General features: G+C 38.0%; 2 protein-coding genes and 1 long non-coding RNA gene across 3 annotated transcripts; 1 reads left to right on the top strand and 2 right to left on the bottom strand.

Moving 5' to 3' along the window:
* Positions 1-23,025: 23,025 nt before the first annotated feature.
* On the bottom strand, positions 23,026-46,942 carry TICAM2 (TIR domain containing adaptor molecule 2). Its single transcript, XM_008014184.3, has 2 exons — positions 46,148-46,942; positions 23,026-25,693 (listed from the first exon to the last, which is right to left on the bottom strand). The coding sequence occupies exon 2, from the start codon at positions 25,632-25,634 to the stop codon at positions 24,927-24,929; it is 708 nt and encodes a 235-aa protein (XP_008012375.2). The 5' UTR covers positions 25,635-25,693; positions 46,148-46,942; the 3' UTR covers positions 23,026-24,926.
* A 4-nt stretch (positions 46,943-46,946) lies between these two features.
* LOC140709986 (uncharacterized) lies at positions 46,947-66,136 on the top strand. Its single transcript, XR_012090885.1, has 3 exons — positions 46,947-47,232; positions 53,143-53,221; positions 65,980-66,136. It is a non-coding gene; the product is annotated as an uncharacterized lncRNA (long non-coding RNA).
* On the bottom strand, positions 55,667-66,629 carry TMED7 (transmembrane p24 trafficking protein 7). The gene is made up of 3 exons (XM_008014183.3): positions 66,143-66,629; positions 62,261-62,506; positions 55,667-58,632 (listed from the first exon to the last, which is right to left on the bottom strand). The coding sequence occupies exons 1-3, from the start codon at positions 66,332-66,334 to the stop codon at positions 58,396-58,398; spliced, it is 675 nt and encodes a 224-aa protein (XP_008012374.1). The 5' UTR covers positions 66,335-66,629; the 3' UTR covers positions 55,667-58,395.
* Positions 66,630-72,089: the final 5,460 nt, after the last annotated feature.

Raw genomic sequence — 72,089 nt, 5'->3', positions numbered from 1 at the left:
ACTGGGGAAACACCACCAAGAATGGGCCCCTCCACCTTGGTCTTGTTTTCTATCCTGAGAAGTTTCCTCTAACTTGCTTCCAACCTACTTTCTTCTCCCATTCCTGACTCCTGGACTCCTAATCCCTAGATTCACTGCCCATTTGTAGACTTATTTGCCCTTCAGATCTGACATGTGACCAGATTCCACTGGATCATTTGTGGATGGCTCATGTTGATTATGGTTTGCACTTACCCCTTTTGTTTTGCTGTTTCAAGCTTCTTTGAGTAAACACTTTATCTGGGAAATCCCATCCTCTGAACCCTGCCCGCTATGATAGGCTTCACGAGGATGTCCATGCCAAAATCAATATAATCGAAGGAGAGATGGAACCATGGCATGGTCTGAGCCCCTAGATCCCTCCATGTCAGAGGTCAAATATTCCCTGGCTAGTGCCGCTGTGTTGCTTGCCTCCAGAATCACTGAACGGTGCTCCCTGGAGTTAGGCAACATGCTAATCCTGTCCTAGCCTTTCGGGGATGAGCAAACACGTCCCTCTTCCAACACTTTTTGTTTTTTGTTTAGGCCAATTTGAGCTGGATTTCATTCATTGCTATCAAAAGACTTCTGACAAACAGTAAACAAACATAATATATACAAAGTGAGATCAGTACTACGAAGAAGAAACACAGATGCTTTTGAGGGTGTGCAATAGAAGCCCTGACCTATTCTAAGGGGTCAACATGGGCTGCTTTGAGAAAATCACTTGATGTGAAAGCTAGAGGAGGAGCAGTTGACTAGGAAGTGAGTAGAGCAGGGAGGAGGAGTCCAGGTAGAAGTAAACACTGTTTAATAAGGATGTGTCTTGAAGTGAGAAAAAAACTCAGTGCACTCAGTGAAAGCAAAAAGAAAGCCAACATGTGTGGAGTATTGCAAATAAGAGGGAGATGTGGTGCCCCCAAGCTAGAGGCAGGTAGGAACCAGACCATGCAGTCCACAGAACTCTGTAATGAAACGATGGAGTATCCAGACTAGTGATGAATGCAAAGTGTTTTTCACTTGGCAGAGAAATAACTTGGTGAATGTAGGAGTGGTGATGCCAAGCTGTGGGGTTTTTCAGACTGTCCCATCAACCCTTCCAGGCTAGGCATTAGCCTCCTAACAGGCCTTCCTACAACTGCTCTTGCCCCCAGCTACCCAGAGAGAAAGGCACATATGTCATGAGGTTCCTTTAGATTCAGCAGCCTCTCCCTGCTCTTAGGGAAAAATGTACAAATATTCATGTGGTATCCAAAGCCCTCCAGGCTCTGTTCTGCACTTGCCCCGCATCTTTGATTTATACCTCTGTCCTCCCCAACAGCTCCTCGCTGCCTTATTGGTATTGCTTTCTGCCTGTATGTCAGACTCTTGCTGGTTCCTCGGCTTCAGGCCCCACACACACTCTTTTCCTGGCCGAGGCCTACCTTGCCACGCTGCCACTAGGCCTCCACTTAAATGCCCCTCATACTTGCCCTAACCCTGAGGACTAAGTTGGGTCCTAGTTTGTTCTCATTCACTATCTGTGAATCTGTGAGCTCTGTGGGTCCTTTCCTCTCTCAGGGCCAGGGAGTAGTAATGCCAGGAATGTAGGAACCTAGCAATAACTGTCACATTTCTTTTGCTATTCTGTGTACTCTGGGAGATGGGGGTTGGGGGAGCGGTGAGAGGAAGTTAAAGGAAGAAAGATTTACAACAGTTTCTATGTACTGTTCATGGAGACTGTTTTTTTTTGTTTTGTTTTGTTTTTTATCATCAGGAAGTATTTGCATGAACAAAGAATTTTGAGAATGAATTCTTCTGAAGAGAAGGACATAGGTCATTTCTGGACCCTTCAATGTTAAACGCTGTATTTTTCTTGCCTCCACACTCTAACTGTGCCCCTGCCGTGTTTCTATCATGTCCTTAAGGTCACTGAGTTTAGGTAGTTACATCATGCCACGTGATAAGAGCACAGGCTTTAGAAGCAGATAATTCAGTTCAACACACATGTATGGCCTGCAGCAGGTTCAGAATAAGGCAGAGTCCCACCCCTCATGACCTCACAGTCTGGTGTGGACAACAGACACATAAATAGGCAATTTCAATTTACTGGGTAAACAATGAAAAAAGTATGCAGAGTGCTACAGGGGCAACCACCACTTCCTAATTGTGTGTCTTTGGGCAAATAATTACCTCTCTCAGAGCCCCAGTTTCCTCAACTTTCAAATAGGGCCAAAAGTTCCTACTGCCAAAGGATTTTTTTGTGTGTGAACTGAGATAACATTTGTAAAACAAATAACACAGTGTTTTACACACAGGAGGCACTTGATAAATGGTATCCATTAGATTATCTAATAAGGTCAGAATCTGGAGTACTTATTCTATTTGTGCTGCCTCAATTTGTGTGATTCTCCACCGCAAACTGAATTTTCACATAACCCTATGCACTGTAGTAATTGTAACAACAACCCACGATGATCCTTGCCCTTGTTCACAGGAGAGACTGGACAAGAAATGATGACTATGTTAGCACAAATCCATGAGTACTACTCGTATAATGCTTCAGAGAACATTCTGTGCTGACAGCATGCCAGGGCCATTGTTATAATATACAAAGAACAAAATGTCCACATTATCACTGTAACTTCTTCTATCATCTTCTTCCCACTTCTGTTCACTAGTCCATTTTTTATTCTATTGCTAACCTTATGGTTGGCTGACTGTTCCCACAATATTAACCCCTCTATTCAGAAATCAAAGATTCCCTCTGAATCAAAATCAGACACATAATTATGTCCTAGGCTTTAAGTACTAAGTGGTCTTTACCTTTGCCCCCCGTCTGCCATAATTCATTAAAGATTTTCTCTCTCTTTTAATTGATATATAAATAGTTGTACATAATTTGGGGTACACATGATATTTTGATATATCTATAAAATGTGTAATGATTAAATCAGGGTAATTGGGATATTCACTGCCACAAACACTTATCATTTATTTGTATTGAGAACATTACAGTTCTTTTCTTCTAGCTATTTTGATATATGCAATAAATTGTTGTTAACTGTAGTCTTTTCTCTCTTTGGTCACATCAGCCTTCTTATGACTTTGTCCAAGATAGCTTTACATAGAAGTGGTATCCAAGGGTGCATGATTTAAATGCCATTCCCAAAATTCCCCCAAAGAGTCTTCCATGTGCTGGACATTTTACCTAGATTAAGTCTTAGGGATCCCTTTCATATTAAGATCCATTTTATATTAAGAAATTGACTACCAAAGCGATATCTGGTTGGCTTTTTCTTATTGATGACACTTATGACACTTAACTATTCTTAGAGAAAACTTAGCTTGAAAAAAATGCCAATAGACTTTGTTTAAAAAAGTTTATTGTGAACTTTTTTCTCAATTCTTTGATTTCCTCATGCTTAATTATTGAGATAATCATCTATGAGATCACCATTACCAATGGAGGTGCCATAGTTTTAGAAGTCATCACTTATGAGATCACTGCTAGAGAATAACCAAGGGACTTATTCATAATCTGGCATATGGTGGTTAATACTGTCATGCTTAAAAGTTGCAAGTCATTTCATTAGCTTTATAAACATTTGAGTTATATCATACTTGTCACTATATCATGTGTTCCTATGTATCTGCCATAAATATATGAAACGTGGGCTACACAAAAAATAGAATCATTGCTATGGTAGGCAACATTCTAAGAATGACTCCAGTGACCCTCATTCAGAAGGCAGAACCAAGGGCCTGGGTGGGGAAAGCCAAGAGCCTAGAGAATGAAGCAAACAGTCAGGGATAAATATTCCAAAGCTTTAAAATCTAATGGAGTTGGTACAGCTAGATGCCAAAACTTCTTTGGACTGATAAGTTATTTGTACCTTCTTTTTTTAACTCAAATGCCTATAACTGTCATCTTATGCCTGTCCAACTATTGTATGTTGACAGTGTAGGACACATAACTTGTCTCTTTAGTTTCACAGGTCCATGAATAATGAAGAATTGTGCCCAGAATTAATTATACCCAGGAGCCTCATCAACACCTGGTTTAGATGATATTTTGGACTTTTGAGCTGATCATGTTTAGATGAGATTTTTGGACTTTGAACTGATGGTATATAGAGAAAAGACCCTTGAGAACCTCTGAGGGGCATGTGTTTTACATGTGTGACAGATGTGGATCATTAGGGGTAAGGGGTGGACAGTAGCAGCTAGAATTCTACCCCAGTGACTCTCAGTCTTGTACAATTGTCTTGTTTTTGAGTGTGACAGGATCCTGTAAATATGAAATATCAACCCAATGAGTATGCTATGTTATATATCAAAAGGGGAATAATCCAACTAGACTCACAAACTTTAATTGGATGAGCCTTTAAAAAACAAAGAGTTTTCCCTGGCCCGTGGCAGCAGAGGGATAAATAAAGTTAGAGGGATTTAAACTCAAGGGAGATTCTCCTACTGGACTCAAAGTCTTTTGTTAGTGTCATGTTGCAAGAGGGCCTATGAGAAGCAATGGCCTCCAGGTGGACGGCAAGGAAACAGGGACCTCAGTCCTACAATCACAAGAAAGTGAATTCTGCCAACAACTTGAATGAGCTTTGAAGCAGACTGATTGCTCCTTAGTTGAGCCAACAGTGGAGAGTGTAACCCACTAACACTTTGACTTCGAGACTCTGAGCAGGGAGCCCAGCTCTGCTATGCCAGATGTTGACAGAACTGTGAGCTAATAAATGGCTATCATTTTAAGCCACTAAGTTTGTAATAATTTATTATAAAGCAAGAGAAAACAAACACAATTCATAAATATTTGTGGACTATTTCAATGTATGTCCCATATAAGTGGAACTCAGTTACTATTCAAGTCATCAGTTGCTCATTATCTTATTAGTTATGATGAATCAACCACTAACAATTCACATATCTCAGCTTTAAAACTCAATCAAATCAAACACTTATATTTTCCTTGAACCCCCAACAGAGATTCTACTTCATTATATTAATCACAGCAATGCAACTGAAACAAATTAGAGTTTTATAGGCAATAAATTTCATGAGGAACTTAGATGATAACAGAACAAGACAGGACAAGAACGGTTGGTGCAGATAGAAGATGGGTTGGCAGGCACTGCGAGTCATGTGGGTAGGGCAGGCAGGCTCTAGGTAAGCCCAAGAGAAGATGTAGCCTAAGAAGACTAGCATCCAGGACTCAGGCTCTAGATAAGAGGTCCAGGAAACAGACTTAGGGCACCAGCAACAAGAAGGGACTTGAAGCCAGGTGTATTAGTCTGTTTTCATGCTGCTGATAAAGATATAGCCAAGACTGGGTAATTTATAAAGAAAATGAAGTTTAATGGACTCACAGTTCCATGTGGCTGGGGAGGTCTCACAATCATGGCAGAAGACAAAAGGCACATCTTACATGGAGGCAGACGAGAGAGAAAGAGAACCAAGTGAAAGGTGTTTCCTTTTATAAAATCATCAGATCTCTTGAGATTTATTCACTACCATGAGAATAATATGGGGGAAACCACCCTCACGATTCAATTATCTCTAACTGGGTCCCTCCCACAACACATGGGAGTTATGGTAGCTACAGTTCAAGATGAGATTTGGGTGGAGACACAGCCAAATCCTATTAGCAGGCCATCTCAAACTGACCTCAGCATGTTGAAAGATTAGTGCTGAAAGGAGAAACATATAACCCACCTTGCAGGGAGTTCGACAGGTAGTATTTTAAATAATTCCTTTTCCAAGGAGTTCAACAGGTGGTGCTTTAAATAATTCCTTTTCCAGGAGAGTAATGTTTTCTAAAGTGTGGTCCCTGTATCAGCCATATCAGCATTACCTATGAACTAGGAAATGTAAATTCTCTAGCCTAACTGAGACTTAAGGAATCAGAAACCCTTAGGGGTGGGGCTCAGCAAGTTGTGTCTTAGCACATTCTCTGGGTCATTTTGATATGCAATAAAGTTTGAGAACCACAGCAAGCATTTTCACCTTTATCTTCTACTGATAAGCATCTTGAGATCCACAGAAACAAGTAAATTAGTCTAAATACAGCTCCCTCTGTTTTCACACGAGAGCCTGTTTATCAGGACATGTGGAGGGGAGCAACAGCCTCCAAATGTTGCTCATCTTGCTTTTCATCCTGGGTATATCATAAAGCAGAGAGAGTTTTGTGCCTGTCTTGGGTCAGTGGTTCCCTTTATAAGCGAAGTATTATCTTAATTTCTTTTTCAGAAATGTCATTTACTAAAATACTTTTATTGTGTCTCTTTGATTTTTCCTATGTAGTTTTATTTTTCAGCTAGTAATCCAGAAACTTATTGCAACTCTTTTTATCCCTACACTTATGTCTACATGGTTTATTGTCAGTTTTCAACTGGCCACATGGCATTCAAATATTTCTAGAACTGAAACACAACTGAAGTTCATTTATGACTTATTATCTGTACATAAAGATGCTATTACCAGGATCTTTTAAAATCTTTTAAAAATATATAAGGCCGGGCGCGGTGGCTCACGCCTGTAATCCCAGCACTTTGGGAGGCTGAGGCGGGCGGATCACGAGGTCAGGAGATCGAGACCATCCTGGCTAACACGGTGAAACCCCGTCTCTACTAAAAATACAAAAAATTAGCCGGGCGTGGTGGCGGGCGCCTGTAGTCCCAGCTACCGGGAGGCTGAGGCAGGAGAATGGTGTGAACCCGGGAGGCGGAGCTTGCAGTGAGCCGAGATCGCGCCACCGCACTCCAGCCTGGGAGACAAAGTGAGACTCCTCAAAAAAAATAAAAATAAAAAAAACAAAAATAAAAATATATAAATATGAATAGATACTAAGAGAAACCCAGGACAGTCAAAATATTGTTTTCATTTAATTTACATTTTTTTCTTCATGAACAGTCATATTGCAAAAAAATGACTTTTTAAAAAAGTAAATATAACTGGGATTTGATTGCCAAAAGTTAATTGTAGAATGACTAAAACATAGGTAGAAATTATCTTTTATTTGTACCACGATGAAGAATATAACCAGTCTAAGACTATACCTTTTGAGGAAACATGTTTCTGCTCTTTTGTGGTATTCTCAGTCTAACTTCCTTGAATCATCCAAAGAGAACTATAGAACTTCCCCATTGAGGACCATTAATAGGAACAAAAAAATTTTATTTCCTTTATATTAAGTACCATCACCTTATTGACTTTAAATCTGAATTTCGAACTAAGGCAATACATATAGAAAAGAAGGTGTGCATTTTATATTGTTGTACTTTTCAATGAAAGGAAAACAAAAATTACAGTCCTTGACATTCAGAATCTCACCTTACACTAGGCCATATTATTCTCCTATTAGGCGTAAACCATCACATAGAATACTAACTGCAGACAAGATTACTCTAAGACCCTGATAAAACAAGACAAAATAAGGACTCTTCATAGACTCTTCTGTCTATGCACAGAAAAAAATACAAAGTCAGCATGCAACCCACAAAATATAAAATGTCTCCTCTCTTGGCCAGAATAATTGACTACTACTTATTAACCAATTGCAACTTTATGATCATTCTAACCTCCTCTCCCTATAAATAAGATTTATTGATATACCCAACATACTATTGACCCTGCTTTCTTACACTCTAATCTAGAACAAACCCTCACCACTTCAGACCATTCCCCAAATTACCCTGCCAAAGTCCAACCCTATAATGGGTTCCTTCTCATGCCCTTTTACTGGGGTGCTCCATGGTCTCCCATGGTGTATGTTCTCCTTCTCTGCAACAGGTAATAAACCCACCTTGTTCAGTTACAGATGTGCTTTCAGTGGTTAATTGTAAGCTATTTTAATTTTTTTTAATGAAAGTTTATTTCATGTAGATGCCTATAATCCTTTAATATACGTTATAAAACTTGAATAACTTGAGTGGATCTGCAAAGCTAATTAATGATTGATCCAGCAGCTCATCTAGTAGTTCAATGTTCTGTGCTAACTCACCTAGCTATTACTTGGCATTATGTTTAATCTCTTGAGAAGTCAAACAGCATCAACTATTTGATTTATATATTACTTATATGCTTAGATTTGGTAAATTTAGAAATGGTGATTGGTATAGTTTGAGTATTTGTCCCTGTGAAATCTCATGTTGAACTGTAATCCCCAGTGTTGGAGGTGGGACCTAATGGGAGGTGTGTGAGTCACGGGGGCAAATCCCTCATGGCTTGGTGCTATCCTTGCAATAGTGAGTGAGTACTTGTAAGGTCTGCTTTTTAGAGTGTGTGGCACCTTCCCCCAGCCCCTAGCTATTGCTTTCATCATGTGATGTGTCTACTCCTGCTTCATCTTCTGCCATGAGTAAAAGCTCCCTGGCCAGGCACAGTAGCTCATGCCTGTAATCACAGCACTTTGCGAGGCCAAGGCAGGCAGATCATGAGGTCAGGAGTTTGCGACCAGCCTGACCAACATGGTGGAACCCTGTATCTGCTAAAAATACAAAAATTAGCCAGGCATGGTGGTGTGTGCCTGTAGTCCCAGCTACTTAGGAAGCTAAGGCAGGAGAATCACTTGAACCCAGGAGGCAGAGGTTGCAGTGAGCTTGAGATCACACCACTGCACTCCAGCCTGGCGACAAAGTGAGACTTCATCTCAAAAAAAAAAAAAAAAAAAAAAAAAAAAAAAGTTCCCTGATGCCCTGATGCCTCCTTAGAAGCCAAGCAGATGCTGGCACCATGCTTGTATAGCCTGCAGAACCATGAGCCAGTTAAATCTCTTTTCTTTATAAATTACTCAGTCTCAGGTATTTCTTTATAGCAATGCAAGAACGGCATAACATAGGAAGTTGGTACCAGAAGAGGGGCATTACTATAAAAATACCTGAAAATGTGGAAGCGACTTTGGAACTGGGTAACAGGCAGAGGTTGGAAGAGTTTGGAGGGCTTAGAAGAAGACAGAAAGATAAGGAAGTTTGGAACTTCTTAGAGACTGGTTAAATGGTTGTGACCAAAATGGTGATAGTGATATGGACAGTGAAATCCAGGCTTATGAGGTCTCAGATAGAAATGAGGAACTTATTGGGAACTGGAGCAAAGGTTACTCTTACATCTTAGCAAAGAACTTGGCTATATTGTGTCCATGTCCTAGGGATCTGTGGAAGTTTGAACTTGAGAGCAATAACCTAGGGTATCTGGCAGAAGAAATTTCTAAGAAGCAAAGTATTTAAGATGTTCATGGCTGCTTCTAACAACGTAAGCTCACATGCAGAAGGAAAGAAATAACTTTAAGTTGAAAGTTATATTTAAAGGAAAAGCAGAGTATAAAAGTCTGGAAAATTTGCAGCCTAGCCATGTGGCAGAGAAAGAAAAAGCTTTTTCAGGAGAGGAATTCAAACACACTATGGAGCAACCACTTGTTAGAGAGATTTGCATGATTAAAAAGGAGCCAAATGCTAATAACTGAGATAATGGGGAAAAGGCCTTGAAGGCACTTCAGAGATTGCAGAGGCAGCCCCTCCCATCTCAGGGCCTGAGGTCTAGAAGGACTGAATAGTTTCCTGGACGAGGGCCAGGGCCAGGGCCAGGGCCAGGGCCCTGGTATACTGTACAGCCTTGGAACACTGCTTCCCATATCCTTGCCACTCTGGATCCAGCCTTGGTTCAAAGGACTCCAGATACAGTTCATGCTGCTGCTTCAGAGGGTGCCCGATATAAGCCTTGGCAGCTTCCATGTGTTAAGCCTGTGTGTACACAGAATGCAAGAGTGAAGGCTTGGCAGCCTCTGCCTAGATTTCAGAGGATGTATGGAAAAGCCTGGGTGTCTAGGCAGAAGCCTGCTGTGGGGCAAAGCCCTCACGGAGAACCTCTAATAGGACAGTGCAGAGGTGAAAGATGGGGTTGGAGCCTCCATACAAAGTCCTCACTGGGGCACTGCCTAGTGGAGCCATGGGAAGGGAGCCACTATTCCCTAGATCCCAGAATGATAGAGACACTGGCAGCTTGCACCCTGCACCTAGAAAAGTAGGCACTCAACAACCTGTGAGACTGGCTGTGGGGTCTGAATCCTGAAAAGCCACAGGGGCAGGGCTGCCTAAGGCATTGGGAGCCCATTTCTTCCACCAGTGTGCCTTGTATGTGGGACATGATATCAAAGGAGATTATTTTGGAGCTTTCAGATTTAATGACTGCCTTGCTGGGTTTCACACTTCATGGAAACTGAAGCCCCTTTCTTTTGGCCTATTTCTCCCTTTTGGAATGGGGATGTTTACTCAATGCCTGTACTCTCATTCTATCTTGGAAATAAATAACTTGGTTTTGATTTTACAGGCTTATAGGTAGAAGGAACTTGCCTTGTCTCAGATGAGATTTTGGCTTTGGACTTTTGAGTTAATGCTGGAATGAGTTAAGTCTTTGGGGGACGACTGGGAAGGCACGATTATATTTTGCAATGTGAGAAGGACATGTGATTTTGGGGGCCAGGGGTGGAATGATATAGTTTGAATATATGTCCCTGCCAAATCTCATGCTGAATTGTAATCCCTAATGTTGAAGGTGGAGCCAAATGGGAGGTATTTGGGTCATGGGGGCAGATCCCTTTTAGCCTGGTGCTATCCTTGCAATTATTAGTGAATATTCACGAGATCTAGGTAAGTAAGTGACACCTTTCTGACTGCTCCTGCTCCTGCTTTACCTTCTGCCATAAGTAAAAGCTCCCTGAGGCTTCCCCAGAAGCTGAGCAGATGCTGGAGCCATGCTTGTACAACCTGCAAAACTATTAGCAAATTAAACCTCTTTTATTTAAAAATTACCCAGTCTCAGGTATTCTTTATTGCAAACAAGAATGCCTTACTAGTAATGATCAAAAGCTACAAAATAAACACCATGCTTAGAAGACTTTGACCAAGAATATTACAATAGCCTCTATTATTAAGCAGTTACTATATGCCAGTATTATACTTAGTGCTTTACGTAATTTAGCTCATCTAAAACTCAGTACATTTTATTTACCTATGAGTAACAGAATGTTCAATTAAAAGTGGTTTAAATACTGAAGAAAATTTGCTGTATCACATAATTCCATGATATTACTGGCTCAGTGATGTCAAAAAGGATTCCTTTACTTACCATTTTTCTGCAGCTTATCCTCAGTGTGTTTGTGACATCTCATTTTAGATTGCAAGTTGGCTAGAGTAGTATCAGGTTTCACATGACCATATGTAATGAAAGTAGATTTCTAGCATCTTTTTTTATTAGAGAGGAAATGTTTCTCCTGATGATTTCTCCCTTCAGACCCCATTGACCAGGACTATGAAATGTTGTATTCAGGCCCTAACTGCAAGAGCAACTGGGATCATGAGAATCTGGAATTTTCAGCCACAGTAATTGGAGGTGAGCTCCATTGGCAAGGAGTAAGGAGGGCAGGAGGGGTAACTCTTAAGTAGGAAGCCAACAGCATCATGCATAGGTGCTACCATTGTCCTCATTTTACGAAAGAGAAAACTGAAGCTTAGAGAGGTTATGTAATTTACCAACAATTACTCAGCTAGAACATGTGGTATTAGAATCCAAATCTAGCTCTGTAGAATTCCAATGCCCAAACTCTTTAAGGACTTAGACTCCAAGTCAGATGGACCCAGGTTTATATCTCGACTATGCCTCTTTTCATTGATGACCTTGATTTTTTATTTGTAAAAATAAATTATTGTATTATCTGTTTCATTGGAATATGGTGATGATTAAATTCATAATGTATATGTAGATATAAAGTCCTGGCCCTGATATTACTGCTGTCATCATCATCAATCAGCAGGAGCAACATTATTACCCCACTCCACTGGATGAAATTTCTAGGTCATCGTTCAGAGTCCAGTTGTTTTTTCCCATCTTTCATAACACGCGGTATATGGAATTTACTTTGTTACTATGGCCATACTCTTACTTGGATTTTTTCACTCATATAGCTCCTTGAAGGCAGGAACGATGTCTTATTTATTTTTATATCTTCAGCCTCTTATACAATGAATGATGCATAGTATGTGCTCAATAAAATATTTTGCATGAAGCTGTAGGTGAGGGTAGGAATAGCAACATAGTGCAACAACTGGGAGCTATACATTCTATTCTCAATATTAGAGAAATCATCACATTCCAGAAAAACATTTGATTACAAATATATTACACAGGAAGGTCTATAATGACAGACTTAGTATTTAAACAGCTATGCATTTTCTTTTTTTTTTTTTTTAAGACAGAGTTTCCCTCTTGTCACCCAGGCTGGAGGGCAATGGCACGATCTTGGCTCACCGCAATCTCCGCCTCCTGGGTTCAAGCAATTCTCCTGCCTCAGCCTCCTGAGTAGCTGGGATTATAGGCATACACCAGCACGCCCAGCTAATTTTTATTGTCAGTAGAGACAAGGTTACTCCATGTTGCTCAGGCTGGTCTTGAACTCCCGACCTCATATGATCCTCCTGCCTCGGCCTCCCAAAGTGCTGGGATTACAGGCATGAGCCAGCGCACCTGGCCAACAGCTATATATTTAAAAAAAATTTTTTTTTTTAAATAAAGTAAGGTGTCAACTTGAATTTTCAGTTCAAAGTAGTTCATTGTCCAAGTCTCCAGAAAAATCCATGTGTATTAAAAACTGAAATAGTTTAAAAATTCGGGAATAACATTTTAAAATTCAGCAATAAAATACTTCTTGGAATAAGAGGAAAATGTCTTCTAGAAAACTTTCAAATAAAATCAAACTTAAAGGAAATGTGCATTTCTTAAATTTGATTTCAAGTTTTCAAGTTTCCTTGTGTCTGAGGGTAGGAAACATAACTCCTCAGCACAGGATTAATAGCAGCTGGCTTACAATACTCACCCTGAGAGCAAATACGTGCACTGTGGGAAGCAGATGCTGCTCTAGCTGAAACAGATATTTCAGTGGCAGTTAAAACAGGGCAGACATATTGATGTCCTCATCTGCTCATCATCCATATCACAATCATAGAATTAACTTTTCTTTTTGCTAATTTATAGGTGGTTAAAGATTTCTTTGATGGTAAAATTACAATGGATGATTTCTCTTTTCTGTTACTTTGTTTTACAACAAGTGTATAGTCATGTTACTGGCAAATAATAAAACTGTCCAATAATTTCTTTCCAACTATAAACACTTAATTTTACTATCGTGCTTCTTTAAAAAAATTCTACAAGTCACTATTTTAAAGTTATATATTTACATATCAGTTATTCATTAATGAATCTATAATTTCAATAAGAGTTTCTTTAGGAAGAGTAGCTGTATCATAAATAAAGTGAAGAAAACATCCAGCATTTGTAGGCTGCTCTGATTTGGGAAAATACTGTATTTTTAAACTACCAATATACCTCTTATGCCTGTCATTCAAACACAACTTTGTTATGCAGCTAACTTTTTAGAATTTCATTATTTGGATACAAAATAATACTGTTTCTTGTAGAAAGGTTGGAAAGTACAACAAAACAGAAGGAAAAAAAATAATTGCCCACAATCCAACTCTTGCAAATGGCTAATAGTAACATTTTAGTTTACTGCCTTCTTGTCTTTTTTCAAAGCATATGTAATATACACATTCAACTTTTTAAAATGAAGTCAAGTCATATTAAATATATTTTTGGTTTCTTGTACTTTTACTTAACATTATAGCTGGAATTTTTTTGTCAATAAATATTTATAAAAAAACTTTTGAATCACTGAAAGGCATTTCAAGATAAAGATTACTGTAATTTAACCAAATCTTCACCTGTGGGCATTTACATCATTTCTAATTTTTGTTATTATGTTAAAAATAATATAAGCACGTGTATACAATGCTTTCTTCATATCTCTAATTTTCTGGCTTTGGAAGGGAATTATTTAAATATATATTTTTAAGGTTCTTAATATTTTTAAATTAAAAATGTTTACTATTAACTTTAGAGACATAGCCACAATACAGTGTCAAAATGTTTTGCTCAAGTCATAAAGTAAAAACTATTGGTGCACTAGTGCAAGGCCTGCTTTAAACACTTGGCACACATAACATATACAAAAGCTTGGCATTTTTGTTAAAAGCACCCAGAGATGGCACATCTGTGTTGCCCTTTGGCATAAGATGTCCCTAGATAGAAAGACACAGCAACATAAAGATATAAAATCTCTTTAAGCTAAGCTATAGATGGAATGCAGCCCTAATAAAAGGATTTTTATCGCGATATAAGCATATTTATATTAATATATTAAAATTAATATTTCACATTCATATGCAAAAGTAAGCAAGCATAGAAGTAGAAAATTTTGAAACTGAAGAACAATAAGGGTAAATAAGCTTTCTCAGATACTAAAGCATATTATAAAGCTTAGGAAAAAACTCAGATAAAAGAAAAACTGATAAATTCTGCTACTTACAAATAAAAAATATCTCCATGGGGAAAAAAACTAACATAAGCAACATTTAAACCTGCACTATGAAAAATATCTGCAAATCACAGACAAGGGCTAATTTATCCAACATATAAAGAGATCCTATTCTTAGGAGCACCTATTCATATAATAGTTATGTAAAGACCAATAATCTAAAAGAAACTTAGGCAAAGGGTATATACAGATATTTCACAGAAAAGGGAATACCAGTGGCTCTTGAACATATGAAAAGATGTTCAACTTCGCGTCTCAAAAAATGCCGTTTAAAACTCTGGTGAGACACTGTTTTTTACCTTTAGATTGGCAAAGTTTGGTGACACACTCTTCTAAGGCTCTGGGAAAACAGGCACTTTCATATAATGCTGCTGGGAATGTAAACTGATGCAACTTTTGTGGAGTATCTATAAAAATTTCATATACACATGTTCTTAACCCGGCACATTCACTTCTAGGCTTTTATCTTACTGATATATTCATTTATACATGTGCAAAATTTCACACATACAAGGTTGCTTGTTACAGGGGCACTGTAGTATCAAAAGACTGGAAACAATATAAAGAGCCATCCATCACTGGGTACTGGTTAAAATAAGTTATGATACATTGAAACAACTGAGTACCAGGCAGTCAATAAGAAGAACGAAATGAAGAAGCTCTTCATGCATTGGTATGGGATGATCTCTGAGATAGATGGGGATGGGTAGATTTGTATATATGTACATATGTTATTGATTGTATATGCATAAGGCATCTTGGCAGAACTCAAAAGGAGCTGGTAATGGTAAATGGCTTTGAGAATGGAAACAGGGTTGCTGCATTGTACTCTTTGAATTTTAAGGCATTTGAATATATTAACTATTTTTAAAAATTAAATAGAATTAAATTAAATGTTTTAAGTTGGATAGACGCTTACAACCACAAGAAATAGCTTGGGTCCTAATGGGGCAGTCCAAAGAAGAATAAAAGAAATATCTCAGCAAAAGGCTAATAAAATAACCAGGACCTATTGTTCCCCTAAGTCCTCAGTTGTTAGGTAGTCTGAATTCTCTACTTTCCATGCCAACCATGTAGCAGGGCACTAACCAGTGCCAGAATTTCCTTGGCAGTGAAAATCAGGCCTAGAGCTGTTCTCACCTCCCTCTTCTTGTTGCTAGCAACAGAGTAGCTACTACAGCACACACACAGAACTGACCAGTGAATGAATGGCTGGGAGCCTTCCAGTTCTGGGCAAACATAAAACTCAGGGAAACAAAGAAAGTATTGGAGTCGCTGGGTCAGTGATTACAGATCCTTATGTCACCCCCTTTAGAACACCAGCCCTGAGTTTTCTCTCAGCTGTGTACCAGTGACTGGATGCCTGACTGCATCAGCCACTGCGGCGAGAAGGAGGCAATTAGACGAAGCCCACTATAAGATGGAGCTCATCCTTACAGAGATCTTTTCTTTATGTATTTTTTAAGTTAAAAGCAATAAATGTATTCTTAAGGGGTAGATGGATTGTTCTTTGGCTTTAGGCAAATGTATTAGAGGAAAGTAACACATATGGTCTGGAAGGGGAAAAACAGGGCAACTATCAAGATCTGGATCTAATTGCTTAACTAGTCTCTCAGCAGTCAGCCTTGAATAATAGGCAAGGTCAAGATGAAAGCAACTTCTAAGAATGCCTTACTCCTGTCCTAAGTACTTTATCTCTATTAACTCACTTACTTTCCAGAACAACTCTGAGGTAGTCATTTCTATGATTTCCACTTTACAAATCGAAAGCATAGAAAGATTAACTAAATTTGACCAAAGTTACCCAACAAATAAATGGTACAACTAAAATTGAACCCAAATAATGGTGCTGCACAGGCTGTACTCTCATCAAAACATATAGCATTCAATATCACAGTAGTTTTACATAAAATCTAAGCATGAAACATATTTTTTGCTAGATCTATTCCACTCTGAAACTCACAAATCACAGTGTATGTAAATGTCTGCATTCATTTCCTTTTGTTAATGTTTCCTATATTGCTGAACATCTTTGTTCTGAAACACAGAAAAGATGCACATGATTTTATGCATCCAGGAGCTAAGCAACACATTTTTCCTGAAATAAACACTAGTCCCACTTATTATGTCCCCCACTTTTCTTCCTCCCTCTAAATCAAAGCAGTGTTTCATTTAACATATGCATCATCTAGTATGAGCAAATACAGTACACAAAGCAAAACAAAACAAGAGTACTTGGCGACCCTCTAAATTATCATGCCAAACATAGTGGACTTCTTGTTCAGAGCTAAATGACACTGACATCCTCCTCTCACCCTAGACATAGACAGGGTGTACTAAGAGAGCATCATTTCCATTTCCAAAGGTCATGGAGTTTGTGACAGAATAGTGCTTAGTGATGCTTGTTCAAAAGCTGAAGTGAAGAAAGTACAACAAAAGGAGGGAAGCATTTTAGAACTAGCAGAGACCTTAGTTCTTAGAGCTCAGAAAAAAATCATACAGCTAGAAAAATGTTAGAAATCAGCTACTGCAATACTTTGAATCTTCTGGAGGAAAGTGAAGATTAGAAAAGTTAGTTCCACAGCAGCACAGTGGAATTAGGACACATAGTTCCTGAGACTCTCTGTCATGAGTTGTGCATACTAGGCAAAGAAGACGAATTATGGCAACCTCACCATGTTGCTTCTTTCTCACTTAGAAATTGCTATGGCTTTCTCTTTGTACTACTGACCTCTCCTAATTTCTCCACCATGAGAAAAGCAGACAGGTACATTGAGAAGCACCATTATGAAGCCTAAGACCCAGCAGGCTTTGGAGCCAGGCCACTGGATATTTCAATGACTCCATCATCTATCAGCCTGTGTCTTGGGTGTATTACATTTCCAGTGTCTGTTTCTTGGCCCAATATTGGACACTGTACGACTAACCTTGTAGGAATCTTGGGAACACTGGAGATAATGTAAGTTAAGTGCCAAATACAGTAGATGATAAAAAATGAAACATATTATTACAAGCATATATTTCTCTACCCATTGACAGTCTTCATCTTTTTTTAATTCCTCAAATCATTGCATGTGCAGGAAATGCCTACAGCACTTAGCATGACTACAAGTGTATGCTAATTTAAAAAATAATTATGAACTTTTTCAAACATATAGGAGAGCATGGAAAATAATATACCATCACCAAAGTAAGTATCCATTAAAGATATGGAGCTGTCTTGTATGTTTTAAAACTTTATACAAATGTTATCAAATTGTCCATATTATTCTATAATTCACTTCTCCCCAGCATTACATCTTAGAAATTTACTCATATTCTTACATGCAGCTTTCTTAGTTATTTTCAATGCCCTATAGTATTGATGTCATGAACCTGCCATAATGTATTCCTGCATCCTTCTACTGATGGACATTTAGATTGTTTCCTGTTATTCACCTATTACAAAGAATGCTGCATAGGCATCCTTCTCACTCATGCTCCTTTGGGTATGGGTGAGGGAGTTTCTTTGGGATACAAATCCAGAGGTAGAATTCCTAGATTTATAAGATATGCCTATATTCAACATTACTAGTCATTGCTAAATCGTGTTTCCAAATCACTGTAGCATTTTGTTGCCACCTTTGCTTTAGAGTATTTTTTTAGGTTCTTTATTGAGATATATGTTACATACCGTAAAATTTACCCATTTCAAGTATACAACTCAATCGTTTTTAGTATATGTGCAGAGTTGTGCAACCAGCACTACAATCTAATTTTAGAACATTTTAATGTGATAGCGTTATTTATAAATAGACATAAAACATATAGAAATCTGTGAAGCTTGTTATGTGTCGTGTCCAGTATATACATGAAAAACCTCTGGAAGGAGCTAGTTTGTAGAGGTCCCCACAAATAATAGAGAAAAACAATGTTCTTGTTTTAAACCTGTAGTTTGAGTAGGTAGCTGGAACATTTCTAATTAGATTTGGAAACTGCTTAAAGGCAGGTTCCTGTTATTTGCTAATAAAAGCATTTCTAATTATTCACCTCAGAGTAAAAATGACTCAGAATTCACTCTATCTGAAGAGAAATAGAAGTGGGTTAAACCAACTAAAGAAGTGATTTCCCCAGAACAGTTCTTGCTCACGCCAGAAAGGAAGGGAGCTGTGAAGGAGTATAGATGTTGGAGTAAACAGTTGTGAGAGGAGGTTCATTGGCAAAGGAGAAGAGAGAGCAACTGTCATTCTTTTTTTCCACAAGGTAATTCGTTGAGCTTTTTTTTTTTTTTTTTTTTGTGAGCTGTATTGCCCACGCTGGAGTACAATGCAGTGGCCTCATCTCGGCTCACTGCAACCTCTGCCACCCGGGTTCAAGCAATTCTCCTGCCTTAGCCTCCTGAGTAGCTGGGATTACAAGCACCTGCCACCGCACCTAATTTTTGTATTTTTAGTAGAGACGGGGTTTCACCATCTTGGCCAGGCTGGTCTTGAACTACTGACCTCGTGATTCACCCACCTCGGCCTCCCAAAGGGCTGGGATTACAGGCATGAGCCACTGCACCCGGCCTCGTTGAGCTTGTAATCAAATAATTTTCATGCTCTCAGTTATTAATTAATGGCACTTTCAAGTACTCCTTACCTCAATCCAAACTTAATATGTTAATTGACAAGAGGATTGCCACATATGACACATACATACATATATATGAAAGTTCTCCTTATCCAGCCGTTAAGTGTTCAAAATCTAATACATTTTTCTACTTGGAATCTCATAAGAAACATCAGGTCCATGGACACCACCACCAGTTCTCTTGTCCATTCTTCCTAGTCATTGGCTTAAGCACATCAACTTCCAGATGCTGTGGTTTCATTTCATCAAGTGCCTGACAACTTTCTGAAATTTCCTCCTTGGCCTTCAGACCATCCATAGGTATGGAGGGTACAGTCGCTTTCTGTGACAGTTCAGCAGGTGACCTAAGACCAGGCGGTGTAAGACTGAGAAGAGGAGGAAAGTCACAGAGGCAGCGCAGATTGCTCAGGGCAAACACACAGAATCCCACCTTACCAGCAATGCAGCCATGGCAACAGCTTCTCACTAGCCCTGGGACCAGCCCCAGCACACTCATGTATCAATGGACTTTCTCTACAGTTGGGAATAGCCTGACTCCACAGCATGACATGTGGTTTCTTTACCTGCACTGAGGTTTTTACCTGCAAAATGTACAGATAAGGGACCCAAGATCCTTTGGCTGCACTGAAATAATTCTCCTGAATTAGATACTAATATTGAGCCACTCTATACCCTTTGGACACTTGGGCCTCAACTCAGATTTCCTTTGCAACAAGACTGTGAAAACCACTTTGATCTCTCTCTTGTAGGGTCCTTTGCTGGGCAGACAGATAACTCAGTGAAATCTAGTCTATGTATTTGTTCCTGGAGAGGAAGTGATTAAGCTTTTCAGGCTGGAACAACATCCATCATCAGGAACTAGGATTGAGCCTTAGGAATGAGCTGTTGCAAATGAGAGGGCCCAGGGAAGTTATTTCTGTGACTAGTGGTGTTATCTTCTATGCTGTGAGGTGGTTTTGCCAACCAATGCATTAGGATCTGCAAAATTGAAGGATGAGGGACTGAAGTGGAAAATATCACTGACTTGTGCTGGAAAGGGTTAACCCCAGCAAACAGCCTGTTGAATTCAAGGCAGAACTTAAGAAAGAAAGGAGCAGAGCAGACTAGTGATACTCTTACTCCCTTCTCCACCCAACCCAAGGGGAACAGTGTAACTAAACTTATGCAGACTATTCCCAAATAAGGCAAAATTATCTGGGAGTTGCTAAGCCCCAGAAAAGAGCTACATTAAATGGATTACACCCCCTGCCCTCCAAAATTAAATGAATACAAAGCTGATCCAGCATTTTTTAGTGTAAGGAGCCACAAAACTACACTGAAGGCATCCAGGTCTGAGCCATTCTTCCTCCTAACTGGCTTCAAAGCTGGCACTCCTAGACTCCATTTTCCTACTTTTCTTTTCTTTTCTTTTTTTTTTTTTTTTTTTTTTTTTTGAGACGGAGTCTTGCCCTGTCGCCCAGGCTGGAGTGCAGTGGCGGGATCTCGGCTCACTGCAAGCTCCGCCTCCCGAGTTCACACCATTCTCCTGCCTCAGCCTCCCGAGTAGCTGGGACTACAGGCGCCCGCCACCTCGCCCGGCTAGTTTTTTGTATTTTTTTAGTAGAGACGGGGTTTCACCGTGTTAGCCAGGATGGTCTCGATCTCCTGACCTCGTGATCCGCCCGTCTCAGCCTCCCAAAGTGCTGGGATTACAGGCTTGAGCCACCGCGCCCGGCCCATTTTCCTACTTTTCTAGTTTATGGCCCAACTTTACTTACTTGTTAGAATCATGGCACTGTGCTCTTGCATCCTTCATGCCAACAGCTTCCTCTGCACTCATTCTCATCATTAACAGTTCACACATCTCTTGCTGATCAAGGGGGCTCCTCTTTTTTTCAGTGGCCAACTAGGGGCTGTACTGCACATGGGAACAAGACCTTGCATCTTCCTTTGTCTTTGTCTAAAATCTGTTCCCTAAAAGTTGCGAGGTTTCCAAGGATAGGATTGTGGGTATGTAAAAAGGCATATGTCTCCTCCCCGCCAACCCGTGTTGCAGATTGAATGTGTGTAGGCGATAAAAAATAGGTCTAGTAGCATAGATATGGTAGCTATATGTGAGGCACTAGCTCATTAAATCCTCAAAATAACCTTTCAGGGAGGTATTTATGATCTTTATTTTTAGATGAGGACATTAAGACTCAAAAAAGTTAGATGTCTTGCTTAAGAACATCAATTATAGAGGAAAGAGGTGGAATTCAAATCCAGGTAGTCATTCCTTTTTAGAACTCAGTAATATTTCAGTATATGACTGGGTTTTTAATGACTTAGAAATGGTGTTGGAAGATGTTGGGAGACAGGGAGGCTAGGAGGTATCCACTCAGGGTAGAGGTAGGGAGAATTTTGAAATAATGGAACCAGCTGGGAGTCAGAGGGCTCTTTATTATTATTGGGTATCAACAATTTTCAATAATGCAGTGAATTTTTTTTTCCACATGGTTGGACCACTTCTATCATCTTATTAGGCTGGACCCTGTCATGTCTGTATACGGTGTCGGACACTGGAGCAGTCAGGCTACACCTTGGAAGGGAGCTCAACTGAAACACTGAGAATGGCAGAGCAAAAAGATGGAAAGAACCTGGGATTGTTTTTTCACCTTTTCTTTTTTTTTTTTTTAATTACAAGTTGAGCATTTCTAATTAGAAAATCCAAAATCCAAAACACTTCTGGCCCCAAGCACTTTGGATAAGGGATACTCAATTTGTACGTGGTAAAATATATATAACGGCCGGGCGCAGTGGCTCAAGCTTGTAATCCCAGCACTTTGGGAGGCTGAGGCGGGCGGATCACGAGGTCAGGAGATTGAGACCATCCTGGCTAACCCGGTGAAACCCTGTCTCTACTAAAAAATACAAAAAAAAAAAAAAAAAAAAAAAAACTAGCCAGGAGAGGTGGTGGGCGCCTGTAGTCCCAGCTGCTCGGGAGGCTGAGGCAGGAGAATGGCATGAACCTGGGAGGCGGAGCTTGCAGTGAGCTGAGATCCGGCCACTGCACTCCAGCCTGGGCGACAGAGCGAGACTCTGTCTCAAAAAGAAATATATATATATATATATATATATATATATATATATATATATATATAAACATAAAATCTATTTTAGCCATATTTAAGTGTACAATTCAGTGGTATTAAGTACGTTTCGCAATGTTGTGTATCATCACCATTACCCATCACCACCCCCAAAGAAACTCTTGTACCCATTAAACAATTGCTCCCTATTCCTCCCTCCTCCCAGCCCCTAGTAACCTCTATTCTTTCTGTCTCTGTGAATCTACCTCATATAAGTGGAATCATATAATATTTGTCCTTTTGTACCTGGCTTATTTTACTTAGCATAATGTTTTCAAGGTTCACCCATGTTATAACATGTATCAGAATTTCATTCCTTTTTAGAACTCAGTAATATTTCAGTATATGACTGGGTTTTTAATGACATCTTTGAGCCCCTGTACCTTGGCGAACCTCTTGTTAAGTCAGATAATATTTTTTTCTTACGGTTTAGGCCATGTGGCATGGGGTTTTCCTAAATGATGCATAAGACTCAACTCGGGTTCTTCCCTGTAAAGCTCCAGGGTGGGCCATAAGGCCCCAAAAGTACTCAAAATGAAAGCTCCTCAGCATGGTGCAAAATTTCCCAGATTTCCTGATATGTGTATGCACTTAGATATGTGTGTGTGCACATGCACATATGTACACAACACACAAACACATGACTAAGCCCACCTCTTTACCTGTTTTCATCCTCAGTTTAGCTATTTTGTTACAATTGATAATTTCAACATATATAATAATTCAGTACTTAACATTTTTCTTCATCATAAAAAAATATGGAACTCCAAATTGGGTTAGACATTGTGTCTGGTGCTCTATGAAGTACAAATCGATGCTTCATTTCAAAACACTCTTCCACAATCTTCATTGGAGTTGAAAATAAACAAGTTTAGTCAAAAGTAAAGAATAAAAACATTTATTTTAAAAATACCATTTAGCATCAATTGCCCCAAGTTTGGCAGACATGAAGAGTGGGCAGTTCATGTTTTATTAGTATATAAAATTGGCTTTACAGGAAGCATTATGGCAAAAAAATGAACACTTATTATGAAAACTGAAAAAGAGAAGTGAGTAGTCAGCTACTATCAGAATGCTAAGGCTAAGAAAATGTTGCCATGCAATGAAAACAATCTCCTCCTCTAGTAAGTACTAACAGAATAAGAGGCTTGACTTACTTGCATGCTCCCCATAGAATGCTTTGGTTCATGGCTACGAAGAGGTAACTGCAAAAAGATGTGTGCAGATCCCAGTACTGGTAGGGGATATACAAGTGGGGATAAGAAGAAAGAAATTAAGCAAAATGTCTTTACTCAAGGATCTCTATAAACATTTATTTTTAAGAAAACCTGAGTAAGCATGTATATTTTTTTCTGTGACTTTAAAAGTGTAATGACAGCATTAAAAATCAATTATGCTGTCAATATACAAAAAAGATATTTTCATTATAAGCATATATAAAGCCTTCTGCAACTATTATATATCACTTTGTCAAATCCGAACTTTTTTGCTTGTTCCCTTTTGTGGTTCCTAGTTTTTCACATCCTCATAGAGGACAAAGGCCTTTAGAGATCCATCAATTCAACCCTTTCATTTCACATATAAAGGAGGGTAAATAGTTTGCCCACAGTTACATTCATCTTCAGCGGCAGAGATTGGACTAGAACCAGGTCTCATGATCCTGAAGAGTGCTTTTCTCATTACATGACATGATCCATTCTCCACCCCATCCCTGATCGCAAGTGGATGATGCTCCCTCAATCTCAGATGGGCAGAAGGGCTGTGGTGAACAGAAACAATCCTGTTTGGGGCCTCTCTGGCTTGTTAGAAGCATGGGGCTCTAGAACAGGAGGTAATAAGATACATCTCCTTCTATCCAAAGTCTTTACAAATAACCCATTACACACACACATGCACACAGTTAGGCTACTTTGAAGACCTAAATGAGAAATACTTCCTGAGAAGAGGATTGTGTGTGAGGGTAACTTCTTTAAAGCTTCCATAAGAGAGGTTATTGATTTTAAAAGTGAGTATCTGGCCACTCACACAGTTATACGCCTTTTAGAAGCTCTGCAAAGAAAGCCGTAATTATAGATGATGACTAATATGAAGAGCTTTAAGCCCCAGGGGACGTCTGAACACCACTCCATGAAGTCCCTGACTACCACACTATCAAATGGGCTGTGAAATCGGTGGTAGGAAATACCTCTGAATATGCAGATTTCAGCAGAAAACACATTTGACTGGGTTCTTTTAAAAAGTTCCACCATTCTCACATCTATTTCTGATTTTATATGCATCAACACTCAATATGCTAAATGTTCTATTCTGGCAATTCATATTTCTAGGTGATAGTACCCGAAAGCTTATTGCAACATCCCTGAGAGGCGTCTCAGGAGGAGGTGTGATCAGATCTCCTGGGGCCATTTTTTTTCTGTATCCTTTGAGATCAAAATACAGAGAATAAAAGTGTTGTCACATTTTAAAAAATGTCTGTCATACAAGTTTTTGTTCAATGTTCAGTACGAGGAATACGGATTGAGAATTCCTTTTTCATATCCATGAACTAGGAAAATTGTGAAAGAAAAGCCCTTGCAACTGATAATGTCAAGTTTACCGAAACATAAAAAAGTACCACAATTTTATAGATTGTCCTGGAGAAATTTATCTTTCTTGTGCTCCATGGGTTTCTTTAAGGCTAAGACTCTCTTCTATTTAAACATTTCCTAGAAACTGCTTTGTCAAGTGAAGATTAATCATTTGGTTTACAAAACAGGAGTCAGCCACATGTTATATGTTTCATCTCAGGCAATAAATTGTCTTTGTACCATATTTCTTGTCTCTTTCCATATAGTCTGTTGTGTCTTATACACAGACTCCTGAAAAATTCTTTCTACTTGTGTAGGAAAGCCACGACTTTCTTCCTCTAAGGCATTGATGGTTTGGAGGGCAAAGGGAGTCCTCTCTCGGGGAAGGGGGTTGTTCAGGGGCCGCATGGGTATAACAGAGTTGTATTTATGCTGCCTGTTAACAGAGTTCATTAGGGACGTATAGAACTGGAAATTACACCAGGTATCTCTTAAAAAGTTTTCAGTCAGTAATAAGATTGTCCATGCAGACCCATTTACGGCATCATCTAAATTCTGTAAATGCTGTCTGCCACATGGCATCTCAGCAAAGATTATTCCGGGTTTGATACCAAAGTCATCTTGTAGCAGATTCTGGACTCTGAGGGCTTCATCCGTGTCATCTTCTGCATGCAATATCACAAATTTGAGGAACACCTCTTCTTCAGCTTCTTCTTCAAGCATCTCTTCCACACTTTGAGCTCCCTCCTGCTTTCCTGTTGACCCCTCTGTTATATTGCTGTGCTCAGCAACATTACACAAGGATAGATCTTCAGACTTCTTGGAATCTGACTCATGATATCCTGGACTTGTATCCACACTGTGCCTTTTACCCCAAGAGAGAGAAAGAGGGCAAGAATCTATTTTAGACTTCCCGATACCCATTATAAATATCCAAGGCAGAAGAGGAAAACTTTATGTATTTCTCAGCATTTCTTTTCAATCTAAAAGAAGTAACAAAACAGAAGAATATTATAAATTTAATCAAAACATTTAAAATGGAAAGTTTCATTTAACCTGAAAAGCTCAAAAAGATTATAATAGACAGATCCAACTACATAAATGACAAACAGATAATTGGGAAGCTAAACTACTAGCCTTTTGTAAACTTCACAAGGGCTCTCAGAGGTAGCTGAAGGGTATGTTAAATAAAGGGTCCAATTTAATAGGAGACATTTGGAAAATGTAAATGGCGTTACATTAGCACTACAAACCTCCAGATTGAAATAAATTACGCTGGTATTTTCGTGAGAGGTACCACTCTATCTTTTTACACAGTTTAAATCTAATTTCTCCATTATCAAATTACCATGCAGACTAGAAACACGAAAATCTAAAGAAACTGAATATTCAAATATTAAGCATAAATATATTTCGTATCAAGCACCAACAAAATAGAACACAAATATCCTAACAATGACTGGCAGCATCTCTACTGACTTAACATAAATGGAAAATCCGAAATGTCAAGTGAAATGATGTCCAGGATTCACTGGTTCAGAGCTTTTTTTTGTTTGTCAGGAGTCAGGCATTGTGGTGATGGTGAATCTAATGGAGAATAAATTATAATAAGAGTGTGTGAAAAGTAAGAAATATCTTTTTCCAATAAATTCTGTAGCTACTGAAAAAAATATATTTATTCACCTAGGGAAAAATTAACATCTCAGTTTGGAAGTGAACTCTAGAAACAAAGACTTGAGACTTTCTCCAGTGAAATCAACAAAGAATGATTATAGTCTAGACTTTTTTTTGTTGTTGTTGTTGTTGTTATTTATTTATTTATTTATTTTGAGACAAGGTCTGGCTCTGTTGCCCAGGATGGAGTGCAGTGGTGTGATCTCAACTCATTGCACTGCAACCTCTGCCTCTCAGGCTCAAGCCGTACTCCCATCTCGGCTTCTGGAGTAGCTGCGACTACAGGTACACACCACCACACCTGGCTAATTTTGTTTTTTTGGAGGAGATGGGGTTTCATATGTTGCCCAGGTTGGTCTTGAACTTCTGGGCTCAAGCAATCCTTCCACCTCAGCCTCTCAAAGCTCTGGGATTACAGGTATGAGCTACTGCGCCTGGCCTAGACTCATTCTTTTATTTAAAAAAATTCTAAATTCAGAGTGGAAGAACCACATCAACTGTGAAAGAAAAGTACACCATGTGAATCTAATTTAAATAACTCTTCAGAAAACGTTGGCAATATTCCTAATAAAACCCCCTAAACAGGCAGTTTCAAGGGGAATTCTTTTATCAAAAGACAACAATTAGAATATATAAATACAGGTTTCATATTTTCAAATATGAGCCACAGGCTATATTCCAGAGCATTTTTATTTATTCTTTATGGGCAAAGGCCAGACCTCAAGAAGAAATTATAACATTCATAACAACATAAGTAACATGGCTACATATGCCTAAATAATTCAGGTTTAGAAGAAACTGTTCAACAAAAGTGGTGAAAACTGTCATGGGAACCAAAACCAAGGAAAAAAACATAGAGAATTTCATTCTAATGTATATGAGTAAAAATGTTTGCAGCTGCCTCTGACTAGTGAGGAAACTGCTGACCACTCCCTGTCATTCACTCTGTCTGTACTTTAGGTTCTCGCTCCATGGTACATTGTGCTAGTTACCAAGAGGTATTCTAAGGCATAATAACTCTAAAATGTGACATACATACATCCAAAATAATAAAACCAAATTAATTTGGACTCTCTTCACTGATTAGGATTCACTGCTGACTTTTGTTCCTGCATTATAAAAATTTTTGCTATGCAAAGTTGCAGAAAGAAGTTTCCCCTGAATGAGAAAACAATTGTTAAACCATCCAGAGGCATCTATTTTCTGTCAATTAAAATGATCTACACTTATCATTGAATTCAACACCATTATCTTAGTCACTAGCTGGTACAGACAAGTGCTTTGAAGGAATATAACAGTCATTTATAAAGAATATGAAAAGCTTCTAGGGTAAGATAGTGTGTCAAGGCAGATCACAAAATCTTTTAAAATAAAAACAAAGAATTACAACTTCGACTTATTTTTCTTAAATGCCAGTTAGCAAAAAAAGAGCAAAAGACTTCAGAAATCTATGATGCATTGTTCCAACTTCCAAGCAGTGTCACCCACCTAATCACACCGAGAGAAAAAAGCTAGTGGCAATGTCTATAAAACTTCACTATAACCTTCTAATCTGGAGGGAGGAAGTAAGGAGACTGCCAAGGGAACAAGCTGTGGAAAGCTGTACTGTTCATAACATCACTGTGACTCAGACATGGAGAGATGGTCAGGATTCATTACTGCAGTGTGGTTCCCAGGGCTGGGAGGAAGTGAGAGGACATGACTGTGCTTCACTGTGGGCTGATTAACTTCATCAATAAAAAGGGCTCTATTGGAACAAAGGAAAGGCATGGCATGCTGAAGGAAACCTGAAGTTGGCCAAAGGAATCCTGGAAAGCCTCCTTTAAAGTCCTCCTCCATCAGAACAATGAACACCAGGCTTAAAAAATTGAGGTTTCACCTCCTTGCTTCAGCTAAATGGAAGGAGAGTGAGGGTGCCACTTGGGAGATGCATGTGAGACCACTGTTCATAAAAATTAAAATGTGTATGTATATACATTTTCATTTACTTTTTTTTTAAAAAAAGGTGGTGGTGTGTCTCCATCCATTCTGTTACTTATCCCCATGGTTTCCTGCTAGTGACCACTTTTATCAGTTTCTCCTGCATCTTTCCACTGTTTCTCTATGAACATATATTCTTATTTTTCTTTCCTTTTTTCAAAAATGTCCCAAAATTCAAAATAAGAATATTTTGAAAGAATATTCTTGTTATTCTTTTCAAAAAAAGTATCATTATTCATACATATACATGGCATATAAATGCCAAACAGCAGTGGATAGATAAACATTAGTATACATTGCTTTTTCCCTTTATATCTGCAGGGCTTTCCATAACAGCGCATAGAGAACTTCCTCTTATTTCCAACTACATAATCATGCAGCATGTGGCTATCCCATAATCATTCCCTGTTCTTGGATATATGAGTTGTTTCCAGTCTACTTCTAGGATAAACTATGCTGCAATGGATAATTCTGTACAAAAAGCATTTCATATGTGCGCAAGTTTGTCTATAGAACAATTCCCCCAATGGGATTTCCATTTGGAACAGTGATTCATTTGGTCAAATTGCTCTCCATAGGGCTAAGCTTTTTTTTTAAAAAAAAAAAAAACAACTTATAACTTGATAGAATGACACCCCAACTCTATCCCTTGCCCCAGAAAAGACATAAGACAAAAACTACCAATTACTATTCACCAAAGCCCAACAGAGTGAATCATATCCATCCCCTCAAGAAACAGAAATGTGAAGAAACATAATCAATCCAAATGGTGCCCTTAAACTGAAGTTCTGAAGGGAAGATCTTATCTAAGAAGGAAGGAGAGTCCAGAATGTATCCACTTTACATCTATGCAAAAGAGGACCCCAGTAGAATTCTCTATATTAAACAGAAGAGGAATGAAAGAAAAAAAAAAACATGGCAAATATGCTATGGTAAATATGTAAAATATTACAGGAAATATAAAAGAATATAAAGAAGAATCATAGCATACAAAAACAGATTTAAAATTCCATTTCATGAAGACTATGCACTCTGGAATCAGACTGCCTGAGTGTAAATCCCCTTCCTGCTATAAAATAACTGTGATTTTGTATAAATTAATCAATATAGTTTTGCTTTGATTTCATTATCTGTAAAATAATTATAGTCCCTATCCTTAGGGGTTTATGAAGATCAAAATGGCTTAGAATGGTGCTGGGCACATAGTAAGTACTCAATAAATGTTAGCGGCCATTATTGCTATTAAATACGTAACAAAGAAGCTAAAAAATTTATACAACAAATGTTTACATTTTAGGATGGTGCTACTCAAAGTGTAGTCCATGAACAAGATGCCAGTCTCTGAACTGTTTCTTACCAATGAAGACATAAGCAGATTGTGCCAGGATGTAAATCAACTACATCACTAATTATGCTGTTTAGTTCAGCTGACATTTTTTTTCCTAGCAAGACACTCTCAAAGCAGGAAGCAGCATGGTTTACATTCTGGTGCATGCGTCTTAGATTATCATGGACAAGCACTTTGAGTACCCTTGCTCTCGGAGGTACTAAAAAGAATATGTAATCAATGAAACAAAAATAGCAAAGATGAGATAAATTAACAGAATTAGATAAAAAAGGGAGGCTAGAGACAAATCAAGGATCCAAACACTATTAGGAAAAAATAGAAACTGCAAAGGGGTGCCGTGGGGCTGGAGGGAGCCAAGGGTAGCCGAGAAGGAGTTAAGCAAGGGGAGAAGCCAGGGGAGGATTTTGAGCAGAGGGGTGACATGATCTGACTAGTTTTCATAAGATCACTTTGGTTGCTACATTGCGAATAGAAGGCAGGAAGGGAAGGGTGGAAGCAGGAACACTCGTTAGCAGTCTGTTGCAGAAACCCAATAGTAACATGATGATGACTTGAACCCGGATGGCAGTAGCAAAAGTTGTGAGAAGTGGCTAAATTTGGGGCATATTTTGAAAGTAGAACTGAGAAGATTTGCTGATGATGTTGACTAGGCATTGAATATACAGTCTGTAGTGTAGGAGAAAGGTCCAACGGGGAGATGCATATTTGACCTTTATCTTTGTATAGATAGTATTTGAAAAAGACAATCTAAGATCATGAAAGACTACACAGGATTTTAAGGAGGTGAGTACAGATAGAAAAAGAAAGGCTGAGCCCTATGGCACACCAACATTATGAAGGTGGAGTTATTGTGGTCATTATTATTAAGATTACTATTCCTGCAGTGATTTTTTATTTGTATCATGTTACAAATGATTTTTGGATAGCTGATGATCTGTCTTTATTTTAGATTTATGGCAATTTGTTAGTCACTTCTACCCATTACTGCTATGACAACATGCAATTCATAAACCATTAATAAAACCATTAATAAAAGTAGAGTGTTGGGAAAAAAACAGACAAACAAACTAGAACAGAATGAACCAGCAAAGGAGGCAGAAAAGAACTAGTCAGGAAGGTTGATGGGTTGATGGAAAACCAGAAGAGAGGGTACCCCAGCTGCTAAGGAAAGAAAACAATTCAAGAGAAAGACAGTACTTAATTGACTTCAAATGCTTATGATGGTCAAGTATGGTGACCGATGAATGTAGCAATATTAAAATTGTAACATATTTAAAGTAATTGCACCTGGTACTGAATCCTTCAGCCTTGGGGAGCCTTTTTCTTCCATATCTGAACAGCACCATCTTGTGGCAAATATTTGTAAAATCAAGATTCCTGTGTTCAATTAATAAGTTTTGTTAATGTTTTATTGTTATTAATAAATATTTTGTTGGAAACTCACTCTGCAGCCAAACATGCTAGGTTTTAGAGATGTGAAGCCAGGACAATTAAATAAGACAATTAGGACCCACTGCACAGGTGCTTTATTCAGAGTATCAGGTGCCATGAAAGCACTCAGGAGGGCCATCTGCAGCAGGGAACACTTCACACTTGCAAGACAAAGACAGGTGGACATTTTCTAGGCAGTGGAAACAGCACTTGAAAAAACACTGAGGTACCAGAGGGCAAAGACTATATGTTAGAATCATTTTGCACCAGATATTTATGGCTCAAGTCCACGAAGGAGGAGGTAGAAGAGGAAGGGAAAGAAGTGAGAGCAGGGGAAAGGTAAACTAGATTAAAAAAGGTATTTTTTAATCTAAGACCTAAGGTATTTAGACCTAAGGTATTTTGCTCAGGACTTTGGCTTTCATCATGCTGGCAGACAGATAGCCCCTGGTAGGTGTTAAATACGAATGATCTGGTCTGACTTGATGCAGGTTAAAGTAGTCCTAAAATTGTTGATGATGAATATTACAGATGATATGGTGACCTATGGGACTTTGGGTTGTACCTGTTAGAGAGAAGGTGAGTGCACTTTTGTTTATATGAGAGAGTTGTATTCTATTGGAAGATGGCATACCATTATAGCTATTGCTGTTGTCTGGAAGTTTAGGTTTGCAAAGACACTAGGCTACAGGACTGGAAGATGCTAGACTGGGAGAACAATTAGTTAAGAGGCTGCTACAATTGTATAGGTGAGAAAGCAGAGCCCCAAAGAGATGAAGTGATAGTGGAGACAAAGATATGTAGGAGGTAATGGGGGTGGCAGAGAGGGAAGAGTCAGGGATGCCTTCCAAGCTTGTGCCTTGTGTAACTTGGTGGATGGTGGTGCCATTCACTGAGAAAAGCAATATAATCAGGATGAAGTGGGTTGGGGATGACCAAGTAATCCAGTCTGGGACCTATGAAGCTTGCGTGCCCATGGCCTCCAAGAGTTGTCCAGTAGGCACTTGGACATGTAGGTCTGGGGCATAAAAGAGCATTTTGGATTGGGGATACAAGTTAGGTGTTTGCTTAAATCATGTGAGTAACTGAGAATAGGTAGTGAAAAGAGAGGAGACAGAGCTAAAGACAGAATCAATGACTGAAGAGCATATGCAGGGTGAGGGGCCCATAATGAAGCAGGAGTGGCCCAGGAGTAGCAGGAAAATCAGACACAGAATGGGATCTGAAAGCCAAGGGAGGAGAGGGCTTCAGCAGTGGTCAGCACCCATGGCTGCCAAGAAGTCAGCATCCACTGCATTTAGCACCTTGACATTCAGAGGAAAAGGTTGGCTGAGAGGGAAAAGAAAGGCCAATACTCACACAACTAAATGCAGGGTCAGGAGAGGCTTTCATTAAGAGAAGAAATACTTGGAATGCTTACAAACTGAAGGGAATTTGCTAGTAAAGAGAAAGAGGGTGAAATACATGTGTAGAAGCTTCTTAGAATTAAGGTCTTATCCTCTTGGGCACCGGGTAAGCTCTGTCTCTCCACCACTGCTTCTTTTCTGAAGAGGAATAGGATACTTAACTCTTGAGTGTGCTGGGTCACAGGATAATGTCTGTGATGAATATTACAGATGATACAGTGACCTATGGGACTTCAGGTTGTACCTTTTAGAGAGAGGGTGAGTCCACTTCTGTTTATATGAAGGAGAGTTGCATTATAATGGGAGGTAGCATACCATTACAGCTATTGCTGTTGTCTAGAAGTTTAGGTCTGAAAAGAAGGGTGTCCATGACGTTAATTAGCCAAAGGGGTGTTCTGTGCATCTGCTGCAGTATCTACTAGAGATTTGTTCATCCAAAATTTATTCCTGTCTCTTTTTACTGTATCTTCCTGTACTTTATGTACCACAAGTACTAAAAACTTTTATCTCCCAGACTCCCTCGATGCTAGGTTTCCTAAATGTGATTTAAGTTCACCAATCGGATGTACTTACATGTCTGAGTTAAATATGCCAGGAGGTAGAACATGAAGCACCTGTTTTGCTGGCTACGATTCTGGTAGAGTTGGTGTAATTAAGGAGCTGGCTGCTTCCTGATTTGGCAGGAGGCTTCTGAGTGTGCCAAAAGCCCCAGGCGAGTAGACAAGTCTGTTATGTGGCTTTGAGAGGTGTTTCTAGAAACCCAACCTAAAGTGCAGTTCTTCAACTTTCCCAGTAATACTGTACATCTTGTAATATCTCATAATACATACCTTTCTACTTAAATTAGCTAGAGTAGATTCTGTTGTTCACAACTAAACTGTGATTGATACAACATCCAAAACACACTCTACCACCTGCTTCTGTAAATAAATTTTTATTGGAAGGCAGACATGTCCCTTCACTGATGTATGTGTCTGTGGCTTACGTCATATTACAAAGGCAGAGTTGAGTATTGCAACAGAAATCATATAGCCCATAAAGCCTACAATATTTACTCCCTGGCCCTTTACTAAAAGTTTGCTGATCCCTCAACTACAGCACGGGAGTGTGCCAAGCTCTGCCGAGCTGTCAGGACACAATAGAACAGATCTGTGCCAGCCAGATGAGAAACATGTAGACTATTCTTAGACTTCTTAGACACTGGAAATATTAAAAAATCGCATCTAGGGTAATAAGTATTTTCAGGAACAGAATGAGTAGAATTTGAGTCCATCTTGATCTTAGATTGAAATAACATTCTTGAGAATCAGCTGTCATTTGTTTTCTTTCTTTGGGGGATTGCAGAGAATCAATAAGGATGGCAAAGGCCCAGCCTAAATAAAAGGATTATCAAATATCAAATATTACCTACTGGCATTTATTTACAGTTAGAGTAAGCCAGTACCTATACTTTTCATTCTTAGCTATTAGAGCTTGCATTAGAAAGGTTAGAGTTACGGGATCTATCAAAGCCTAGCACTCTGTATCTTTCCTTCATGGCACTAATCACAATTAATTATTTATGTGTATGGTTAGCTGCTTAGTTTCTCATCTTTCCCTCTATACTGTAAACTCGATCAGAACAAGGATCAACTTGTCTTATTCATCACTGTATTCCCAGAGCCTAGCATATAGTTAACATTCAAGAAATGCTTTTTGAATGAATAAATTAATTAGACAGCTCCAAAGATATGACAGAATTCTGTAGCTTTAGAGAGACAGCCAGATAGCTTTTGATCATTCCTATTATATAAATCATTGACTCAACCAGAATAGAAAGTAACCAATCAAAATATATTTTGTTGGATTTTCAAAATGATCAATTATGCTACATCTTTTAAAAAAACTATGTGAATATAGGGTCTGGTGCAGTTGTTCATGCCTGTAATTCCAATACTTTGAGAAGTCGAGGTGGGAGGATCACTTATGGCCAGGAGTTTGAGACCAGCCTGGGCAACATAGCAAGACCCCATGACTACAAAAAACATTTAATAAATAAATTTAAAAAGCATGAAGATCACTTGAGCACAGGTGTTTGGGGCTTCAGTGAGGCATGATTGCACCACTGCACTCCAGTCTAGGCAACAGAGCAAGGCACTGTCTCAAAAAAAAAGAAAAAGTTATGTTAATATAAATATGACATATACATTATACATAATATGGAAAACGGAAAAGATTACAAAGTAGACAAAAGGACCATTATCTATCAAGAAATGAAATATGAAAACTTTCCATAGTGCTTCCCATACCTGGATTCAGAAATTTCTGTACAAGTTGGTTGTCTTATTGACAGAAAGCAATATTAATGTACATTTTCTAAATTGCTTTAGTTTGGTTTTTGTTTTAACGAGGGAAATCCTTTCAGGGGATACATTGTATTAAAAACTCAAGTTCACTTTCTTTATTACCCATCCATATCCTATCTATTAGCTACAGATTTATACAGATGTCTCAGCTGCTGACAATCAGTTTTCTTTAAGATATTTCAGGTTCTTCTGTTTCCACTTTTGCTCTCCTGCTTTTACTTGCATGTCATACTTGTTTTATATCTTTCCCTTTAGAACCATCATCTTATCTTTCTCTTCCAAAGATATAGGCTACAATGGAAAGAGGAAAAAACTCCTATGAAAAGTTATTTAACTCTCTATTATGGCTTTAAAGTCATGAAAGATATTTCCCAAGATCCATTTAACTATATCATCATGTCTCTGTCTCTCTCGCATCTCCTCCTTCTCAGTCTCCTTTACTAAATGCTCTTTCTTGGCCTGTTTCTCAAATATCAAAATGTGGCTATTTGAAGCTTCCACTTCTAGTACTGGTGGACTAGGTAATTTGGATCAATGCTACTGCTGAGGATAACTAGAGAAGCTAGACAAAACAGAAAAAAAAAATAGGCTTGAAGCATCAGAGAACTACTGACATAGTGAAGAATTATGGAACACAAATCCAGAAGATAGAAACCCAGAGACAACTTTCCCCCTAGAGTATTTTTCAAGTCCAGAAGAAGAAAGCTGGTGCTGTGCTTTTTGACAGCCCTTCATGGCTAACGAGACAAAAGTGTGATTCCAGTCACGTGCTTTGGGTTGGGACCCTGAAGGCTACACCTAGGTGTAAGGGTGATCTAAAAACAGACTGATCCTGCCAGGAATTGAAGCATTCTTTTTAATAACCCCCATCACTGAAATCAGATTAAAGTGATCAAAGATTGTTACTGCTGCCAGGAACCTGGCAGAAGCAAAAATTAAATCCTCTCTGGAAGAAGATAAGAAAACCAGCAAACGCAGCTGACAATAGAAATTCTATGTAGATTTCAAATTTTTATTAATAACTATGATTGCACAAGGGGAGGAAAGATTGAGAATTTTGTCAGATAACTACAAACTTAAAAAGGCATGGCAGGTAAGAAAAAAAAATCTAAAATTGAAAAATATAGTCATTGAAATTAAGAATTGAGTGGGTGGATTTATCGTTAGATTAGGTCAGCAGAAGAAGGAACTCACGAACTAGAAAACAAGCTAGAAAAAACCCTTCGGAATAAGGCAGAGAGAAAAAAAAAAAAAGAATGTAAAATACAAGAAAGCAGGTAAAAAGCAGGTAAAACTACACAATTAGAAGGTATAACAAATATGTAAATTGGAGTCCCAAATGAAAAGAGAGAGAATTAAACCAAAGCAGTAATTTAAGAGATAATGTGAAGACTCTGCAATATTAAAGAAAGACATCAAATCACACATTTTTTAAAGTCCTATGAAACTCAAGGAAAATAAAAAGAAAACCACATCTAGCTTCAACACAGTGAAACTGCTAAGAGCCAATAGCAAAGAAAAAAGTCTTAAAAATAGCAACAGAAAATAGATTACCTTAAAAGATGCAACAATAAGAATGCTTCTCAAGGGAAATAATGATAGCTTTAACATGCCGAAATAGCTGCTAATCTACAGTCACATACACAGTGAAAGAAAGCACAAATAACCAATGTCAGAAATGAAAATGGGATCTCAGTGATGATCTTGCAGACCCTAAAATGTAATAAAAAGATTATGACCAAGCATATATAAACAAAAGTGAGAACTGAAATGAAATAAACACATTCCTAGAAATACACAACTTCTCAAAACAGACACAGAAGAAATAACCTGAATTCAATTATTTTTTTTCTTCAACTTTTAACTTCAGAGGTACATTTACAGGATATGCAGGATTACTACATACGTAAATGTGTGCCATGATGGTTTGCTGCACAGATCATCATATCACCTAGGTATTAAGCCCAGCACCCACTAGCTATTCTTCCTAATTCTCTCTCTCAATTATTATTAAAGATATAAATTCATAATTGGAAATCTCCCCAAAAAGAAAACTCAAGGTTCAAATGGTAGCCAGGGAAGTCTATCAAATATGTAAAGAAAAAAATAATAAAACTAGAAGATTAAAAAAGAAGAAACATTCCCCAACTCATGTTTATGAGGCCAGCATAATCATGACACCAAGGACTGATGTGAATATTACAAAAAGGAAAATTATAGATCAAGCTAACTCATGATTACTTCAAAAATCATAAACAAAATATTGGAAAAATGGATCCTTTTTATAAAAAGGATAATACATCACAACCAAGTTGGGTTTATTTTAGGGATGCAAGGTTGATCTGACAGGTAAAAATTGATCAATGTGGCTGGGTGTGGTGGCTCATGCCTGTAATCCCAGCACTTTGGGAGGCCAAGATGGGCAGATCATTTTAAGGCCAGGAGTTTAAGACCAACCTGACCAACATGGCAAAACTCCATCTTTACTAAAAATACAAAAATTAGCCAGGTGTGGTGCCACACACCTGTAATCCCAGCTACTCAGGTGGGTGAGGCAGGAGAATTGCTTGAACCCAGGAGGCAGAGGTTGCAGTGAACTGAGATCCTATCACTGCACTCCAGCCTGGGTGACAGAATGAGATCCTGTGTCAAAAACAAACAAACAAACAAACAAACAAACAAAAAAAAAAACAAAAAAAAATGTAACTAATCACATTGACAATTAAAAATAAAAATCTTTTGATAAAATTTAACATCCATTCATTATACAAACTCTTAGCAAACTGGAAATAAAAGGGTCTTCTATCATCTGAAAGTTTAAAAAATTACCAGAACTACTAAAAGATAAGCAAGTTTAGCAAGAACATGGATATAATAAGGTCAACATAAACAATTCGATTGTATTTTTGAATACCAATAACAAAGATAAAAGATACAATTTTAAAAAATGTCATTTTTCAATAGATCAAAAAATATTAAATACTTGGGCATACATCTAACCAAAAAAAGGGGCAAGATTTCCACGCAGAAATATTAGTGAGATAAAATATAAAAGGAAAATACTAAATAAATGCACATATATATCATGTTTATTATTTGAAATATTCAATATAGTAAAGATGCCAATTCTCTCTAAATTGATATATAGACTCAATGCAATACCAATCAAAATCTCAACAAGACTTTTTTAAGTTGAGTTTTACAGGTTCAATTCCAGAATTTCTATGGAAATATAAAGGGTAAGAATAGTCAATACACTTGGAAGAATAAGTTGGGAGGACTTACTCTATCGGGCATCAACACTTACTATAAAGTTACAATAATGAAGACAATGTAATACGGCAAAATGTTAGACAAATTGCTAATAGAATGGGATAAGGAGCTCTGAAACAGATTCACACATATATGGACACTTGATGTACAACAAAAGAGGTACTGCAGAGTCGCGGGGAAAAGAAAAAATCTTTGGAAAAAATGACTGTAGGTCAGAAAATGGTTACATGGGTGATTATTTATTTATTCAACTATATACTTTGCTCTATGCACTTTTGTGTTCTATGTTATTACTATATAAAAACATTTTTCAAAAATGTGAGTATCACGCTTGGTCCTTTTCTCTTCTGCCAGGATACTCAGCCTTCTCAGCTCTGTAACTTCATCCATGCCTGAAATGTGTTTCCTCTGACTAAAATGACCTTTGTAACATTATCTACTTACTTATTTTTTTAAAAGTGATCAAATTAAAATATATTACAATACTTACAGTATGATCCCAATTCTGTGTTAAAATTACACTGAATATGTGCATCTTTGCATATGCTTGCTTAAAAGTGTGTGTATGTATACATACATATTCACACACACCCAAACACACATATGGTTGTGTGCTTTCCTATGCAATACCAATCCATGAGAGCACTGTTTGTCTTAGATGTCTTTTTATAATTTTAAATAAACAAATGTATGTAAGCATGTGTGTTTAAATACCAAATAGCAGAGTTATACATTTTTTGCTAGTAGATCAGTCAGCTTAGGAGACTAAGTTCTGTCACTGGCTCTTAGCCAAGAAATACAAAATTATTCAACTTACTAAGTTTTCCTCAGTCTGAATGGCAGCTTGACAAGGTGTTTATACTGTGTGCCAAAATGTTGTTTTCTAGCAAACAGTTTTCATGCTTAACGTCTACATAAAAGTGACAGTGGCTAGACCTGTTAGAAAAAAAATATATGATAGATGTTTTGGCTAAAAGTACTTTCAGGAAATGACCACAGAAAAAAGAGGATACAAAAGCAGGCAATTAGGAATTGGTGAAAGCTTTTGGCATTAAGAAGGTACCATAAATACCCTTGCAGCCTGGGAGAAGGAGGACTGACTCACAATTGGATAAACTGAAATAAATGATGGCTAAAGGCATATCATGACTTTAGGAGATTTTTTTAGGAGACAAGCTCATCCCCATCTGAGATGACAGATACAGACTCAATTCAGTCTGTGACTTGTTTCCAAACAGCACTCCCTTCTCTAGGTTTGTAGCACCCCTGACTCTGCACACGGCTCTGACATGATTCCAAGGGAGACTGGGCCACAAGAACTAATATAAGTGATAGATATCAAACTGTGCTTGGTACAGTCATTCCCTCTGTTGACCAGAGTTTGCTTACTGGGTCAAGCTAATAGTACCTGGGCCATAATAGGCATTCAATAAGTATAGGGTAAATGGACAGATGGACAGACAGATGGATCAACCAATCAATCAGTCAATCAATCTTTCCTCTTCAATCTTCTCTGCCTCGGTCAATGATACTAATATCCTCTCTACCTATGAAGACAGAAACCTAGAAATTATTCTCATATTCTTTCACCCATTCAAACAAACCCTCCCCACAACTCCACTCACTAAACTTTAGGTCCTGCTAATAACTCTGTCTCCTAAACATATCTGTCTCTTTTCTCATTCTCTCCATTCCCTGCCTATGCTTTAGTTCAAGACCTATATTATTCCTCCTTAGAGGATTACAGATTCCCATAATATTCAACTAGTTTCATTGCCTCCAGTCTCTTTCCTCTTTACATCATTTCTAGATAGATCTTTCTGCAATGGAAAACTGATCCTGTTTTTCTCTTGCTTAAAGATCCCTTTGATAATACGCTAATGCCTTCAAGAAAAACTCTATATTATGAGAATAACATTCTAGGCCCTCTATGATCCAATCTCTCCTTTTATCCATAACATTTGCTCCTACCATGTTACTCTTGAGACTTCTAATATCCACCTCTTTACAGTTTCCCCAAATGTCATGTCTTACCTCCATGTTCCATCTTAGAATATACCCTTCCCCAACCATCTACATGAATAGCTCCTTTTTATGATTCAAGACACTACTCAAGGATTGCATTTCCTTTTATCTCCAAGTTAAATTAAGTACTCATCCTCTGTATATCCATAATATCTGGTTCACATCTCTTATAATATGTATTGCACAGCACTCTTAATTTGTCTTACTTGCTGACCTGGAAGGTAGCTTGCGCCTCATTTCCCCAGACTTCTCCATTATGGTAAATGGCATTATCATTTGTCCTGTTCTGACCCAAAACCTGGGGTATCCTTGACGCCTTCCTCTTACTCTCCTATTCCTACACTTCCAAGTGATCACCAAGTCCTGTGTATCTAACGGTAACAGACAATCTCAAATCATTTCAAGTTTCCTCTCTACCACATTTTCATTCTAGATCAATGTCTCTACCCTGGTCTTCTGCATTGCCTCCTAATTGGTCCCCTACTCTCAGTCAGTCTAATCTATTCTCCACTCAACAGCAAGGATGATCTTTCAAAACATCTGATTTGACTTACTCCCATTTATAACCTGCATTGGCTTCCTACTGTGCTTGATATAAAAATTTCTTAATATGACAAATAATACCCTGCATAGCCTGACTACTTCAGCTCCAACCCCATCTCATGCTTTTCTCCACTTTGTTCCTCCGGCTCCCTGCACATGGGTCTTCATGGGTCTGTGAGAGTTGTCAGAATCAAAATCGAGTCACTAGTGTTAAAAAACCAGACAATCAGAGCCAGGGAAGGCCATGAAGGAAAGGTTCTTATACATATATGCCTAGTAACCAGAATTATCAAAAAAAAGTCTCCACAAAAACCAGAACCTTGCACAAATGCCATCACAGTCCTATACAAAAAGTACTTCCGCGAGAACATCTGCCCAGCAACTTCCTGTCCAGCTTCAGACTGGTGCCACCCTTGTTATTTATCCACAAGCCAAAAATAATTATCTCAAAACAATTATGTAAACCTCCTCATTTTTACTTTGAAAATTTTTGTCTGCCTTTACTTCCCTGAGTACACACAATTTACTATGGAACACATATTGCCACTGCAATGCCCATTTCTGAATAAATATTACTTTCTTTTAGAGAGCCTCTCTCTCTGTTATCTAGGTTGACAGACCTTTTTGTCAGTTTCTCACACTGGCTTAGCTTTCTCTTGGCATGAAATCTATGGAGATATTTTCTTGCAAATTTGAAGTGTGAGTTAGATGACTATATTTTATTATCAGAAGAGATCTTGTACATAGTGTCATAAGCTAGTTAAAATTCCACTGGAGGTAAAAATCAAAATATCCCAAAACTAGAGAATATTAACTATGTCACATTATTCATATGACTGAATCCTATTAAACCATTAAAAATGTTTAGAATGTTATAATTTTAATGACATGAGAAAATGCTTCTCATGACACGAAAATGAAATGTAATTAAAGCAAAAAGAACTGACTATAAGATAGTATACAGAATATGATTTCAGCTTTGTTAAACAAAATGCAGTACAGTCATCTCTTGGTATACTTAAGGTTAAAGAAAACTGATTCTAGGAGTTCCAGGACCCCTGAATATACCAAAATCCAAGAATATTCAAGTCTCACAGTCAGCCTGCACAGCCTGCCTATACAAAAAGTAACCTCTCCATATGTGCGGCTTTTGAATCCTGGAATACTGCATTTTTGATCCATGTTTTGTTCGAGAAAATCCACATATGAGGGGACCCACATAATACAAACCTGTGTTGTTCATGGGCCAAGTGAATACCAAAAAAGTAACATTGATACTCTGTGAATGGTATACGCATAAGAATATATAAATGTGTGTGTATATATGTATTCTTTCACGTATGTATATGTGAAGAACTCACATATGTTCTTCACATGTACATATATAGACACATGTTCACTTTTTCAATGATCATACAATCTGAAAAAAGTTTTTTAGTAAATAAAAATTCATTTTCTAGGCTTTATATTTTTATAAATATCAATTATGTCAGTAATTGTCAACAATTATGTCAATTATGTCGACTTGATTTCCATCTAAATAGTATCTCCCTTATACATATATATCTTTTCCAATGCCTTTGGTAAGTGTCTACCTTACAAGCTCTATCTGTACATTCCAAATGAGTTTAGCCTATCTCCAGGTGTAGCTCTATTTCATCTGTTTTTTATTCATATGCAAATATTCCAAGAGCTTGGGTTTGCTAACTCTAAACCAAATAGGGCTTCTCTAATACTCTTCTTAAGTACCAGAAGACAGAACATTCATCTTCATAGTATCTAAAACAGGTCCTTGAGCAAGTCAATGTTTAAAAAATGCTTCTATCTGATCTTTACCTGGGCACTGCTTTTTCATCTTGTGGACCCTATCTCTTCACTCAGTTGCTAGGAAGCTCCAGATTAATGAGCGCTCTGGCCAACAGACAGAAGCTTATGGCAGGTGTTTTGATGCTATTAATAACTTCACTCCTAGCTTCCGCTTAACCCTCCTACTCTTCTCTTTGTTCCATATTCCAAATCTACTTATTTTATTTAATCTTATATTGGAAATATTTAAGTATCTTAAATCCTAATTCTAAAATGAGAAGGAATTGTCTTCTTTTCCTTTAAAAGAAGGGGCAATAGTACCTGTGCTACTGATAACAGAACCAGTTCCTAGGGATTAAAATGAGAAATAAGGATTATAAATTAAACAATCTTTTAGTTGCTACACCTCTTCACAAAGATGAAAATATTGTTTTTCATTTCTACATAGTCCTCAAGAGAGAACTGGAGTCAGGTGCAGTGGTATGTGCCTCTAGTCCCAGCTATTTGGAAAGTTGAGGTGGGAAGATTGCTTGAGCCCATGAGTTTAAGGCCTGCCTGGGCAACACAGCAAGACCTTGTCTAAAAAAAAAAAAAAAAAAGAGTTGAATGTATATAATATCTTATAAAATCTTGACAACTCTGATATTGGCTTAGTCACTGCAGAACTTAGAAACTTGTATATTCTTCTCTGAACAAGAGTCTTTATTTTTCTTCTTCCCATAAACTATCTGTTGCTGGTACCATTCAAAGAGTCTCCAAATGTTAGATTATTGCTTCCTATTTCCCATTGCCCCTATTGGTGGGGGTGAGGGGGTAACTGACCCCCACCAAATATTCCTTTTAGTGAACTGGATATTTTTCTTCCATTTTCTGTATCTAAAAATGAAAACTGATGTTAAAGGGCAAATCTCCAAATCGGGAAGAGATTTTATAAAAACACAGAATTTAAAGGCAAACTGTCTATCTTATCAAAATTAGGCTAAAAAGAAAAATGGTTGTGCATTTTTAATATTAGAGAACTCAAGCAACCAACAATGTTTTAAAGGTGCCATAAGCTTCATGGAATACTAGAGAGTAGCATTCAGTATTTAATAACAACCTACCGCACAAGTCCAGCAGCAAAACAGATCTTGCTGCAATAGCACAGTAACCTTTGAGGCAGCATGCTAACAGAGAAGTGAGGGAGTACAGTGTGCAATGGTCTAGCAGAGACCCGCTGCAGGCAAAGGCAACAGCAGCACAATCAGTGTTACTACAGTAGAGTGGGTGAGAGGGAAATCAGAAGATGAGTTCAGAGAAGTAGTCAGGGACTAGATCATACAGGGCTTTAAAGCCATTGTAAGTCTGTTTGTGTGTGTGTGTGTGTGTGTGTGTGTTTTGTTTGTGTTTTTTTGTTGTTGTTTTTTGTGATTCTGATGAGAAGGTTTTGAAGGGAAATGAAAGTTCTGAGTATGTATGACAAAAATCACTGCTGTTTGGAAAAGACTATAGAGGAGGAAGGGCAGAGGCAGAGACTTCTCAATCATGTAGGTAGGACTGTGGCTTAGCTTACAGAGAGAGAGGTGGGCAGATTTGGGATCTTTTGTTTCAAGATAGAGTGAACAGAATTTGCTGGATGCTTGGATGCGGGGTCTGACCTAAAAAGAGAAGTCAAGAGTAATTTCCTAGAATTCCGGCCTACTTGAATGGCAGTAACTGAGGCTGTTTATTGAGATAAGGGGAGGGAGCTGAGGGGAAACAGAGGGAGAACTTGGTGAGTGTGGCATCAGTAGTTCTGTCTGTCCATACTAAATTTAAATGCCTATCAGACTTCCAAATGGAAATGCTGAGTAACCAGCTGGACATACACATCTGGAGCTCAGAAGAGCAGTAAAGCTAGAAACAAAATTTTGGAAGTCATTAGCTGATAGATGTTATTTATAGCCAAGGAATATGCCTTGGGATAGAAATTGTCCTGGGAGAAAGTATGGCTAGAAAAATATGGCCAAGAAATGAATTTTGTGGCATACTAAGATTTAGTGGTGGGGAAGCCTGGAGACACAAAGAAGCAGAATGAAATGCAGGAGAATGTGGTGACCCGGAAGCCAAGTGAAGAAAAAAGAATATTAGTGCAGAACATTAGTGAAGAAGAAAGAATACTAAGGAGGAGGGAGTGATCAAATGCTACTGAGGGGTCGGGAAAGATAAGAACTGTGCACAGATATGGGATTTCACAAGACAGCCATTGGCAATGTCAGGTCCATGTAGGGGGTAATGGGGACAAAAAGCCTCAGATGAGAGGGGGTAGGAAGAAACAGGGGAAATGAAAATGGAGACTTAGAGGTAAATCTTTCAAAGACGATTTTTGTTTGTTTGTTATAAAAAGAAGCAAAGTAGTGGAGTGGGACCTAGAATGGGATGTGTGGTCTAGGGGGATTAAAGACAAAAGATTTAACAGCAGATATTTGTTAAATGAATACATTTTAAGAATATCATAAGGAACAAATGACTCAACAGATAGGTAGGTGTGCATGATTCAACAGTGTAAACATGGTTTGTACTTCAAGTTCCATACAGTAAGACGTACACGTCACATTTACTTTGCTTCAAATGCAGGTGTCAGTATCCTATATCTGCTTATCTATTTTCTGACTTGAATGAAATATAAAATGGAGTGGCTTAACTCCATTGATAACCAACCTACTACTTCAAAATATTAAAATGTAAGGATTGATGGGCTGATAGGTGCAGCAAACCACCATGGCACACGTTTATCTATGTAACAAACCTGCACAAGTATCCCAGAACATAAAATGAAATTAAATAATAAAAAAATAGAAATACAGATTCTGGAAATCAAGCTTACCAAATTAAACTTTCAGAGGTAGGGGGGATGCATTTTAAACAAAAGTACCAAATGCGTCTTTCCATCAGGCTTGTTTGAAAAACACCAATCTAAGGAATACTAAACACGTGGAGAAGGACAAGTTCTTCTCCTTTGTAGACGTGCAATGCGGGTTCAGGGGATAACACTTCAACTCTATACAGTGGTGTATTTTTACCTCCAGATCATATAGCCTTTCTCACTCTTGCTTTCCAAAATTAAAAGGATAAATTAAAAAAATAATGTGAGAATATTTTAAAAGACTTTCTTTTTTAAAAAAAAGTTTACTACCATGGAAAGCTGGTGAGGTCCTAATATACTGAAAAATAGCTCACAGCTGCCAGTCAAACTATTTTTATCCAAATTAGCTTTGGACAAAAAGCCAAGTAGGAAAAACCCACGCCAAAACCTCCAGCACTGGTTCAGTGTGCCTGGCAGGGGCTCATCCAGAGCCTTTAGAGCATTTAAGACTCTGGGCTATTTGCTTATGGTTCTGAGGTGTCTTTTCGAAAATGGGTTTTCTAGTCAAAATGAAACAAAAAGGCAGACAGCTGTGTGGATTTTCCCTTCAGAGTAACCCAAGAAACGGAAAGGCCTGCCTGCTCGCCCGCCCCCACTGGGGACAGCAGCGCCAGCACCCGCGCCGTCCGGTAGGGTGGGCTGGGGAGGTAGCGCAGGCGGCCTGGCCCCCAGCCCACCCCGCGCCCTCGGCAGCGGCCCCCGCCAGAGTGCCCGGTACTTGCCTGCAGGCGAGCGCCGCCACGGTTAGCCCGTGGCTTTTCTGTCTTCCTTTCTGGTCCAGAGAGCGCCCCAGGCGGTGGGCGTCTTGCCCCGGGCGTCGAGAGGCTGGGGCCGCCCCCTACACGGCGGGCCGCAACCCAGTCCTTGCGACCACAGCAGCCTGCTCCCCGCCGCGCTTGCAGAGTCGGGACGCGCGTGAGTCGCGGGCAGCAGAGACCCCACGCCTTTGGAGACGCGCTGCCTCAGCCCTTGGAGGTCGCCTCTCGCCAGGCCTGACTGCTGTTGACGCCCGCCCTGCCGCTCCCGAAAGGCCACTCTCGGCCGGCCGGCCGGGGGGCTGCGTTGCCGCAGCGGGCCCCACCCGGGATGTGGCGCTCCGGGCCGGGGCGGTCCAGCTGCGAGTCAGGGGTTAATGTGGCGGGATAACTCTCGGCAGAAGGAAGGAGCTCGCAAAGAAGGGTGGAGGAGGGGAAACCGCAATGGGGAACTGTCACCGAGGCTAGTGGACTCTCCCTGCCCTTTTCTTCTTTTTTGGCATGTACCCCAAAAACCAGACTTCGAGGCCCAGAAAAATCTAGAAAGGAATTCCACCATGTTTGCTCCTTACAGACCAAACCCTAGACCCTTCAGAGGTACAGGGACTCTCCTGGTTCCCTAAGATAGTCTCGACATTTCCTGTCCCTTTGCAGCTGTCTCACTTGACTACTGCAGCCAAACATACCCCTGACTAGGGTGTGCAGCACAACCGCCCCTGCCCCCAAAAACTCCCTGAGAAAGATCCCTTTTCTCAGGTTCGTTCTCCACAACGGAACAGATTGGAACTCCACTGAATATCCGGAGAGGAAAAAAAAAAGCAATTAGATAAATGAAGCATAAGAAGCCTTATAAAGCTTTCCATTGCTGCCTCAGGCACCCAATCCTAGTCATAACCTAAGAGCCCCAGTGCAGAAATCTCCCCTCCCCTTTTAATTCTCAGGCAATACCTACTCCCTGCCAAAGGAGAACCCAGTTACTGAACATCGGATGAGACCATGGATAGCAAATTGGGAGTGAAGGTTCATACCTGGGTCTCAGAAGCACAGTACAGGTAAAGCTAAGAGTTATTTCCTCCTTCTCTTTCCCCATCCAACAACAGGATGGCTTTACTGAAGGTAGGCACTTCAGGTAGTAATTACTTGGTGAAATGCCACAATGTAGTCAGAAATACCGTATTATGTACCGTGTCAACACAATTCATTATTCATGCAGTTGATTCTCCAACCACTGCACCTCCCAACAATTCTACCTAAACTCTTTGGGTAAGCAGTGGCCTCCTAAATCCATTGATACTTTTGTTGCCCTCATTTTTCCTGGGAGTCTCTCTTTGGCGATTGACAGAGTTGACCATTGTCTCCCAATACTGTTTCCTTGATGTTGACAACCCCACTTTGCCTTTATGCTCATCCTGCTTGTTAAAATTCTTCTTTCAGTTTCCTCTGCCTGTTCTTCTTTCTCTGGAAACCCTTCAAAATCCGAGCTTTTAAAATCTTTCCACTGAAATACCACCAATGACAGATTCCATAAACGCATACTTACCTATTCATCACTTAGGTTGTATATATAAAAGAGCCTGAAGTCACTAGTGTCATGGGCAAATTTACTTGAACTGTTTCATCTTTTTAAATTGCTCCAAATTTTGCATTGTTCTTCATAATAGTCACATGTACTAAAAAAAAATCTTAAACTGGTTACAAGTTTAACTGCTTAACATTTTCTCTCCAAATGTTCAAGAAAATGCATCAATCACTCACGCCACATATGGTTAGAGTACATTCTATGTGCTAGGCATTAGGGATACTGTGTGAACAGGAGACACAGTCCTAGTTCTCATGGAGATTTTATAGTCTAATCTGGGAGACGGACAGGTATGTAAAGAAGTGAGACAATTTCAGATCCATGCATTGGTAATGGGGACAGGGAATCTTCTTAGTGGGCAACTGCTAGCTCCATACCTGGTTATTCACATTCAAAAAAGGCAGGGACCACATGACAAACTGATAAATATACTGACTTATAGGCAGTGTCTAATGGATCATCCAGCTTTTAGGTTATTGGAAAGAACAAAATGGAAAATTTGTAAAAGATCTGTCAGTGAGGCTTACAGATAACCCTCTTGGAGTGGTGAGGGCATGTGAAGATATTCATGTCCCACATAAGTGCCTAATAGGATACATCAGGTGGAGAAGATTTTCAGTAATAAGGGGAACAAGATGAATTGTCTGGTAGATGTCAGTCTTTCTCCAGCCAACCCAGGGCTTGGTTAATGGGCCCACGTACCAAGCGGCCATCAAAGCAATGATGGAGGTTCAATAGTATGGTCTTCTCCTCACCTACACTATTTGGCTACTATCATTGCTGAGTGTCCAACCTGGCAACAATGTGGAGTATGACTGTATTTCCAAGGCTGGGTTCCTAATATGGCATTATTCTCAATGAGACTTGTTGGCAACCCGGTAACATGATGGTTAATAAGAAATAGGTAGCACTTTGTCTTCACAAAGATAATTCACATTCAAGGTATGAATTTGCATTCTCTGCCTGCAGTGTTTCCACTGGCACTAATATTCTTCACATTTCTGAGGGTTTTATCTATTGCATAGGAATCCCAAAAACATTTCTTTCAACCAGGTACACAGTTTATGGCAATGGAAGTGAATTCAATGGTTTTAACACATGCTTTATCTCCTAGAAGTAGCTAGCTTGATAGAATGGTTGAGTGGCAAAATGAGAGCTCGGTTACAGAGGTATTTGGGAGGCAACATCATGAAAAGGTAGGGTGCTATCCTATAGAATGTGGTATATTAATTTAATATGCAGTCAATATATGGAGTTGTCTCCCCACTACCAGGATGCACAGGTCTCAGAGCCAAAGGGTAGAAGGAGTGTTTCTGTTCAATAGCATACCTAAGAATCTACATGAATAATTTTTGCTTCCCATTCCCAAAATGTTGGGCTTGGTGGGTTTAGAAATTATAGAGTCTAAGAGTAGAACACTTCCTTCAGGAACAAGAATCACATTTTGATGATTTAGGAGCTGAGACTGGCCCTGGCCTTTTGAGGTTCCTCATGCCATTAAACTAACAGAAAAGCAGCTCAATGGACTGGCCAAGATAGCTAATTCCAGTTATCAGAGGAAAACTGTGTTTCTGTTATACAATGGAAACAAGAAGGCTATATCTGGAAACTAGGAAATTCACCGGAATGCCCCTTAGTGCTAACAGTCCTAGTCAGTGGAAAACTGCAACAAGACAGGCCTATCAACTGCTCCATTCTATAGAAATGAAGGTTTAGGTCACTTCATTAGACAAAGAATCCCATCTAGTCAAAATCCTGGAGGAAGGTAAGAAAAAGGATTACCAAGCTTGATTATGGTACTTTATTCCCCCAGAAATAAAACCAAAAGATGGTTTACTAAGATTTCAAAATCAATAAACTTCTAGCCAGGTAAGTCAAGAAAAAAGAGACCAGATGCAAATTACCAATATTAGAAATGAGAGAGGTAACATGACATACCAGTTATTAAAAGGTTACTAAGGAAAGATTATGAACAACTTTATGCCAGCAACTTCAACAATTTAGATGAAATGGAAAAAATCCTTAAAAGACAAACTCAGTCAAGATGAAACATTTTATTTTAAAAGCCCTACATCTATCAAAGAAATTAAAGGTATAGTGAAAAATGTTCCCACAAAGAAAACTTCATGTCCAGGTGACTTCAATGGTAAAGTGAGCTCTACCAAAACATTTAAGGAAGAAATAATACCAATCCCACACATACTCTTCAAAAAAATTCAAGAGGAGGGAATACTTGTGAAATCATTCTATTAAGCCAGCATTAGTATCACACTAATCAGACAAAAGACATTACAAAAACAGAAAACCACAGACCAACATCTCTCATGAATACAGATGTAAGATTCTAAACAAAATTTGAACAAATCAATGATGGTTGAGAATTTTCCAGAACTGACATATCAAACCACAGATCCAAGATGCCAAACAAAGCCCAAGTGGGAAAATACAATAAAATCCTCACTTATATACAACATAATGAAACTCCAAAGTAATAATAATAATAATAATAATTACAAAGAGAAAATCCTGAAAGCAACCAGAGGAAAAAAAAAGGATTAGTCTCAATGGAGCAATAGACTGACAGGTGACTTCTTCCCAGTAACAATGGAAGTCAGAATACAACAGAAAGTTATCTTTACCTTTCCAGATAACCATCCATTTAGAATTCTGTCAAGTGGGGGGCAGGGGAAAGTCCTTCAAAAAGAAGGCAAAATAACGACATTGCAAAAAACAAGAACAAAGTAAATGTGCCACCAGGTGAACTGCACTAAAGTAAATTCTAAACGTATACTCAGGCAAAAGAAAAATTACTCCAGATGAAAGCTCAAAGACACAGCAAGGAATGGAGAGTAAGAAAGGTGGTAAATTTGTGGGTAAATCTAAGTCAATATTAGCTATATAAAACAATAGTAATGACTTACATTTAAAGAGATACAACATATGTGACAACCACAGTATATAAGCTGGGAGGACAGTAAATGGAGTTAAAGTGTTCTAAGGCTATTGTACTGCCCAGAAGTCTGGGCAAGTTTAGGCTTTGGTAAGTCAGAGATGTGTAATGAAATTTCTAGAATAACCACGAACAGAAATATACACAACTTCCGATCTAATAGCTAGAGGAAAAAAAAGGAGTAACAACAACTATCAAAAAAAAAAAAGGTGGAGAAAAAGAAACACAGAACAGATAGGACACATAGTAATAGTAACAGCAATATGATATAAATAAGAGGCACCTCTAAAAAATAAATATATATAAAGGCTGAAAGTAAAACTGTGGAAAATGATATACTACACAAGTGATAGTCAAATGAAAGCTGGTATAGCTACATTAATATCAAATAAAATTAATTTTAAGGCAAAATTTATTAGTGGAAATAAAGATAATTTTGTAATGATAAAGCTTCTTTCAATTAACCTGGAAAATACAACAATTATACATTTGTATCCCAATATGTCCCCAAAATAGAAAAAGAGAGAAACTGAAAGAATCACATGGACACATCTAAAATCATGCTGGCTAGATTTTAACACAATTATCTTAGTAATCGAGAGACATATACCAAAAACAAAAAAATCATCACTAAAGATACTGAAGACTTGAAAAATGATTAATGAACACAACTAAAATGATTAATGAACATAAATAACTGTAGAATTTTCTTTTCAAGCACCCTAAAATTTATAAAAACCAGCCACTTATGCCATAAAGCAACCATTAACACATTTCAAAGAATTTAAATCATATAGAGAATATATCCTCTGATCACAATTCAATTATGTTAAAAATCAACAATAAAGGAAAACTTAAATATTCATGTTTGGAAATTATAGTTCCAAATATCTATGGATCAAATAGTAGTAGTGATAATGAAAAAAAAACTTTGCAGTTAATGAATAACTAAAATGCTAGATATTGAGACTTGTAGAATGGAGTTAGTAGTAGGCAAGGTTGCTGAATAGAAAAATCAATTTAAAAAGTATTCCCAAAAACCAACAAAAAATTAAAAACTTAAAAGATATCATTTATGATGACAGCATCAAAAACATAAAGATACAAGAAAGTAAGATTAACAAAATATATGTATACAGTATTTCTATGAAGAAAATTATAAGACTTTATTCAAAGATACAACAGAAAGACATTAACTCACCAAAAAATGTACTATTGTAAAGAATTTGTTCACAGATAAAATACAATCCCAATCAAAATCCTAACAATTTTGTTTTGTTGAAATTCTAAAATTTGTGTAAAAGTGCAAAGAAATGATCACAGCCAAAATCTTGAAGAACAAGGTATAAAAAGACTTATTTTACCAAATATCAAGACTTTTAAAAGCTTTAGTAATTAAGACAGTGTGTTACTGATATATGGGCAAATTGATCAATGGAATAAGAGAGCCCAGAAATAGATTCATGTAAATATGAACATTTCATAGATGACAGAAATGGCATGTTCAACCAATTGATAAAGATGACTTTTCAAGAAGCAAGGGGAAAAAAAGAACCTGGATACCTACCCTCACCCACAAAACAAAATTCAGTTTGAGTGGAAGACAAAACTACACATATTTTAGAACACAGTACAGAAGATATTCATGACCTAAGGAGAGGGAAGTATTTTTTAAATAAGACACAAAAACACCAAAAATAGAGAAGAAGATGGATACATTTCACTAGGAGCAGAAAGATAAATAACTGTGAGAAGATATTGGAAATAGTTATAACCAAATGATTAAGTAGCCTCAGTATATGAAGGAATTTTATTAACCAAAAAAAGTCAATAAAATCGTTAAAAATGGGCAAATGATTTAAACAGCAACTTTGCAAAAAGGGGAAATCCAAATGTTAGATAAATTTGTAGAAAAAAATAATTAACCACATGGAAATGCAAATTAAGCAACAATGAGGTACCATTACAAGCCTAGATTTTCCAAAGTTTTAAAGTCTAACAATACCAAATGCAGAACCTTTTAATGCTGCTGGTGAAAGCACTGATGGACATAATTACTTTGGAAAAGTTAGGTATTACCTAGTAAATTTGAAGATACACATATCCTATGACCCACCAATTCCATTGCTGGATGTATTCTCAAGAGATCATACACACGTACAACCTGACATATATACAAAGATGTTCACAGTGGCTTTGTTCAAAATAGCAAAAACGGTGGAATGCTCCAAATGCCTTCATGGAAGAAATACATAACAGTAGAAATACTAATAATAAACACAGTAACAAAAACTATAGTCATATGCATCATCATGGATGGTACTAAATGTTCAGCAAGTCACAAAAAAGTGACATTTCTATTTATTAAATAGAATTTAATACTTTATTAAATTTTATTAATGTTTACTTCTACCTGTTTCGACTATTTTTAAGGAATGCAGACATCAGTACTACTCAAAGTGTGGTCCTGTATCGATCCCATATTGATCAACTGTCATTGGATGATGGAGAGGTAAGCACATAAAGTGAGTAAACATTCATAAACATTTAGAAATGCTGATAGTAATCTGACAGTGCCAATACATTCAAGTACATGATTTTGTATTTATGAAAGTATCAGTTTATGATGGTTTAGAAATTATGTTTTAAAAAGCGTGAGAACTAGTATACTTAACTGGTAAAAATACAAAGAAAAGATTATTTGCATTAGAAGCAGAATATTGGTTCTCTCTCTTGGGGTGATTCAGGAAACTGACCAGGAAAGGATACATAGGAGCTTTCTAAGGTATTGGCAATGTTACATTTCTTAACCTGAGCATTGGATATATGAGTATCTGTTTTATAATTTTATTTCTCATTAAATTGTACACGCTAAATGCTCTCTTCTATATGATAGATTTCACAAATGTAAAAGTGTAAAAATTTGATATAGAAAGTACAATATCAATTTCTTTAAACAATACACAAGTATCTATAAAAATAACTGAAATACACCAAAAAGAATGATGAAATTCTGGGTAGACTTTGTTCTTTGAACAATTATTAATCAAATTCTTATGCTGTTGCCTTTTCAAGATAGTACTGATCATTAGGAATCATCCAGCACTAAAAAGCGTATGCCAGACCAGTGTCACTTTTGTATCTACATTTCAGGAAGGAAGCTAATTCCTAATGATAAAAATAGGATAACATCCTTGTATTTTCCTCCAGAATTTGGAAACTCCTGAGATGGAGAAGTTACTCAGGAGATCAAACATCACCTTTATTGTTAACAAAATTAAAGAATATGTCTTTTAATCTGTAGCAAGAGGGACCGGTTAATACCCATATCCCTAAACTGGAGATTAAACCACTCAATTACTGGCATAGTCACATAACCAGGGCTTCCACTGTGGAGAGATGATGTAAAACTCCCTAAGAAATAAGTCTTTTGACCTATATATTCTCTTCTTCCCCTAGCACCCTGTAAATACCTTAGACCCTTAGAGTCCACTCTGCTTCATTACCTGTGTAACATTAGTTGCTCATACAGTTATCCTATCTACACCATCTAGGTTATGTTCCTGGAGGTCAGACTATCTTTTTTTTTTTTTTTTTTTTTTGAGACCAAATCCCACTCTGTTGCCCAGGCTGGACTACAGTGGTGCAATCTTGGCTCACTGCAACCTCTGCCTCCCAGGTTCAAGTGATTCTCCTGCTTCTCCTGCCTCAGCCTCCCGAGTAGCTGGAATTACAGGCATGCACCACCATGCCCCACTACTTTTTGTATTTTTAGTAGAGACAGGGTTTCACCATGTTGGCCAGGCTGGTCTTGACCGCCTGACCTCAGGTGATCTGCCCACCTGGACCTCCAACAGTGCTGGGATTACAGGCATGAGCCACTGCGCCCAGGGGTCTTATTCATTTTTGAAACTTCTAACAGACCATCATGTGCATGACAGACATTCAAACACTGTATTTGTGTCATGTATTGTTCATGTAAGAGTCACATGAATAGAAGCCATGGTAAGGACTTTAGGAACTAAAGAAAGATCGAGAGACCAGAATTAGACTAATAATAAAAAATATAATTACTAAATGCTTGTATATGCTAGGCATTGATCCTCAGTGTTTAATAAACATCTCATTTCATTCTCATTATACCAGATGGCATCACCTTAGCAGCAGATGGAAAACAGAAATATATAGTTAATAAAATCCAAAGTCACACAGCCATGACTTGAACTTGGCTGTGACTTCAAAGCCAAAGCACTGAACCGCTACTGAGCTGTAGTGAATTCAAGATAGCTAAGCTTTCAGAGAACTATCCTTAATTGGTTTTTTGTAAGGCAATATTGCATAGTGCTTGAGAAAGAGGGCTCTGGGGCCAGACTGCTATGGTTCATATTCAAACTGTGCCAATTACTGTATGACATGAGATTTCTTAACCCCTCTATGCCTCAGTTTCCTCATCTGTAAAATGGAAATAATACATTTCATGGAAACATTGCAAAGATTAAATGTGTCAATACAAATACTCAGCACAGCACCTAGCACAAGGTAGGCATTCAATAAATGTTAACCTATATTTACAGTTATTTCCCTGTTGTTTTTGGAGAATTGTGCCCAGGAACCAGACTGTCCCCTCTGACTACATTATTAAGAAAAACATTGATACAACTGGGTATTATACAACCTAAAGTTAATTTACTTAAAAATTAAGACCTCTTTAGAGCAATTGATGATTTAACTGCTTTTCACCTACACAAACTTTCAGTAAGGAATGCAAAGAGAAGGTTACCAATTAGACAGTACGGATGTGGTATTTCTCTTTCACCTTCTTTCTTGGACAGTCCTTCAGATATTTTAATAAAATACCAAATAAATAATCACTCTTATTACAGAACCGTACTCCAGGCTTTAAGTTTATAAGGAGCTATAAAAAGATTTAAATCCTGACAGAAACAAGTGAAGTCAGTTTGTTGAAAGATTTTTTTTTATTCTACAAGAAACTGATAGGTGCAATCCTGTTAAAGAAGTTTCTTTTCAAAAGTAAATGAAAAACCCCTCTGAATTATTTATATATTAATTTAATTTTTTGAAAACAATAGTCATAGGGCCTGCTTTGTCCTATTTAACTACAAATGTTACACATTTACAAACTGAAACAAAAATGCATAGTACAGAGATTTAAATGAAATTTTTGAAAGAAAAAATTTGCTTTTCAGTCCACTGTATTTTCAAAGTTGATTATCACCAAGCTTGGATGAAAGCTGTGAACCACAAACCGTTTCTTTAATAGAAAAAAGAATGTGTAGATTATTAGCAAAGTAATACCTTAAAATGTATCTTCACACAGTTGAAATTTTAGTATAAACTTGTATATCAAGTTGCTTTCCATTATTTATTCTACTTTAAAAATATATACAACTATGATGTTCAAATATGTATTCTGAGCCATTATATCCAAACATAAATATTTGGGAAATTCAAACTGCTGCAACAAGTTAGGAAAGGATTAAGGAAAGATGATGAGCTACAAATTATGTAGTTGGAGGAAGAAAAAAAGGTTACTTAACATTTATGTCTGGATAGGTATGTATTTTCTAATTTACATATACATATCCAGTTGAGTATAGACAACCATCAAAATGTAACCAGTTACACAGAGACTAGACTAAGCCCACACTATTTTCTATAACAGGTAACAGCAGTGATTTCAAAGATTTTAATATCTCAATAGTTTCACCAAAAATTATTTGTGGTAATATTCTAATATTCTGAAGTTTTGAGAGGCACAGATTAAATGAGTGCACTATCTATGCCAAACTCGGCAAGATCTATACCTTACTGTTTAATTATGGTATAAGTATCTGAACACAATAGCATAGAGAGGCAACCAGAAAAGGACATTTTACATATGCCCATGCTGATCAATCACATTAACATCAGTGCTTAAAACTTTCAAATTTAAATATAAAGGGACACTTATAAAGCCGCAAGACAACCTCAATACAAAAACCCAAATTGATAAATCTGCAAAATCTTAAACTTCTTAATCCATTGATAAATATTAAGGAGTAGTTAGTTGGTCTTCAAATATCTTAAAAAATTAAAGGGTTGAAAACATGTTCACCCTTTGCTATACTGCGGCATCTGAAATTACCAAGTATGACAACTTGAATTTGTTTTGCTCTTCCATGCAAGAAGTATATATATGCATTTTAAGATAGCTTAGAATTAAGAGTTAACTTCTAGTCAGTATTGGTAAGTGACTAGGATGGCTAGCCAATCAGTATTCCATGGTATCACATATCAAAGTCTCTACAATATGACAGTCTTGTCTTGTTCAGAACTCATCACTTTTGGGTAGGGAAGAGAGGCATGGCAGAAAAGCAGTTGCAATTAAAAAAAAAAAAAAAACAGCAGAAAAGCTTTAAATATCTATAGAATTTTGAATCATCTTGTATTCTATCAGATAATACTTGGAACAAAATCTTATTTCAATCAGCTCAATCTATTTATGAGGTGCAAACACAATGTAAACCCTATAGTCTATAGAATATGCACTATTTAATACTCATTAAATAAAGAACAGTCAATGAAGATTACCAAATAGGAAACACATAGCATTCTAAATTTTTTAATCACTTTAGGGTAGCTAACCAGAAACTACAGAAATAAAATATGCAAGACAAAAAAAAAAGAAAAAAAGAAAAAAGAAAAAAGGAAAGCAACTAACTTTTCAGTGCATCACACCCATGAGGATAAAATGTACGGCACTTACGTGATACTAATACTAACAATTGTTAATTTAAGCTGGGAATGACTCACAGACATTAAAGTCATGTAAGGGCAAGAGTCAGCCAATTAAAATGTTAAAATTAAACATATCACCTTTTTTCTTTGTAAAAGCACTGAAAATGTAATGAGTACAGGTAACTCACTAAAAATTTTCCTATTTCATTTGCCCCCATTGTAGTGTCTTAAATTATTCTGTAATATTTCTACCTGTTACAAACAGTCTGATATTTAAGGCCTGTATAAACTCTTTTATGCTACTGAAACATACTGTTTTGTGTGTGCTACAAATGCCTTTATGAAAAAATAGCATAGCTGGTTATAAATCATAAACCCCAAAAACAAAAGTCTGACATTTTCTAAGCTAGTGAGAAATAAAATTTTACCATGATGTATCAATATTAACTAACATTCCTATGGTAGACTTTTTTTTCCTCCATAAAATTGAACAGTGCAGAATAGGGCTTGGGCTACAGTTCATCACATTTGGTTTTCTTATTAACAATTAAAAGGCAATTTTCTTCCTCTTTAACATATATAGACATTAAAGCTAAGGTTTTTAAAATACCAACTACCTATAAGAAAGTAGTTTAAAATGGTTAAAAGGAATCAAAATACCAAGGTTTAGTGTGCGAAGAGTAGATAGAAACAACCCAGAACAGAGTAGATCATTGGTGTTGAATATTTAACATGAATAGCCCAAAATGAGTTCCAAAGTTTTTCCACCTTTACAAATAAAAAAAGGTGTCCTTTCCACAGTTTGGGGATATGCATTGTACATCCCTCCCAACAAATGTATGAGTAAGGTTTTAAAAATGTTGCCAATATTAAGTTCTTCAGTACCTAAAATTAATTAGAGGACAGCAATATTACAGTGGCATTGGTGCATCAATTCTCAAAACGTAGTTATGATCCAACACGAGTTGTGGTGGTTCTTTTATCTGAGAAAAAACTTTTCAAAAGAAATACCTGCCCTATGCTAACCACCAGAAGAATGAGGGCTTCTCCTACTGACCAATAGGCCACTCTTGTATTTAGATCCTCTGCTCGGCTTCGGCCTTGAGCTTCTCTTAATCGGAAATGAGTCTGATAATCGATGACAGACTTCAGAGCTTCATGAATTGAAACACAGGCAGATTCCATCTGCAGAGAAATATTTTCAGTCAGTATGTGTGATACTTTCTGTAGACTTCATCTATCATATTCAGCTTTTCTTTCATTTTGATCTCAATTCCTCTTTTGACTAACGTGCTACTAACCTGGCATTCATTCATACATTTATGCCAGTTGTCCTTGCAATGAAACCCCCCTGCTTATTTTCACTAGGACAACTGTTAACGCCAGAGATCTCATGAAGCAGCTGTTTTCCCCAACTGAGATATCACAGCCATGGCATCAGTAAGGGGGCAGATGGAACACTAAGCTAACAGTGGCAGAAATACTTATCAGCTAAGGTTGGTGACTACAGAGTTTCTAGCCCAAGTTCTTTAAACAAGAATTAGGTGGAAGACAATGGCAGTGAGCTCATCAATAATGAGAATATAAATCAAAGCCCAAATATCTATAAAAACAAAGCACAGTACAAAAAAAAAAAGGCCGAATTAGTCAGTTATTTCAACTATATTTAAAACAGCTACATCAAAATCGTTAGGTAACTTTTAAATCTGAAAGGGATATGTAAGAATAGGAATGACTTTTTTTTTTTTTACATTTATCTATTTGTTAAATCAGCCTTTTCCCTCATGCCAGTCAACTAAACCAATATATGTTCCCAACAGGATGCAAGTTTCAGTTTCACTGTGTAATCACTTTGTGAGCCTTTAGCTGATAACAGCTTGCCTTTTTATACATTTATTATACTGTCTGTTTTGAGAAAGGTTAAGCGACTAGTTTTTTTGTATACCATGGTTTAATATTTTTCTACTGCTGCAAACTTAATCCTAGTGGTAAAATATATGTTTTATTATTATTTTATGCAACAAACCTGTATTTAAAAACAAATCTAAGTTTAATTTTAGTTAAGGAATATAGACATTAGAAAATAACGTTTAATAAAGTTCTGCCAAAGTAAGTATGAAAGGAATAATTATTAAAATATTCTATTAAAAGTGCTTTTAAAAAAATGTAAGAAATTATGAGGCCAACAAACTGCATTAGCCTATTAGAAGAGTCAAATGTTTTGTTGTCCTTGCTTTGGGCCCCTAGGAATGCAAAATTTGCTTGGCTCACTGCAACTTCCACCTCCCAGGTTCAAGCAATTCTCCTGCCTCAGCCTCCTGAGTAGCTGGGATTAGAGGCACACTCCACCACACCCAACTAATTTTTGTATTTTTATTACAAACAGGGTTTCACCATGTTGGTCAGGCTGGTCTCGAACTACTGACTTCATGATCCGCCCGCCTCGGCCTCCCAAAGTGCTGGGATTACAGGCGTGAGCCACCGCGCCTGGCCTGAGATGTGATTTTTAAAAAACTTTTACAGTGAAAACTTCCATACATACTCAAAAGTATTGAGAAAAGTATAATGAACCTCCACGATGTCAATAAAGATTAACATATGGCTAATCTTGCTTCATCCACATTCCCCATGTATTTTCCCCGATTATTTTTAAAGCAAATCTCAGATATTTTATCACTTCAGCTACAAATACTTTTATACTTTATTTCTAAAAGGTAACACTTTTTAAAAACATAACCCCAATAGTATTGTAACACATGAAATAATTTAAAACAGTTCCTTAAAGTCAGGAAATAGTGTTCAAATTTCCCCTACTGTTTCAAAACTGGTTTTCAAATGAGAATCCAAGTAAGGTTAACACAATCATTTGGCTGATACAAGTCTTCATTAATCTTTAGGCTTTTGTCCTTGTTTTTTTCTTTTTTCCTTGCCACCTAACCCTATCCTGTGGCATTTCCCACTTACTGGATTTTGCTGATTGCATTCCCATGCTATTCCTTTATCCTCTGTATTTCTTGTAAACTGGCATTTAGAGCTAGAGACTTGATGGGATTCAGGTGCAATGTTCTGGGTGGGAATGCCTAGTAGTCAGTGTTGTGTACTTCTTACTGCAAATTATTCATAAGGCACATTAATGTCTAGTTGTCTCTCCATTTGTGAAAGATCATTCACTCTGATCCACTCAGTATTAAGTTCCCCACCAGCCTTTTACTTAATGGTTTTGGTAGTGACTGGTGATCATTGCCTACTCTAAATCTATCATTTTATCAATGGGCAAAAAATAGTGAGAGTAAAACTGTTATCATTTATTCTGCATTACTAGCTGGTAATTTTATTCTGAACTTACTAGCTGGTAATTTTCCATTTTAAAGTATGAAAAGTTGCTTTATAACTATCCCTATTATATGAGACATTATCTTTTTGAAAGTAGAAAAATAAGACTAAGAAAAATAAAAAATGTAGCATGGATAAAGAAGGGTATGATACTAACTGCTTTATTACCATTCATTTCTTGTATTTACCCACTTAGGTTTTTAGAACAAGCCATCTTATACAAGTTAAAATTCATGAAGCAATGGACACAGGTTAAGGTAATGGCCCCAAAGAAATATCATTTTACAAAACAAAGTGTCTTTCACACAGGACCTTAAAATAAAGAGAACATTTCTAAAATTAAGATAAATTAAAATTTATCTTGCTAATTCTTACAACAGGTTTATGAATTAAGGCTTTTACACATTCTTAAAGCTGTCTCTTTCACCATGACTTTGGCCAAGAGACTAAATAGAAATTGGGAACGCTAAAATATCGGTTTAAGATTTTTAACAAATAAGTGGTAAATAATTCTTTTTCATGCCTAATTGAGTAACTTTTAGATATGATCTAAGCCCATACAGGTTGAGTATCCCTTATCCAAAATGTTTGGGACCAGAATTGTTTGGAATTTCAGATTTTGGAATATCTACATACACATAATGAGATATCTTTGTGATGGAACCCAGGTCTAGACATGAAATTCATTTATGTTTCATATACACCTTATACATGTAGCCTTAAGGCAACTGTACATGATATGTTCAATGATGTGTCATGAGATCAGATGTACAATATTCCACTTGTGGCATCAGGTTGGAGCTAAACAAAAAAGCTTTGGATTTTGAAGCATTTTGGATTTTGCTGTATTTGAACTAGAAATAGAGCAGTCCTCATCACCTAAGCAATAGCTGTTCACTGGGTTTGAATTTTTTACGCTTTCTCTATTTCTCCAAAATAAATCCGAATTTAGCTTTTGTAACTATTTTTGTGAGATGACTTACCATTAATCTTCAATATTTCACCTAAAGTTACAGCACAAGTTACTGTTACAGCAGCTTGAGTAACACTAAGTAATGGTATAAAGGCTATCATGTGGTATTATTTCTCTACTAATGTAGGCATCATTTTGCTTCCAGTCATACCAGCCTGAGTATGACAGCAACATTCCTTTAGGGATTAAAGAAAATGCTTCAGAAGATTGGAACACTGCTCAGCCTTCCCAAACTTCTTTTACCACTGATGTTTCTACCTTAGTGATCTTCCTCCTATTTTAATGCTTCTTTCTCTTTACACTTAAAAGTTTATAAAATCTTTCAACATTATTTTTCACTATAAAAGTTTGAAGTTCTCTGTGAAATGCCTACTATGTAAGAATTAAGATAGATTTTAAAGATTGTTAGTCTCGAAACTCCATGCTCATCAGTTAGTGCATGATATTAAATTATGTTTTCCTCCTTTTAAATATACCAACATTATATTGCTGATTTTTTTTATTTACCTGGGTAAGAGCACTGACTCGGTTCTCACTAGGAAACAAAGGTGGGTCTTCTCCAACTTGAAAATCAAAATATACAGTTTTATGTGTGAAAGTAGAAAATTCATTGCTGAAGCAAAATTTGTATGTCCCATTTTTGGAGGCTGTGAAGGTAAAACTATCATACTGTTTCTTCATCTCTTTGTATAACACTTTACCATCAGGATCTTCTAATCGACAATCTACATCATAGTGACCACCAGTAATCACCTGTAAGAGATTAAAAAAAAAATTACTGTGAAAAGTTTGAAAAATTAATCAGATTTAATCAGATTTCCTAATAAAATGGCAATAAGGTAATGGGCAAAGGACTTTTACTATCACAGACAATTTTACATTTTTAAATTTTCACCAGTGGATGGAAGTTGGGAGGAGATTTTACTTCAACTAAACTTTACAGAAACTGAACAAGTTTCCTCCAACTTTTATTCACTTTGAACTAGCCAGACAACTGTGCTAATTAATGTAGATCTATCAGATCACTTAATTCTCCCAGCAACCCTACAAGAGACTTTTTTCCTTCCATTTGACAGACTGAAAAACTGATGTTAAATATGCGACCCATTTAAGAGTATTCATCCAGTTAAGTGGGAAAGGCAGAACTTGAACTCCAAAGTCATATTCTTAACCTCTAAGCTTACTGTCTGCAATATTTTCCTTCTGAAAATTTTCTCACCCACTTTCCTATTAGCATCATCCAAGCACACACACAGTGAAGTAATAAGGTAGGCCAGTCCTTAGGATTACACCCCATTCATACTTCTATCATAGAACTTAAGTTCATTTTACTGCCAAATTACAAGTGGATTGTGTTTATTAAGTTCTTTTATAGTCAGTTATATGGAATTTGATATATATTTTGTTTTGTACTACACAAGTTGAGTAATGGAGTGGGCTATTCTAAAAGTATATAATCATTTACAACCTTGTTTTCAGGAGACACATAACTGATTAAACAAAATATTGCTGAAACACTTGTGATTAAAGCAAAAATGAGTAACATAAAGGACAACAAGTCTGTTTATTTAGAAAGCCAGTACTTAAGGGCAAACATACTGAATGGAAGGCTGGAGGTAGTTCTGAACCGAACTGCAGAACTACTTTCAAGGGCTTATGCTTAATCAGTTACACTTCCAGCCATTTGGGTTGTACGAACAGAGGAGGGAGAGATTTTTCCTGCGGTAACTGGATAAGTATTTTAAGAGACAAAAGGGGGAAAGGATTAAAGAGAAAGGCTTCCTTACATGAGAAAGAACTGAGTAGGAAGAAAGAGGGAGTGGAGAGAGGTGAAGAAACAGAGGAAACGTATACACTTGTGAAAGAGATGATTAGGAAGAGACATTGGGTTGAATGAAGGGTTCCCAAACCTCCACGTGATTGGGTAGCACAAGACTGTTATTTTCAACCTTGAGCCCTCTTGGTTAGCATACTGACATTCTAGGTCAGTAGAACAGAGTTCAAACTGTGGATTTAAAAGTAGGATCTGTGACCTGTGTGACCTTTTCTCACTTAAGAGAGAAGATACTAACTGAACTATGTTACAGATCATTTTGATAATCAAATGAAAATAATTATGCACTTAGGAAACTATAAAAATATGTAAATGTTAATATACAGATAAAATGTTTTGATATAAAAATGTCTTATCAATTGGAGATTTACCAATCCCCATCCTCACCAAAAAGTAACTTTTTCTCCAGGTGAAAATAATAACTTCATTTTGCTATACTGAATTATTCATACCTGACCATTGTATTTTGAATAATCAAACACATACATACAAACTGAATAGGACCAGAACTTATCATCACCCCACTTCTCTTCCATCAAACTTAAAACAAGTAATCTTGTTAAGTATCTCTTTAAACCTGTCCAATCACCTACTATTGAAACTGAGGATCATCCCAAGCCAAGTGTCCCTATCTATCCATACGATCACACAAATCTCTCAATCTTTTTGCCCCTCTCAAATTCATCGCATTCCTAAACCACAATCCAGACAGGACTATTGCCACAACTTCCTAAAAGGTCTTCCCATTACCCAGTATCTTCTCCCTCTAACTCAGGGTTTCTCAACCTTGGCATTATTCCCATTTTGAGCTGAATAATTCTGTGTTGTAGGACCCTGTACTGTCCTGTGCACTACAGCACGTTAAGCAGCATACCTGGTCTCTACCTTCTAGATGTAGGTAGCTGCCCTTCTAACATGATGCCAAATGTCTCCTAGGAAGGAGGGGTGCCAATCTCCTCATCCTTCCTCATTCCCCATTGAACAATCACTTAAAAACTTTTTGATAATTACCTGTGGCCTGCAGAAAAATCGAAACCTGTTAACAATGGTATACTATTCACTGTTCTTCCTCCCAGGTAGCTTCAGAACCTCTTTTATTGACAGCCTTACTCGTTCTATGTTCCCAAAATGCCAGACTACCAGAAATTCTCTGAACAAGTCTTTGCTTTACATCTGCACTGACGGTGCAGTTCAACAGGGTTTGCTAAAGAAGAATCACAGGGCTCAAAATGACAGTGTTTGCAAATCTACAGTTTATTACTGTATGTTATAATGTCATAAATCTACAGTTTACAATATTATATGATTATATATGTCTATGTAACCTCTCTGAGGTCAGAGTCAGTCTCTGGGAGGTAGTATAATAAAGTGGTTAAGAATTTAACTTGGGATTGAAAAGAGTCCCAAAAGGAAAAGAATATAAAACATCACAGCCAAAGGCTGTCTCACAGCAAGAGGTCTGAAAAGGTCAGGTGTGGGCTCCTTTGTCTTCCCTCTGTTAGGTCTGTGGCCAGACACATACTCTCTCAGATCTGGAACCACCCAAGTGTGCAAACAAAACACCCTGGAACCAAGGAACACAAAATGGAGTCTTGACCACATTTTTAAATATTTCACTGGTCACATAGGCATATTCCTGCTATGGAGCTAATCTCAACAACAGAGCTCTGTGTTGGGGGTGTGGTCTCACCAAGACCAGGAGCAAATCATCAATCTCACTGTTACCAATAAATAATGTTGACAAACTGGTACAAACTGCCCCCAAAGCCCTTGGACTCACAGTCACAAAGCTATTATAATAGCTTTATATTAAAGCTAATAATATATAGTTTTGTGACTATTAATATATGTAACTATAGTCACAAAACTATTGTTATTCAGTGTATTTCAATGTCATGCACAAATGTTAGCAATATAGCTCAGACTAATTTCAGGCCTGCTGGAACTGTCATGAGCATATCTGCCTAGGGCCCCTTCTTCTCTCCTCTGCTGCCTTGTAGAGCAACGGCTACTTACCTTGCAGACTCAGCTCTAACATCAGCTCCTCAGCTAAATTTCCCGATGATCCTTGTCTTCTGCCAGCACTATACCTAGTGTGTACCTTTATTGTTGCATTTAACATTTATGACTATATATGTCTATACAAGCTCTCTGAGGTCAAAGTCAGTCTCTGGAAGGTAGTATAATAAAATACTTCAAATTCAATTAAATTGGAAGTGTGGATTAGAGAGTTGACACTGGGTACTATAGAATATAAATGATTTTCTTTAAGGGAATATTTTAAGGAAGGAAGTTCAATAGGCCTTAAATATGAGAATGGAAAGAAATGCTAGAGGGAGCATTTCTGGAATTCATACATTTTAACATTCGGTCTTAACATCTCTCACTCCAGGTTTATTAGAGAAAAGTCAAATGCTGGGCATCAGCTACCTGGAAGCGATTTTTGAATTAGCCTAAGAACAGGGAAACACGGACAGGAAAGTGCCATCCCTCAACTTACACCCCCAACCCTGGAGCCGCGAGTTGGGGCCCAGGGACTGCTAGGCCCCTGATACCTGGAACTCCAGGGTGCACTTGGTGCCCTGAGCGATGTCCTCGTAGAAGCACTGCTTGGCGTTGTCAGGAAGCTCGAAGGTGATCTCAGAGGCGCCACCGGGTCCAGGCACCAGCAGCAGCAGTGCGAGCAGCCTGCAGCCCCAACGGCCCGCGGCGGCCGCCCAGCGCTGCGCGGACCCCGGCCGCGGCATCCCGAGAAGTCGGCGGCCTCAACCGAGCTGCAAGACGCAGGGTCAGTTCTGCGCGGACTCACCGCGCGCGGCAGGCCTCAGCGCAGGCCGCCCCGCAAAGATACACGGCAGAGCAGGTCCGCGCCTGTGGGAGATTCGGGATCAGAGCTACCCTCCGGGTTCCTATGAGGGGAGCAGAGGGGAGCAGAGGGGCGCAGAGGGGCGCACCTGGAGCGGTGAAAGAGAAGCGGAAAAGGACTACGAGGGTCGGAAGTGGGGATTAGCCCTTGGGGGGGAAGGGGCGGAGCTTGAGACACCGGCTTCCGTGACCCGGATGTGTTCTCCTCCGGGGACAGGCGTTGGAGTGCGTACGTGGAAGCCCGCGAGGCGTTGGCTCTTCTTCCGTCGCAGCCTGGGACGAGGGGCGGGGCCAGGAAAAGGGGAGAGGCGGCCGCGGTGGTTACAGGCTATTGGCGAGGGTAATTACGCTCCACTCACTCGCTTTTTTTTTTTTTTTTTTTGAGACAAGAGTCTCTCCCTGTCACCCAGGCTGGAGTGCAGTGGCGCGATCTGGGTTCACTGCAACCTCCGCTGGGAACTTAGCGCTGGGGAGCATCGAGGGAGTGGTAAAGGGCTCATTTTGCCCTGGGGTGCTAATCTTTGGTGGTAGAGCGCTTTGCAATTTGCAGAGTTTTCTCATAAGTAATAATAAATATTTGGACAGGAGCTGGACAAGGAGTGCGAATTCTAAGAGCAGACTGCAGGAGTTTTGCCATGTACTGCCTGTGACGTCCGGCCACTTGCTTAAACTCTCTGCCTCAGTCTGTGTCTGTAGAATGGAGATAATAACACCTACCATAGAGAATTATTACAAAGTTTCAATATTTGGAAAAACTACTTAGAAGTGGTTGGTACATAGCAAGCACTACATGAATTTTTGTTACATAAATTAAACGTCTTCGAGCACGCCTTATCATCAAGCACTGTGCTGAGCACATTACATATATTATGTCATTCCATCCTTCAAACAACCTCATAAGGTATTATTACGCCTTTTCACTGATGAGAAAATTGAGGATCAAAAACATTGAGTAACTGCCTGTGATCACACCACTGATTTGTGTTGAAGTGCTTAAAAATAATAGTATTAATAAGTAATATTAATAATAATAGCTAACAGGTGATGATTCTTATAGTGCATTATACATTTTCTCATACATTATACACACGAATTAAATATTCCTTTTTAAATGATTAGATGAGGGTCTAGTCAGCAGAAGATGAGTAGAGGGTTTTATGAAAAGGAAATAGAGGCAGATAGAAAGCAGTCAGATAGGGAAGTGAGAGGGTGAGAGTAGGGGTGGGTGGGTAGTGGGGTATGAAGGGAGGAAGATGCAGGGCTGCTGTGCAGTCCTCCAGCCACCTGAAGTGCCCAAAGTCTCCACAGTGGGGAAATGAGGGGAGAAGATTTGAAGTCAAGGTTCTTAGTTATTGGGTGGGGATCTGGGGAAGGTTGAGCCTTCCTGAGAAATGGGCCAGAAACCGAAGCATTATTTGTCTTAGTGAGTAGGAAGAAATCTGAATTCAAAAAGAGAAAACATGGGTTCTATTTACTAATTATGTGACCGGGGACAAGTAACATTGATCTTCTAAATAAACCTCAGTTTCTTCATACATCAAATGGTAATACAAACAGACACAAAAGGATGAATAAGATTAAAATCACAATGTAATACATTACATACCGCTAGATAGGCAAAAATTTTAAGTGTAACAATAACAGATATTGGTCAACTTACAGAGCCACAAAACCTCTTATACACTGCTAGTGAAAAAGCAAATTGGTTAATTAAGTTGGAAAACAATGTGCTATTTAATAAAGTAGAATATATGTATACACACAACACACACACCTATATTCAGTGTATGTGTGCATGCATATACATATATATATATATAGCCTGGAATATATAGCCACCACCTGGAAATTTCACTTTACATATATTTATAGAGTATATGCTTTAGAGCAGTGGTTCTCAAATGTTGCTCTGAAGACCCCCAGAGGCCTCTTGAAACCCTTTCAGAGGGTATGTAATGATCTGTGTGAAGCTGGATTTTCATTATATATTTCAACCAAAACAGCACAACAGAGTGAATATCAAAGGAAATGAGCACCCAGCTTCTTCTATAAATCTAGATTATGAAAGATTTATAAAAATAAGGTCACTCTTCTTGCTAAATTTTTATTTGGAAAATATTTTTATTAAAAGATGTGTTATTTATGTAAATGTGTGCAGTGAGTTGAATTGTGTCCCCCTAAAAAATACATGTTCAAAGTTTCAACCCCTCCACTCTGTGAATATTATTTTATTTGGAAATAGGGCTTTTCACAGATATAATTAAGTTAAGGACCTCAAGATGAGGTCATCCTGGGATTTAGGGTGAGCCCTAAATCTAAAGACTGTTTTTCTTATGGTATGGTTTGGCTGTGTCTCCACCCAAATCTCATCTTGAATTGTAGTTCCTATAATCCCCACATGTCATGGAAGGGACCCGGTGGGAAGTAATTGAATCATGGGGGCAAGTTTTTCCCATGCTGTTCTCGTGATAGTGAATAAGTCTCATAAGATCTGATGGTTTTATTGTAGTTCCCATAATCCCCATGTATCATGGGAGAGACCTGGTGGGAGGTAATTGAATCATGGGGGCAGGTTTTTCCCATTTATTTATGTTTTCCATAAAACAATATTCATGTTTATAATGCACCAATCGTGTTTATAAACATACAATGCACGTATAATGCATTGTTTATGTTTATAACAGGTAGTTAGCTACATGAGATCTGATGGTTTTATAAAGGGCAGTTCCCCTGAACACGCTGTCTTGCTTGCTGCCATGTAAGATGTGCTTTTGCCATGTAAGATGTGCTTTTGCTCCACCTTCGCCTTCCACCATGATTGTGAGGCCTCCCCAGCCATGTGGAACAGTCAATTCATTTAACTTATTTTTCTTTATAAATTACCCTGTCTTGGGTATTTCTTCATAGCAGTATGAACATGGACTAATACCCCTTATAAGAGAAGGGAAGATTTCAGATGCACAGACACAAAGATACAGGGGGCAGAGTGGGAGGAGGGGAATGGCATATTGAAGACAAAGATACAGATTGGAATGATATGTTCACAAGTCAAGGAACATCAAGGATTGCCCATAGCTATGGGAAACTAGGAGAATGGCTTGGAACAGCTTCTCCTTCAGAGTTTCCAGAAGGAATCAACCTTGGCAATACTTTACTTGCAGACTTCTGGACTCTACAGTTCTGAGAGAAAAAATTTCTGTTGTTTCAAGTCATCACATTTGTAGTAATTTGTAATGGGATCCTTAGGAAACTAATGCAACATGTAATGGGTTTATTGTTTATTTTAAATGAATTATCAAATATTTTAAATGTCTCAGATCTCAATAACCTTTATTGGACATTTTTTAATTTTAAAATTTTTACTTAATCTTTAATTTTTACGATTCTGAGGCCCAGCTGAGAACATGATGGCTCACACCTGTAATCCTAGCACTTTAGAAGCCTGAGGTGGGAAGATTGCTTGAGCCAAGGCATTCAAGACCAGCCAGGGAAACATAGTGATACCTCTTCTCCATAATAAATTTTTTAAAATTAGCTGGGCATGGTGGCACATGCCTATAGTCCCAGCTACTTGGAAGGCTAAGGCAGGAGGATCGCCTGAACCTAGGAGTTTGAGGTTGTAGTGAGCTATGATCACACCACTGCACTTCAGCCTCAGTGACAAAACCAGATCCTCTCTTTAAAAAAAAAAAAAAAAAAAAAAAAAATTCTGAGACTAAAACGTATGAGAATCACTACTTTCAAGAAACTCATGCACAGGTATACCAGAATACGTATACGAGACTACTGAAAGCCAAAGCCTAGTAACAGTCTCAACTGGAAATACCCCAGATATCTATAAATGTAGGTATATGTAGGTATATTCAAAAATGAGACATAACATAGCAGTGAGAATGAACATATTATAGCTATATAGCACAACATTGCAGAATCTTACAAGTATGATGCCAAAGAAAGTGACAGAAAAAAAATCAGCATATAAAGGCTGACAACAAGCAAAACTGAACAATCCCATTTTCCCTAATACGTGGTGAAGCTACACAAAAAAGCAAGGGAATGATTATCTCAATAGTCAGGAGAGCGGGAAGGATGGAGTAATAAGTGAGAGACAACACAGGGTAGGGAAAGTGGGGGCTTCCTTGGTGCTGGTGATGCTCTTTTTCTTGACATAGGTGGTGGTTACATGTATGGTCACTTTGTATTTACTTATTATTATATGGTTTATGTACTTTTCTGCATGTATGTTAGGTTTCACAGCAAAATAAGGAAAATTTAATATACTGGATGCATCAGTAGTTAGTCATTATTGTGAGAAAAACACATCAAAACTTGTAGCTTAAAACAATCTGCATTTATAGTTTACCGCACATTAGAGCCCAGGTCAGCTGAGTGGGTCTAGTCTCACCTGGGCTCACTCATCCTCAGTGGTCCACTGGGGATTGGACAGACAACTTTGCTGATCTTGGCTGGGTTCATTCATATTTTGGCAGGATAAGTGGCTATAGGCTGGTCTAGGACGGTGTTGGCTGGGAAAACTGAACTCTCCTCCATGTAGGAGTCTCTCATCCTCTAATGGGCTAGCCTGGGATTATTCATGTGATGATCCCAGGATTTCAGGAGAGAGAATGTAAAAGGCCCCTTGAGGGCTAGGCTCAGTACTAAGCCCTGTCACTTCTGTCTCATTCTATTAACCAGAAGTCACAAGGTCAGCCCAGATTCCAAGGATAAGGAAAAGTTATGTCCGTCAGGGTTTCACTAGAGAAGCAGAATCACTGGAAGGCTAAATAAATAAATAAACAAGTACATAGTTATCTTTGGGTATACATATATTATACAGTGTATGGGAGGCTGTTTCTTCTGTGTCTGGTGCTAGAGCCTGAAGTCTGAAGATAATGACCATAGTCAAGAAGGAAAGATGGATGTGAAGTGGAAAAATAAAGAGAAACTAGAGCCTGTGAGAATGGGCCGCAAGTACAGCCATTTCTCACTGCCTCCAAGCCCCAACCTTTCAGCAATAGGTGAACTGCAGGAAAAGCTGTCATTCTTCTTCATGGAACTAAACATATACCCGGCCTGGGAGTCAGAAAACTTCAGGCATAAAAAAGAATATCGCTGCTGCTTCCTTACTTCAGATACACTGACCTTTATCTATGCAAGGAATAGAATTCTAGGAAACAGTAGCTCTGAATTAGCTAATTTAGTACAATACAAATCCACCACAGACACTTTGCAAAGGTGAGTATGGGGCCAGGGAAGAATTTTGTTCATTTTTGCGCTGAATTCACTCTGCCAGATAAAGACAGAAAATGAGCTAAACAAGATTCTTGTCCTTGGAGGGTTCATAATCTAGAGAATATGAATTTAATTTTGTTCCAGATTTTTAGTTTTTTTCCTTTACTTCCCTGGATTACTATAAGGATCAGAAAGAACATATATGTGAGAAAGCTTTATAAAATACACAAATTAATATAATCTTTATGTAAAGTACACGCTTTTACTAAGGACTACAAAGTGTTACAAGGAAAAAATAACCCATAATTTGGTCAGTTTACAGTGAAAACACAGCAATGGGAATTTTGACCCAAATGTAATCTTTGAGACTACATTGTCTCATATCCCCTACTAATACGTAGACTT

Source organism: Chlorocebus sabaeus, chromosome 23, assembly GCF_047675955.1.
Source record: "Chlorocebus sabaeus isolate Y175 chromosome 23, mChlSab1.0.hap1, whole genome shotgun sequence".
NCBI lineage: Eukaryota > Metazoa > Chordata > Mammalia > Primates > Cercopithecidae > Chlorocebus > Chlorocebus sabaeus.
Note: the sequence above shows the minus strand (reverse complement) of the source record. Positions and strands in the feature narration are given on the sequence as shown.

Excerpts from the sequence above, each read along its gene's own strand:
- TICAM2 (XM_008014184.3), bottom strand. The coding sequence starts at position 25,634 with ATGGGTATCGGGAAGTCTAAAATAGATTCTTGCCCTCTTTCTCTCTCT.
- TMED7 (XM_008014183.3), bottom strand. The coding sequence starts at position 66,334 with ATGCCGCGGCCGGGGTCCGCGCAGCGCTGGGCGGCCGCCGCGGGCCGT. Across the intron at positions 62,507-66,142 it reads AGTGCACCCTGGAGTTCCAG|GTGATTACTGGTGGTCACTA; the intron begins GTATCAGGGGCC and ends AATCTCTTACAG. Across the intron at positions 58,633-62,260 it reads GAGTCAGTGCTCTTACCCAG|ATGGAATCTGCCTGTGTTTC; the intron begins GTAAATAAAAAA and ends ATTTCTCTGCAG.